Source organism: Pyxicephalus adspersus, chromosome 5 (assembly GCF_032062135.1).
Source record: "Pyxicephalus adspersus chromosome 5, UCB_Pads_2.0, whole genome shotgun sequence".
Classification (NCBI taxonomy): domain Eukaryota; kingdom Metazoa; phylum Chordata; class Amphibia; order Anura; family Pyxicephalidae; genus Pyxicephalus; species Pyxicephalus adspersus.
Window position 1 is genome coordinate 101,605,231 of NC_092862.1, and position 72,089 is coordinate 101,677,319.

The following is a 72,089-nucleotide window of genomic DNA, read 5'->3' on the forward strand; positions in this document are numbered from 1 at the left end:
TGCGCAATCAAAAGCAAATGGTCGCTTTAGGGAACTGTGCTTCAATCTGCCACAGCCATATGCAGTTGAGTGCAAAAATGGTTTCCACCCACATCTATTCACTTGAATAGGAGCAGATTGGACCTCAGTTGGACCTCAGTTGAGCCTCATGGTCACAAATGGCCCAACATTTTCTTTAATGCAAGGTATCTCAACTATTGCATCTGGTATCTTTTGAAACAGTGGTTGCCATCCTTTTGGATGTTACGGACCACTAAATTTGGAGTCCGGACCGTGCATGTGTGGGGAGCTGCGTGCCACTCAAATGTTATGATACCAGAATCCACCCACTCCATCCAAAGAGATAACCCGCCCACCGCCCTGAGCCTACGATGCATACAGGAGACATGGTCTGTAGCTCTGGCTGGTGCCATGGGCCAGAGCTGTGGACCACCAAAATTTTCTCTGTTGACCACCGGTTGGTGACCACTGCTTTGAAGTATACCTGAAGCCTTTTTTATTTTTGCATAGAGTATGGCATATTTGGAAAGTCCCTTTTTTATTGCTGTGTCCTGTATCGGGGACCAGTTCATACTGATGGAATGGTGTAACAGGTATGTTAGCGCAATGCTCAATAATGTGCTAATGTGTGTCTATGCTCTGGGGTATTATTCATTTTATTGGCCCCCTAACTCACAAAGGCAGGGCATCAGTGCAGCGTCGTACATTGCATTTCTAAAAAAGGTTGTTAGCGGCATTGCAAATTGCCAAAATGGCATTTTTCTGGGTACATTACCTCACATTTTTGTTAATATAATGTTCCTGCTAATTTCATAAAGCCGACGTATCACCAAGATTTTTACTTTACATAAAAGGTTTGACATTTCTTTTATGTAAGGTAAAAATTACGCTCTTTTTTTTTGGGGGGGGGGTTTACACCCATTTGTTCGTGCTTTTTCTTCAATGGTAAAAAATGGGGAAAAAATGCAGATCTCTCCCATGCGCAGTGAGATTGGGACTCTTTTTTTCCCCCATTTACATCGGCTACGTCCCCCGATCTAACACCTGCTTGTTTTTTAGTTTACTTCCCCTTTACCATCATCATTATGCAAGCAATTGTTGTATGTAATATTGTTATTCACTATTCCTTAAAAATATAACAGTTTGTCCCACTGAACATTACTGTATATGCACGTTATCTGCACTGCAAAATCTTGTTCCTATGTATAAATCTGTAAAACACAATAACATTTTGTAAAAGAGAAATGGCAATTATGTTCCACAATGCTTTAGCACACAAAATCTAATTCAAAGTTTATGTCTATTATAAGCTGTAGTAAGGAATGCATTCCATAAAACATTTCTGAATAATGAACTCGGTCCATAGTGGCCATTGTAGTCTATAAGAACTTTCTACAACCATATGGCTGTAATGTTGGGGTTTTGAAATGGTGGCACAATTTACATAACACAAGATATACATAATTCTAAAGGTTATTTTGTAACTCAGGACGCAAATACAAAATGACCTAATGTTCCCTAGAAACTGCTAAATATAGTTATATTCTAGCATCAATTTTTAGCAATTTATTAAGACAGTTGAAAAGTTTTGATTGTATGAAAAGTGGGCATTCTATAAAATGTTATCACACATAAACCATTTTGATGTGTATTTTCTGACCCAATTTTTTAATGTCCATTGTATAACTTAAACATTACAGTGGTATGTATTCAGTTACCGAATAGAAGTATCACACTTTAAAAGCATCTAAAAGGTTAGTAAAAATAATGTAATTTTAAAACTATATTAACCTGGCACTGCACTATTGATATATTTACAAAGGTAGAAAAAGCGTTTGTATTATTATAAGGTTGTAGGAAGGTAGCAGACTTAGCAGTTCAGTGTTTTTCAATAACATATCCACAAATTAGAGTGAGTTTATGTATTCAGATAAAGAAATAAAGAAACTGGGACAAACTGGCATACACTGAACAGGTGTAACAGTGTCCTCCAAATAATTAATGATACTTATAATTTTCATGAATTTACAGAATTAAGAGATTTTGCAGGAAGGCAGTGCATAACCTCTTGCAATAAAAAAACTCTTAATTGCTCTTTTTTGCCCTCTAAAATATATAATTTTGTTTATTTGTTTAGTAAGTAAAAACAATTACCCCTTTGATATTGTAAGAAATTTAGAGTTGTCCCATTACTTTTGTGCATATATGTTATCTCAAGAAGTTTAAATGGTTCTTCCAGTACTTATCTAGTAATTACAGGACAATTAGCTTTTATGCTGTAAAGAAAATGGGGATGGTTAATTTAGCAAAGGGAAACTGGACAATGATGACTAGTGTTGGTGTTCGAATTCGGGTTGTCCTTATATTCGACCTGAATATGGCTGTTCGAATTCGGATAGACCCGACCGGAAATGTGTTAAAAAAAGAGGCTTTAATGTTAAAGTAATTTATTTGATGTGTATGATTTGTGTAACTAACTTTTTTTTTTTACAGGTTATCCCACAATGACAGGATGATTCCCATGGCTGCACAGCTGTGGGAATCCTCCTATCAGTGTGGGATCCCCGGGCACTAGAGGTTAAATGAGGACAAGTCTCCCCATTCATCACCTCTAGTGCTCTGTGATTGGCTGAGGAAAGGTAAACCCTGATGACAGTGTCATCAGGATTTTCTTGAAATCTTGTCCCCATTTAGCCTCCAGTTCCCAGGGATCCCATGGGACTCCTGTGTTCTTGGATAGAGAATCTCTATCCAAGAGCACATACTATAGTTCCGCTAGGGCTGCAAGAGCAATCAGGGGAGCAAAGCTGTCAGCTCCGCTCCTCTGATTGCTCTTGCAGCCCTAGCGGAACTGTATGTGACTCCACGGCCCGTGACACTGACAGCAAGATTCCCATGGCTGCATTCATTCTGAGCACAGCCGTGGGAAGCCTCCTGTCAGTGTGGGATCCCCGGGCACTAGAGGTTAAATGAGGACAAGTCTCCCATTCATCACCTCTAGTGCTCTGTGATTGGCTGAGGAAAGGTAAACCCTGATGACAGCTCTAGCGCCATCAGGATTTTCCTTTCCCCAGCCAATCACAGAGCACTAGAGGTGATTGAATGGGGAGACTTATCCCCATTGAACCTCTAGTTCCTGGGGATCCTGTGGGAATTCTGTGTTCTTGGATAGAGAATCTCTATCCAAGAACACATACCATAGTTACGCTTGGGCTGCAAGAGCAATCAGAGGAGCGGACCTGTCAGCTCTGCTCCCCTGATTGCTCTTGCAGTTCTACACAGCCCAATCGAAGATTGAGATATTCGACCAACACTAATGATGACCCTGTTAAGTCCACAAAAATGTTACATCAGTGCATTTTTGGCACAACAGATAGAATTATGGGTCTGAAAAGGAATACAAGTACGGGCCTGTGTCTCTGGGCTTCAGGCTTGAGTCAATGGAATATGTTTCACATCAGCTTGAGATGCGTATAATATTGTGAACCTTTCTTAAATTAAAAAAAAATCAAAAAATGTGAGTTTTGTTTGCACATGAATATTTAGCTGATGTCAACAGAACTTTAACTCATTCACTACACTAACTAGATGTCTTCTTCAAAGTTTCCAAAAACTCACTTTTTAATACATTGCATCACAATTATTGAAATTACAAACACAATTTAATTTTTATCTTAAATTGTGGTCGGTCAGTTGCAATGGATATCAAAAAATGTTTCAGAATGTGTTATATGTAAAATTCTAATTGCTAAAATGTAATAAATATCTTTTGCCATCTGAATCTGTCAAGAACAGACAAAACAATTTGAAAAGTCCAATGTGGGAGGATGTTATGAAATGCAAAATAATTAAATCCTCCCACCAATCTTTTGTATGATAAATGACAGCATGTGACATAAGGTGGATGAGGGAGTGAATATATCATTATTTAATATAACACAATTTCTTTAGTAATCCTTTACAATGTATTTTAGATAATTCAAATGCTAATTATAGAATATCTTTACTACTGAAAAAGCATGATAAAGGTCACATTTTGTATTATTTTGTCAGTAGTCAAAGTAAATTGAGTTATTGCAACATTTCCCATAGTAATTTGAAAATGCAAGTTAGAGAAAAAGTTTTTTTTTTTATAACTGACATAAATTTAGAGGCTGGGCATAAATGGAATAAATCAATGTATATGAAATGGCCCAATAGTTGCAAATGACTTAAAAATAATTAAACGTAAAAACTTTTGCTTCAATGTTGACCCACCTGTTGGCTCTAAGGTCTAAAGGCTCCAAAATGACTACTGAATCGGAACTACATTATTATGTAAGCATTATTGTTTGTATCATTAACCAATGATTAGGGGGGGGGTGCATACTAGGATACTTTGATTTTTTGGTAAAAGTATTTTTTAAAGGATAGCAGTACCTAAAAAGTGGAATTGCTACCTAAATCCTCCCTAAAAGAGATAAGGGGCAAACCCTAGGTTGATTGCAAGATCTTAAGTGGCAATCACCTTAAAGCAGACCTATCATTAACATGTTTACATTACATAAAACGGTGTAAACCCCTTTTATGTAAGGTAAAAATTACCTTCTTTTTTTGGAGTATAAGTTTAAATCCTTTTTTTTTTCCCTTATGTCTTAATCACCACAGCAATAAAGACACTTTGAGAGCACAGGGCGTCTTGTGATATGCATTCCAGGAGGCTTCTGATTTTGTTCAATGGCGGAAAAAAGCACTCTTTTTTCCCATTTACAGCAGGCTAAGTTACTCTAGGAGGAAGAAGAAAAAAAGAACATGGCAGCGCAAGGCACTTTCTGGACGCCCGGACAAAGGATGGCTCAGGACCCAATCCAAGAAAACTCTGGAGAAATCTGTGGAACTAAAGGTAAGCTTTTTTTTTTTGTTTAGCTCCGCTTTAAGTACTTATTGATTTACATATATACTGTCTTGCTGTATAAAATGGCTTCCCAGGGTCACTAAAATACTGTGACAGGGTGTCCAAATTGCTTGGCTCAGAAGGTCTTCAGGGAACTGTGTGTGTCTGCCACACAGTTGGCTTTTATGAAAAGCTAGGTTTAAGGGTTTTAGAACCAGCCAAGGAAGAGTTGAAAGGGTTCCTTGGCCACCCAGTCCATGTCTGGGTCTTAACCTTAACTTAGAGAGCACAGGTGCTCTATTTAGAGTTGCAACAGGGTTATCATATTAAGATATCAATTTCATATGAAAGGTCTGTCTACCCAAACGCCTCTCATGATTCTGTGAACGGACTCTGTCCAAGAGTAGCGCTACTGAATGGTGTTTTAGTTTTTTGGGAAGGTAGCTTTATAATGGTTTCATATATTTCTCAGAAACTTTAATGAACTGAATGTACCCTGACTAGCATTCCATTGGGTGGAGATTCTTCTATCTTTGTTCCACTAAGTTTTTACTTTAGGGGAAATGTAAGTGGAATCTGCTGTTTGTGTTTCTAATAGACTTTTGTGTTTTACTTGACTTGATGTCAGTTAGACAGAAAGTGATGAAAATCCAACAGTTTGAGTTGTAATCAACACAACAGGTGATCAAACATCTTCCAGTGTGGACATCTATTTCAGGGACAACTCTCTGGGATGAAACTGAGATTTTCTCCAGTTTTCTGCTGTATCTTTAGGACCAGATATGAATGAAAATTACACCAGAGAGCTGCAGACAGAAAAACAGCAAAAAATTACCCGATAACCCAAACAATAAAAAATGTAAATTTCATAGAAGCATAAACAATCACATTTTTCAAAATCTATTTTCTTAAAAAATACAGAATTTTATTTGGGCATACATGTTTGTATTTGGTCTTGGAAGGGTTATTAGAATGGTAACCTGCTTCCTTAGCTTACCACTTTCTTTACCAAATTTGTTAATGGATCTAGTAGCTATCTGTACTGTTTTCTGACAAGTGTAATATATATAGATTTCAGTGACACAAAACAACCAAATAGCAATATTAAATTAAAAACTTGGAAAATATATTAAACCTGCTAATTACTCTGACCTTACATACCGAGCCCTATCCAAATAGTTTAGTGAATTAGTATGTAAATTTACTGAACAACTTTAAATTAACAGAAAATTAGGCTTTTATGTTCTTTGATCATCTCAGGCCTGGTCATCTCAGGCAATTCAGGTATCTCTGTTCAATACTAAGTTATGAAGTTAATTATTTTTTTCAATACTATATTGATGTTGCATGTTTAAGTTTAAGATTTTTCAAGTTAAAAGATCAAACTGTGTAATACAAAAAACACAAACTCAATACCATATTAGTCATGATTTGAGGACGAACAGAGAACCACAGTCAGTTCCCCACTAACAAAATTACACCACATCAGATTTAAATGGCCCATAGGCCTTTTATTACACTAATAAATTAACCAAATAAAAAACATAAATAGCAAAATAACAAAACACCAATAACAAACCAAATATGACATTAAAATGTTATTCAATTCTAGTTAGGTTATTGATTATTATAACATTTCCCACACATTAACATCTGGTTACTGGTTCTCGTAGTTCCCCCTTTCTATTACTCCTTTTTGGGATCTGCGCCACCAAGATATGTAATGCTCCCAGCCGCATCATGCCAAGCTCGGGAACAATATCACTACCAAGCACAGTCCCACCACATTACCATGAACCTCCAAAAAACACTTTTTTGGAGATTCCACACCAAAGCTGGAATTTTCCACACCAAAGCTGGAATTTTACCCATTTAACACTACCCAAACCACCATCCTTCGAGGACCTCACAAAATAGTTTTCAGAAATATTCAGGAACAATGGTACACTTCCGTACTATTCTACCAAACAACTCACTGATTATGTGTAAGGCCTTCAGTCTAATTTCAATGCTTACAAGATGCCATTTATTCAACTTAGTGCAGTGTCCTTCACCTATAACCTCTGCATAGCCCCAGGACAAAGTTGTCCTAGTTGTCCTTTGGAAGAACAAGCATTTACAGAGGAATAGGAGCCCACAAGCTAGATAGTATTAGGGGTAGTTGGTAACATCAAGCTGAAATCCAGAGCAAGAGATTGTTGAAGCCAAAGGTCATACAGAGGATGGGCATTGCAGCCAATATGTTCCCTCAAATTAGCCCTGATTTATCAAGCAAAATTTGAAGTGCAGTCGCGTTTGCATATTCGCGATCCCACATCGGACCCCTCTAACCTATTTATCAACGGATTTTCAGCCACCGAGAATACGCTGGCGTATTCTCCCAACATTTATCAACTGAAAGAATCTGGCACTTCGAGGTGCGTATCTCTGGCAGCTTTACACTTGCGAGCTCACATTAAAAGTCATTCTTTCACTAATAAATCATTCTTTCAAATTGCACACATCTTTTAGTTAGCCCTAAATAAAAATGTATGATGTGTTCAAATATTTCAAATATATATATTAGCTTAGAAATTAGCATATTTTTAAATGACCTAATATTTTCAGGGATCAGGGATCCCCTTTGCTCAGCCAATCACAGAGCAATAGACTTGAATGGGGAGACTTGTTCCCATTCGCCTGTAGTGCTGAATAGATGAACAGGGGAAACCCTGATGACGAGCCAATCACCTCATTTAACCCCTAGTGCATGGGGATCCCACACTGGTCAGGAGTCCCACAGCTGTGCTTATGACATGAATGCAGCTGTGGGAATCATCTTTTCATTGTGGGATAACCAGTAAAAAAAAAAAAGTTTAACAGTTACACTGAACACACACATTTTAAAAACTACTTTACCATTAAAGCCTCCTCTTCTACTTTGTTTTAATTTATTTTTTATTAGATAGCTGTTCACTGCTGTACAAATCAAAATGATCATATCAATAATTGATTATGGAATGTCCAACTGGAAAAAAAACAGTCAATCAAAGTTCACGGACTGCGCACATCCCAATTAAAGGCAAATTTGTAGCAGCTGTGCGCATAAAGATGAGCATATATAAGGGTGTTGTCTAACTTGCTTTTTCCTTTGTCTTTTTCTTGAAGGAGGAGGAGGAGCAGCTCCTGTTTGGTGTGTTATCCTAAGTTATGTTGCTACATTTCATACTTTGCTTACTATTTAGCACAATAGCTTCTTTTGTTATGTAAACTGAATGTTTCAATGTCCATTATGCAATTAGGACATCAAAGGGTGGAAAACTGCATTTTTCTAATCCAGTTTTCCACCCTTGATAGGTTACAAATTGGTTTCGTAAGTATTTTTTGAATGCAGTATTTCTTGGGCCATTTTTGAACTATTTTGGCTTTATATTAAAGTGTGTGTTTGGGGTGTGTTTGTATTTTTTTTTTTTATTTTGTCATAAATATTTGTAAATATAGTGGTGTCTGTGTGGTCTCTATATTTTAATGTGACCTTTTAGAAAAAGTTTTTATTTTGAATAAAGTTGTTTTACAAATTTTGTAGTTTTTTATAAATTTATTTTTTTATGTGATATCCTTTACAATCTCCCAGGATCTTTTAACCTTGGGTGATCCAACAGACCTACAATTTATTAAGTTTTCAATGTTCATACATATTAATGCACATATCCAGAATTGGCCAAGCATTGCTTATGCAGCCTGAAAAGCAGGAAAAATACAATACAGCACCATCTAGTTGCCAACAAAACATGATTTAACCTATTTATTATTACTTAAGTGTTTACCACATCCTAATAACTGAATCTATTCTGTAACTGGATGATAACATCCCTTTGCTGGGAACCGCTGGCAAGCCTCTGGAATGTTGTATCACAGATTACTATACATTTGTGGATAATATTCCGTCTAGTTACAGGAGGAATTCACGTTTATGTGGTACCAAGCTGATGTGATGAAGAGAATATATAGTGGGCCAAGGTCTAAAATGGCATTCAAACTGCATAAACACCCTGGAAAGCTGTCAAAGCAATAACATATGTAAACATTTTACACTGAGGAGTAGAGTAAATAAAAAAATGTGTATTTGTCCCAAACAATATGGAGGGCATTGCATATTGAACGTTTATCAGTGTTATCCCTGGAACAGAGAATTATAGGACAAACTACATATTTAAAACTAAACCTAGAATTTTACAAGCAAAGTAATTGCATGACCTTTAATTCAATAAACATTTATCTCTGTAATGTTATAGCAAGATGGGGTATAAGAAAGAGAAAAAACAAAAACAAAGAATTGGGGTTTTCATTTCTTATGACTCATGACTCATGCAGCTTCTTAATGAAGCTAAATCTTCAACAGTCATGATATTTTTAACCATCAAACATGATGGATGCCCACCTTCAAATGCAAACTAGATGTTACAACTCTGGGACTACTAGTGATGCAATTGGCAGATTGTGAGAAGTTTAGTGATGTAATTGGCACACTGCATGAGTTATCCCTATTGGGAAGGAAACCCATTCAAAACAGAAGACCATAACCTAAAATACTTTGCAGTTTGTAACTTGGCTGGATAACAGCTCAGCAATCTGTTTCATGGCTTCCTATAGGCAATTTCTGTACAAAACAGCCCAGGAGGTTATAAGAGAAATGCTTGCCAATTTAAAGAATTTGTAGTAAAATAATTAATCAACTTCATATAGGAATTATCTCTACAGGAGTGTATTGTTGCATTCATGCATAACACTGATATACCATGTGGTTAAATTTTATAATGCATATGCTTTGTTTAAAAATATTTTCATTTTAAGCTGCCAATCTCTGAATGACTTAAAATACATATTTAAATTTGTGAATTGTAATTAAGCATATTGTAATGACATTGTGCAAAGTGGACATTTCAATAAACAAAGCTTAATAATACATGTTCAGGTTCATTTCTGAGTGATGATCATAATTAATAATGAAAATATTGAGAATTAATACAATTTAGTAATTATTTTGGAATGAAGTGTCAGAAAGGGTCAGCAGATAATTACCATTTATGAGTGTATGTCGGCGATAACATTTCCCTGTATGGTACGTGTAATTCTTTCTACATTTTTGACTGTTGGACAAATTAAATAGAATTATTATTAATATTAATAAACAGGATTCATACAGCAATAACATATTACGTAGTGCTGTACATTAAATAGGGGTTGCAAATGACAGATGAATACAGACAGTGATACAGGAGGAGAGGACCCTGCCCTGAAGAGCTTACAATCTAGGTGGTGGGGGAATTAACACATAATAGGAGGGGAGAAATGTAGTGGTGGGAATCAGTGAGGGTTTCAAAATACAGAAGAAGATAGGTGGGCAAGTTTGAAAAAATAGGTTTTGAGTGCTCTTTTAAATAAGCAGAAAGTAGGAGCAAGCCAAATAGGACGAGGAAGACCATTCCAGAGAGACTTACCAATACAAAATGAAAAAATATTGCAAAGTACACTGAAGAAGGGTTATGTAGTATGTAGTGCAAAGTACACTGAAGAGATTTTCCCTCACTTCTTTTCATATCAAGCAACAACAGAGAATCACAAGTACAAGAAATTAGGCATTCGCCCCTATTGGAGCAGAACAGAAGCTCTAACTGTTCTCTATATACATGTTGCTTTGGTTTGAGTTTTAAATATTGATAATTTAGTATTTATGAATATCATTGAGAGAGAATACAATTTTTGTAGACAACTAAAAACACCTTTAGAGTAATTCAGCTGGGCTACCAAGTGGTGATGGTGCCAGAACTATGCAGGCATCAGCAATGAAGTCCAAGCAGCCACAGCTAAAGAAACCCCTAGCACAGTCACATGAGCATATTTGGGAATCCCAATTTAGGGTACCTGTAAGACGTTTTGTAGTTTGCTCCATTGCCAGGCATCTGTGGACAGTCTCAGACATCCTTTAGCCCAGAGACTGATTATTTTTTTTATTTATAAACTCCAAATAGGACAAGCTGTTCTTTACAGTAAGCTCTGTAAAAATGAATCAGTTAAACTCTGATTGTACGATGGAGCAAAAGCTGTCATTTTTTCTCAATGAATAATATGGCTTTACAAGACAGAGCTGACTCAAGAAGCATTTTATTAAAACAGAGTAATTGTAAATTTGTTACTACAGGCACCGCTAGAACGCGATCTGTGACGCACATTACATCAAAAAATAAGTGCACAATTTTAAAAATATAAATAATGTAGTTTGTTCTTTTAAGTTTGCCTTGTCAAACTGAGTCAGTCCCAGAGGAAGCTTGTCTCCTGTGTTTTACTGCAATCAAAGAGAATATTTACTTATGGAGCCTATAACTAATTAGGAGATAATATATGCCAAATTAAACAGATTTATGATGTCATAGCTCTTAATAAGAGTTGAGATGAAAAGAATAATTTATACCAAACAAACTAGCAAAAAAAAAGTCCAGCTTCCAAGCACTGAGCAAATACACTGAAAACTTTATTTACAATTCATATGCTAATAATCTCTAGCACATATGCAACACTAAAACTCTCCCTTACTTTCTATGACCTTTACCTACCTCAGTTACGTATGTTCTACTTTTGTGAATGCAATCAATAGATATTTCTAACATCAGATAATCCATTTACATAAGGCTAACGGCTATGTAGGTGATTTCAATCTCTTACTGTTGAGAGATTTAAACACTTGTATATATATATACACAACAATCCAGTTAATGGTGGGTAAGTAATTAAGGTTAGCTCACTTAAATTTCTAGATTTTATGTTGTGATTATATAATCTGCAATGAGTATTAACATAAACTCTTCATTCCTTATCACAGGTATACATGCTTACATGCCCTAAAACAGCCTATATTTAATCCTTCCTATACACATTTTGTTTGTCCTCATATATGTTAAATGCCTTATTGTGTCACATACAGATCTTTATTTTAAATTGCCTACATTTAAGTCATTAGGGATATGTGGTCACAGCAGTGAAAGTACTAAATAGCCATTTTAAAATCTGACTCAAAGTCAGAAAGCTGTTAAATCTTGGCTGGGTTTCTAATCTCCAGTAATCTGGAGACATCTGGTAACCGTTACCCAAAGCTCTGTACTAATACATGAACTGGATCATGAAAATTGATGCTGCCAGTGTATTCTCCAAAGCGTTATCTTCTCTGCAGGGGCACTCTAACCTTTTAAACTATCTTTAGACAGATATCACATTCAGTTCAGGTCAATAACATTTGAAAGGGCTTATTTTTAAATTGCACGGATAAATCTTTTTATGACAAAGTGACAATTATCCCAGAAATCTAAGTCTGGTGCAGCTCATTTAGTACATTGTAATCAATATAATTGACAACAACATCAAATATGATCTCCATCCTCTTCTGTTGTGTATTGATCTGGTGTTATCAAACAGCATTCTACAAACAAATTTTGCAATATCACAGCTAAAAAACAAAGCATGAAACTGAATTAATGTTTCTTTCCCCAGGCTAGTTCTGTCACATTTTTAGCTGTCTTTCCATAACTGAAATAATTTAGGAAAGTGGTAAAAATAGTAAAATCCAAAATTTCCAGAATTAAAACTGAAAAGGTTGACTATTTTTAATTAATCAGTTAATCTGATGTATATAGGAAACTTCAGATGCACTAGACAGTTGCTAGTCTACTAAGAGCAATCCTAACTAGTAAATTTTAGCACCAGCTACAAGATAAAACTGAAGGGTTCAGCACCCCAAACTGAGACAAAAAGGGAATATGCTTACACTGGTCTGTACAGAACTGTAAATAAAATTGGATATTCCAATGTGGAGTAAATATAGGACTATTGAAGACATCATTTCTTATACCTGTAAAATGTAGGTTTTCCCATCAGCTTCTTTTACAGCGACAATGTTTGCAAAGACAAATAGAGGGGATGACTCTTCTTAGTGTGGGGTAATCAGAAGTTTTAATCCTCTTCTTGTATCCAAATTTAGAATTAAAAAAGAAATTAAGGCTATACATACACTATAAGAAAAACCTTTTCAAAAGGTCAAATTGCCAGGTTTGCTTTAGTTTTTTGTAATCAATATAGTACTGTATTCAAATAATTATGAACTGCGTTTGGAGGATAACATGCTGTAAAACCAAAAGGGATAATTTTTTCCCCAAATAATGTATTGCATATATATATTTATTTATATTCTTTCAGCAAATTACATAACATGAATTCATACTGTGCTCATTAACCTAAATGAATTCTCTCATTTGCTTTTAATTTAGTAAGTCTTAGTAAAAGAGAAAAGAAAATCTAACACCTGCATTACTGATTTTTTTACCTTTTCAATTGCAATTAGCAAACGTTGGTTCAAAATGTTTTAACTTAACTAAAAATTACAGCTTTTTTAAAAAAGTTAAAAGCAATTTAAAAAATGTAGCATCTCTACAGGTCGATTAGATATAAATGCTTTTACGTATACTACCATAGTCAAGTACCTTTCACATTTTTAATGGTAAAAGGGAACAAAAATTACCTTAAACCCAAAGGACAAGAATATCACTTTGTGACAGCACTGATACCCCTTTAACATTTTTAGGACTTATACAACTAATGTCTAAATGCACACTGAGCAGGGCTGTTTTTAAAATATAGCTGAACTTTCAGTAAGTAAAATAGATTTGTACATTTATCAGCAACATATGAAAATAACCTCTGGTGGAACACGTTGGATAGGACACAGTGCTGTATTTTATGTTTTTGTTATTTTTCTAGACATGTCAACGTTCAAATGAAACAGTTGATCATGAAAGGATTAAATCTTTAAGGGGGCTGCATTATGTTTTACTGAAGTCTATATCTATATAGGTTAAGAAAAAACATTATGGTACTACCCTGTTTCCCCGATGATAAGGCACTCTGTTATATTTTTTGAAATGCCAAAATATGCCCTGGGTCTTATTTTCAGGGGATGTCTTATTTTTCCATGAAGAAGACTACAGTACACATTTATTGTTGAAAGTCACTCATGATCACTCATGGAGCTGTCTTTTAAATGGGTGAGTGTCTTATTTTAAATATTTTTTTAAAAATCGGGGGTGGCTTACTTAATGGGGATGTCCTAAAATCGGTAAAGAAAGGGCCCATAAAATAATAAAACCTTGCCTAAAGTATTTGGCTGCAGTTATGTAAGGAATAAACTGAAGAACAGCTGGGGTACATTGTTTTTACCCCCTAAACCACTAGGGGCCACGGGGAAGCAAGAGAGCTGCATGCAACTACTAAACCAGGGGTCCTCAAACTACGGCCCGCGGGACGAATACGGCCCCCTGAAGTTGTCCATCCGGGCCGCCCGCTGCTGAGGCTGCTTCTCCTGCCTGAGTTCTGGCTGCCTGCCATCTGCACTCCAGGGAACCCGGTCACGTGACACCACTGTTGCCGGGGTATCTCTGGAGCTGTCGGGCTGAAGCCATCAGGCAGAGAAGGTATGAGCAGAGACTCACTGCTGCCTTCATTTCTCACTGCACTGGTTCTCACTGCAGCACATGTGTACATGATCAATGTACATTTGTAAATAGTATAAACATACTATGCACATTGATCATGTACACATGTGCTGCAGTGTGATCCAGCCGATGAATGAAGGCAGCAGTGAGTGACAGGTAGCAGACACTGACAAAGTTTTTTTAGCAGCCCTTTTTTAATTAATAAAAAGTGTGGGGTAGTGTTGGGTGTAGGGTAGGGTGTATAAAAAGAAGCAAGTTAATGAATTGCTTGAGATTATTCATTTGCATGGAAAATGCAAGATAAATTTGCATTTTCAATACACACAGTGAAAATTCAAATTTATCTGTGCATTTTCCATGCAAAGGAATAATCTCAAGCAATTTTAAAGCCAAAGTAAACGCCACTTTTTTTTTTAATGATCGGCAAGTGTGCTGTGCATATAGTATTGTTCTTTCATGTTTTTTATACAATAAATACGTTTTGTGCAGTGTGCATAAGAATCTTCTCCTGTTTTTTTTCAAACTATAGTACGGCCCCCCGACAGTCTGAGGGACTGTGAACCGGCCCCCTGTTTAAAAAGTTTGAGGACCCCCGTACTAAACCATCAGTATGACACACTTGTTCTAGTTTAACTTGATGACTTTGCAAATGTAATTTTAATATAACATAGACCAAGACACTGCTTGTCCTAACCTGTCCTTAGATTTATGCTGCAGCCAGTAAGTATCGAATTGATCATTTGACACCTGGCTTCAAGGTAGGTGTGACCTAGAGGCTGTACAGGTTCTGGATTGTGTCTATAGCCACATATACCTCCACACTTCCCTGTCCTGCAATACTCTTGAATTCTGCAGCTCTCTCAAGCTTAGAACCAGTGTTATCGCAATAGGCCTAATTTTAATAAAGATCTCGAAGGCTGGATAGGATACACATTTATCAGTAAAGCTGGGTGATCCAGCAAACCTCAAATGGATTTCTTTAGAGTCATTTGCTATTTGTTAGCAAATGCTTTCAAACCTGGACCATATACATTCCAGGTTTGCTGGATCACCCAGCTTTACTGATAAATTTGTATCCTATCCAGCCTTGGAGATCTTTAATAAATCAGGCCCAGCAAAAGAAGTATATATATATATATATATATATATATATATTTATATATATATATTATGTGCTTTCTTGATAATATTGTAGTGCATGCAAATCCCCACTGGGATGCAGCCTAGTGAATTATTATTATTCTACTTTTCGATTGTGATTAATGGAACATATAGGTAAAAGTAAAGCTGGATTTTTGTTAAAGTCAGCAATAATAGGATTCCTCTATGGAATGTGGTGATAAAAATAAACAATTTAGAATGTTAAAGACTAATCATATAAAAGAGAAACTAGCATAGGATATAGTTGTCATGTTAAGTGCACACATGTTAAATGCTTAGTAATTTGTGTGTGAAATACTTATAAATATTCATTACTACTCACAGAGATCACAGCACATGCCTTGATAACAAAGTGATCTGCTGTTCTTCCAAGCAGGAAGTCTGCATCTTTTATAAGCATTATTTGAAGAGAACCTACACTAAAATGTTTACTTTACTTAAAAGGGTAGACAACCCTTTTATATAAAGTAAAAATATTCTTTTTTCTTTTTGGCTGCAACACAGCACTCTTTTTTTCCCCCTTTAAAGCAGGTTATGTCACCTGATCTTGCATCTGTACCGTGCGGGATTGGGTGACATACCAAGAAGAAGTAGGAAGAAGGATGACGATGAGGGACGAAGGAGAATTTCAGGACAGTGTAGGACCTGATTGAGGACTTTTCCAGCACGATCGAGGGATCTGAGGAAATAAATCTAAGTGAGTGATTTTTTTTCTTACTTTTCATTTTAGTTCTGCTTTAAAGAGGAACTAAACTCAAAAACGCCAAAACAAAAAATATACACTTACCCTTAATCCCGCAGCCCAGTCCATCGGTCTGGAGGTCTCTTCCATCGCAGTCTTGTAAATTCTGGTGTGTGTACAGTTCTTGGTTGTATTCAAAAATGTTTGACACACATCAACCCTGGTGATGACGTTGTGTTAATCTAGAACAGCCTTTCTCAACCTTTGCTCCTGAGGAACACTTGTAATAATTTTGTAAAGTTTCAGTGAACCTGGAAAAAAGTGGTCAGTAAAAGAATCCCAGCATACTTGGATGGTTAGAAACCACAGTTTAAGATAACTAAAAACATCATTAGTGTCATGCAGCTGGCTGTACCAAGTGGTATTGGGCCCAGAACTATGCAGACAATATCAAATATTAGGACAATCACAGTTTGAGTAACCCCTAGAAATCTTTAAAGCAAACTTGGAGTCCCTATACTGGAGTCCCTTGTTTGCATATTACCTATAAAAGGTACAGTTTTTATTATATTGAATTTTTGTTAAAATTACCGTTGCTGTACGTAATGACAGGTCAGGAGTATATTAATTAGGACTTTTATTCACTGAAAGGTCCACTTTAACCTCCCTTACGGTAATCCTGAGTGTGGCTCAGGATTAATTTTCATTTTAGAATGCAGTAACCCAGAGCCACACTCGGGGTGGAATTGAGGGCGGTAAAGTAAAGGCAGTAAATGTAACGTTTAGTAAAGGATATGAGAATGTTTACACCACAAAATGTATAAGGAATCACATAAATTATCCAATCAAATGAAAACAAGAAACATATATTTGAATTATAGGTAGATATTTCCACAATTTGTTTGTTAGTAAATCTGCTTCAATGCAGTAGACCAGGGGTCAGCAACCTTTACTATCAAAAGAGCCATTTTGCCTCCTCTTCCACTAAAGAAAAATAGTCTGGAGCCGCAAAACATAACGGAATCCCCCTCCTCCGCAGTGTCTTGGGAGGAAGGGGATCCCCCATCAGAGATCTCCCCGCGGCAGCCGAAGGGAGCCACAACAAGGAGGCTGAAGAGCCGCATGCGGCTCCGGAGCCGCAGGTTGCAGACCCCTGCAGTAGACTCATGAAGCTGCCTACTATGCTTTGGTATAAATCAACAAGTAGAATAAATTATTCACTACCCTGCAGTACTGGATACCCCAGGTTCTAATATTAGAACTAGTACCAGTGGTTTTTCTTTTTAAAGTAGAAATATCTTTACAAGTAAGCAACATAATTTTACAGGCATGTATTGAATATTCCAATACTGTCAGACTGATTTAGATTATGTTAATATATCTTATTCCTAGATGACTAAAAGTTCTTTATACTGCTGTATATGATATAATTTTTAACCATATACACAACTAATTGTTTTACAAACATTTAGTAAATTCCTGTAATTAAACATTATCTTCCTTATTAATCTATAGACAACTATTTTAAAAACTGGCAAAAATCCTAAGTAACTTGTAACTTTAAGTACCTATATATATCACGCAGGTTTAGTGACTTAGTGCAGGCTCCACTATACAAATTCCACTGTAGGATCATATTTTCCAAGACCTAACCTAAAGAGGAGAAATGTATTCTATTTCTCTTTTTAAAAAAGATGGTCTACATATGCATGGTAAATGTTATTCATTGAGAGTGCATACAGAAAGTAAAGCAACATAGTACATTTAAATGATTATATATTTTTTTTATTTTTCCCAGTACCAGTAAAGTTTTACCAATTGGTACCCACTGTCTTTTTGTATCCTTTTATTATGCTTTCGATTTATCAATATCTTGAAGGCTTCACACTGGTAGTTTTCCAGACTCTCATAAATCATTTCATTTCAAAGTATGAACTGTTATGTTAGGTGTCAAAATGGTGTCATAAAATGGATGATTTGTTATCAACTATCTAATCCCACTTGGCAGCTGGAAGAAACTGTAGGATATTTTGTGCATATGGAAATTGTCTTGTTAAACTGGTTCTTCAAACCTGTATGTCTGATTTCCAAGAGACACCAAGTCAAAACGGCACACTCCTAAATTAAGGAGATGTCCTATGAAAAGTTCTTTTATGTCAGCCTTCAGTAAATTTTAATTTTGGTTTGATTTTAATTTAGTTTGGCAGAGAAAAATTAAATCTCCCTTGACCAGTAAATTTAGACTAAGTAGCAAATAGTTTTTTTAAAATGAGTTAAGTAATTAAGTAAGAGGAGACGGTTGTTTGTCACAAACATTACCCTTCAGAAACCTGTCTAAAGGGGAGACCAAATGGCTGTGGATCAATACTTCACTCTGTAATGCGGAAACAGTGCTCACCAAAGAGCTTTAGACAGAAAAAAAATGATGAGTATTTAAAAATTGTTAGGACTGCATTCCAATTCACACTATTTCATCACAGGGTAATATTGGCTTATATAACACAAACATTTCAAAATCAATCACATCTTCACATATCAAGTTGATAACTTATTTTAGAAAGAAAGAAATGTACACCTATGCAACAGGTTTAAAATATTCTGTAGCTTAGAAATAATAAAGATTTAGAGCCTTGAGATGATGCTAAAAAGGAAATCATTTTGGCCTAATAAAGCAGTTATATTGTCAAAACATACATGTCCCTTTGTATTTGAACATCTCTTCTTTAGTAACTGACTACATTTCAGTTATTTTTTATTATCAATAATAATGGTTTATATAGTGTCATCATCGTCAATGCTGTTGTTCAATAGGCAAAAGCAAACAAAGATATAAAGAACAATATTGGAGACACAGACAAAGCTCATATGAATATACATAACAGTTGTACATAATGAGGGAAATACAAAACTAAGTCACCAAATATATCATACACAAAGGTGGGGTAGAGATGCATGCAAACAATATAGAAGAGATCCCTGACCTTTCAAGTTTACAATCTAAGGCTAGGTACACACATGCAATAATTATCATTTGAAAACGAACGATCCATGATTATTCCCGATTATTTTGAACGATCGTATTCTGCACAATTCTGTACATGCTGTAATGATACGATCATTCAAATATATTCCACCAATAATGTACACACCAGGAACATTCGTTTGAACGATCGTTCAAACAATGCAGGAAGTGACATGAACAGGAGAAAGTGTATCACAGAACAATCCACGATCACTGAACGACCATACATACAATAGATTATGAGCGATCGTCGCCCAATCTGATCCGCCAGAACGTTCGTTCTTTTGCAGCGAGATTCCTTGTTCGTCGGCGTCATTGAGCACTTTTTTTTTTAACAATTATCGAACGACATTTATTGCACGTGTGTACACAGCCTAAATGTCTATTGAATTGTAGTAGTGTGCCTAATTTGCAACTTTTTAAAATTTGACCTTTATTAAATTCCTCACAGTCTACCAGATCATAGTTTAAATACTAACCTTTCTTGATGGGTCCTATGATCTCTGCTGTATTTCATAGTGCAAATTGAAACTAAGACTGCAAATGCTCACTGTAACGACTGGTGTGAGCACCGGGCAGGAATTTCACACAGTAAAGATTGCTGTTTCAAGGAGGAACATAAATCTCTGAGCTGATGAGATCCAATTAGTGGGGTGGGTGGAATTGGTTGGAAAACAATTGTGCCAAAGGTTTAGTTGTCTTTTAGGCACTATTTAGCATGCTAAAACCTGTTGTGAAAGAAATGTAGAAAAATCTATTGTTGACATTTAAAAATAATGTTCCCTGAATGGTAAACTGGCCCACTATGAACATTAGTTCATACTTCTGGAACAAAATTGTGGATCATAAAATAGGAAAATGTCACAAGACCCAATCTGCACAGTTGTTTCAATTTATTGAATGTTTTTATCTATAGGCCTTTCAACGGTGAACCTACAGCTTAAGGCTAACATACAGCATGTTACTTATCATTTGGCATGACACTGCTACAAGTAGATCTGGTCTCAGAGACAGCCCAAGTCTTAAACCAAGGCAAACGTAAGCAATATTGGCTACATCAGTAATATGCATCTCAGTCAGGAGAATGAACAAATAACTTCCGATAGAACCAAGTAGCTTAAAACCTTTCATTTAAGATTGGAACAATTATTAATGACTTAGTTATCACACAAGATATCTGTAGAAAAACTGCCTATTTGTAAAATCAAACATGGGAGAATTGAGAATTTTAAAAGTAGGCTTAGCATACAAGAGTGTGTGTAAAGGGGCAAATCCAGTTTGAATTTGATATGAATTGGATGTTTATGAATGTTATCCAAGTTTCTTCACAGGAAAACCAGCCTTTGTTACTTACAGACTAGCAGGATAGCCAATTCTTGCCTGTCTTTGAAAAATGAATATTGCAGTGATGGCCATACCTATGTGACTGTTGTAAAACCTATTGCAAGTCAAATAGCTTTCCAGTAATGTTGTAGTGTATAGTTTACTGAAAAATGTAACATAAATAAAATGTATGTTATTTAAGCTTTTGAGGTGGTTGTAAGGCCCTGGTCCAGCTACAGTACTTGCCAGACACCAGTCCCCAATCTAACACCTCAGTCTTCTCCGCCCCTCAGTCTCGGGAGGTTCTGTGGAAGGGCTGGCAGAGGACCAGGAGTTCACAGGTAATGCAGTAACAAGATTTCAAGAGAGACAAGTCAAGAATACAGAGCAAGAGGTAAATCACAGGTAATCTGTCCACCAAACAAGGTAAGAAAAGGCAAGACACAAGCAGGGTCGGAGTCACAGACAAAAGGTCTGTCCAGGTAGCATAAGCTCACAAGGTCAGGAACTAAAAAGGTCAGCAACAGTAAATTAGATGAATTCACAAACCAGCAACAAGTCAGCCTAGCTGAAAGCTACAACAGGCGCTGGTGACTGGGAGGAGAGAGGCTAAGTTCCAGCAGCACTGGCAGCACAGGATTGAACCAAGACTAATCTGCTCCTAAAATGCCCTTTAAATTTTGAAAGCCTCAGAGTGTGTGCAGGGGATGCCAATAAAATACATCAGACTGCCTGGCTAAACAGAAGAACAGGCTGTTGCTTTTTCTTAATTCTCCTTGCTGGTGCACCCTACCCATAAGTCCTTACCCCCTCTCTCCGGCAGTCTATGGAATGCCAGATCTGTTGGCAACAAATTAACCTCCATACACAACCTTCTCCTTTCTAAGTCTCTGAACTTTCTGGATCTCACTGAAACTTGGCTTTCCTCCTCTGACTCTGCCTCTGCTGCTGCTCTCTCCTATGGAGGCCTGCACTTTACACATACCCCCAGACCTGCCAACAAAGTAGGGGGTGGTGTGGGTCCCCTTCTCTCACCTAACTGTACATACAGAGTCCTTCCTACCCCACCCTCTCTCATTTTCACTTAATTTGAAGTCCACTCTGTCCGACTCTTTAGCCTCTTACCCCTCATTGTTGCTGTTGTCTACCGCCCCCCTGGCCCAGTATCACAATTTGTGGATAACTTTGCATCCTGGCTCCCACACATTCTTTCCCATGACCTGCCCACCCTAATCCTTGCTGATTTTAATGTTGCAATGGATGAGCCCAACCTTCCCTCCTCAGCCAAACTGCTCTCCATTACCTCCTCATTTGGACTCACACAGCACATCAAGACCTGGTATTTTCTAAACTCTGCAACCTCACCCTCCTTGACAACTCACCATTTCCCCTCTCTGATTATAACCTTATCACTTTCAACCTATCAAACCCTTGCCCTCCCTTGCCACATCCCAAACTTGGCCAATGGCAGAGAGATATCCCTAACCTTGACCACAACCTTTTCTCAAACTGCCTTGCTTCCCTAATCTCGTCCCTCTCCAAAATCACCTCCCCAGATGAAGCTGCCACCATGTTAAACCACTCTCTTTCCCTGGCTTTGGATAATGTTGCTCCTGCCAACTTCCGCTACCCCCGTCCTGCCAACCCCCGACCCTGGCCCAACAACCACACCAAACAGCTACAAAAGTCTGTTCGTGCAGCTGAGCGCAAGTGGAGGAAATCTGGCCTCAGCGCTGACTTCATGGACTACAAAGCCAAGCTTCAAAGCTTTAACACAGAGCTCACTGTCACCAAACAAAATTATTTCTCCGCAGCCATTTCCTCTCAAGCCTCCAACCCACGCAACCTCTTCTCAACAATTGACTCCCTCCTAAACCGCAAACCTGCTCCCCCCACAACATTCTTCTCTGCCAAGACATTGCCACCTACTTTAGAGGTAAAATAGACAAAATTAGACATGATGTCTCTGCTCACCGAGCCACTCCAACCATACCCACCCCTTCCACCTGTAAATCATCACTGGCCTCCCTTAGCCCTGTTACTGTGAACGAAGTCTTAACTCTTCTCTCATCATCTCCGTCTACTACATGTCCGCTTGACCCAATTCCCTCTGATCTACTCCGTGCCCATTCCTCTACCCTGGTCCCTGCCCTAACCAAACTATTCAATCTCTCCCTTTCTACTGGTAAATACCCCTCAGCTTTTAAACATGCCATAAGTCTCCCAATCCTAAAGAAACCCTCACTGGACCCCTCCCTACCCTCCAACTAGCGTCCTATCTCCCTTCTCCCATATGTCTCCAAACTTCTTGAACGCCTTGTCTACAAAAGACTCACCCATTACCTGAGCATCAACTCTCTCCTTGACCCCCTCCAGTCTGGTTTTAGAACTGCCCACTCCACTGAAACAGCCCTTACTAAAGTGGCCAATGACCTCATCAGAGCTAAGTCTCAAGGCAACTTTTCCCTGCTCCTTCTCCTTGATCTTTCCTCTGCTTTTGACACTGTTGATCACCCCCTTCCAATACAAATCATGCGCTCCATTGGTATCTGTGACACTGCTCTCTCTTGGTATGCTTCCAATCTGTCTGATTGCTCCTTTCAAGTTTCTTTCAATGGTAACTCCTCCTCACCCACTCTCCTCCCTGTTGGTGTTCCCCAAGGGTCAGTCCTTGGACTGGTTCTCTTTTCTCTGTACACCTCCTCTCTCGGTAGTCTCAAAACCTCCTTTGGCTTACAGTACCATCTGTATGCTGATGACACTCAAATCTATCTGTCCAGCCCTGACCTGTCTCCCTCAGTCCTGGATAAGGTCTCATGCTGCCTGTCAGCCATCTCATCATGGATGTCTGACTGATTCCTGAAACTCAACCTGGATAAAACAGAACTCATCATCATCCCCCCCTCAAATTCCAAATCTCCCCCTGACATGTATCTAACGGTTAACAACACTGGTTTTCGGCCCTCCCCTCAGGCACATTGTCTTGGTGTCACCTTTGACTCGGCCCTCTCATTTACCCCCCATATTCAGAATATTTCCAGGTCCTGTCACTTTCACCTATGCAACATCTCCAAAATCCGCCCCTACCTGTCCCCTGTGACTACCAAACTCCTTGTACATGCTCTCATCATCTCCCGTCTGGACTACTGTAACACCCTCCTCGTTGGCATTCCACTAACCCGACTCTCTCCTCTACAATCTATTATGAATGATGCAGCCAGACTCATCCATCCTTCCCTCCGCTCCTCTTCCGCTGCATCTCTTTGTAGTTCTCTCCATTGGCTTTCATTTCACCTTAGAATCAAATTTAAGCTCATGTGCTTTGCCTTCAAATCCCTACACAGTTATTGTCCCACTTACATTTCTGACTTGGTAAAAAAATACTCCCCCTGCCGCTCTCTCCGCTCCTCCAATGACCTACTAATGACTTCCTCACTCATAACCTCATCACACGCACGGATACAAGACTTCTCTAGAGCTGCCCCAACTCTCTGGAATGGTCTTCCTCATCCTATTCGGCTTGCTCCTACTTTCTGCTCATTTAAAAGAGCACTCAAAACCCATTTGTTCAAACTTGCCTACCCGTCTTCTTCTGTCTTTTGAAACCATCACTACTTCCCACCACTGCATATCTCCCATCCTATTGTGTGTGAAATTCCCTCACCTACTAGATTGTAAGCTCTTCGGGGCAGGGTCCTCTCCTCCTGTATCACTGTCTGTATTAGTCTGTCATTTGCAATCCCTATTTAATGTACAGCGCTGAGTAATATGTTGGTGCTATAAAAAATCCTGTTTATTAATAATAATAATAATAATAATATTAATAATTGTCATTGTTGGACAAAATAGGCGGTGTGGGATACTGCTGTGGCACACACAACGGATTTGCCGGCCCGATAAGTGTTACCTAGCAGTTGCTTTAAATGTTAAATTTTACATTATATGTTAATTATTTTTTAACATAAACATAAGGCCATTCACTCATATAAAAAATGTTTTTCCAGCACATCAGTTAAGTTTGGACCAGTAATATATGAAATGAAACAAATTTAAAATATTCAAAATCAATATTTTTTATTGATTTACTTAGTTAACAATAAAAATAGTTTAAAACACTTTATGTCCTAATTCCTAACATAAGTAAAAAAATGAAGAAAATACACACAAAACGCCATACATACCCCTTAAGCTATGTATCCAACAAACAGATCTTTATCTCCCTTTAGCTGTATATGAAGCACTGAAAGAGACATTTTTAAATGCATCTGTAAAGCAGTCATGTGACATCCTGGCATGAAGGTGCATTGGCAATCATTTCAGTATGTTTTTATGTCCCTTGGGATATTTGCTAACATTCCTACATTCTGTTTCGATCATGTAGCAGATGGGATACTGAGCAATAAATACAAAATCAGCTGTCAAAACAGATAAAAAGAAATAACAACCAATTACAAAGGAAGGATAAATCTTTATTGGGTTTTCCAATAGAAAGTAGGTGATTATATCAAAGGATTGGATTGTGTTTGAAGAGGGGTGTACCTGGTAGGAACACTGTGTACCTTGGATAGGAAATTGTTTTAGACTTCTGTTTGCATCTGTTTTTTTATAATCACTAATGATATCTTACTTGTAATAAATTAAATGGAACATCCTAAATTTTTAAAGTTGATTTGGAAGTCATCTTGCAGGTATAGGACCATATAAAAGTGTATATTCTAAAGTTAATTTACCTAGTCAATACAGATATCCAATGAATGGGAAAATCTATGATGGTATTTTGGCGACTTATTTATGGTCAGATGCAAACAATTCAATTGGTTCAAGTATAAACCAATTCTATGAGACAGTGTTTCTTTTGTTGGTATCTGTCTATCCTCACAGGTACACAGGTTAACTGCCAGGGGTACCCTAAAGTCTGCAGATAATATGGTGGATCTTGCCCCCTTCTGCTCTTGTCAGAGGCTATTGGCACAATGTGCACCACAGTATAGGCAGCTCTCTCCTAAACTGCTTTAGCAGTTAGCTCTTTGTATAAAGGAAAGAAAGTTAGCAGGGATGCTGCAGGGAGCCAGAACACCTTCTGCTGCTTTTGCAATTAACCCTCTTCATCTTGGCTGTCCCTTATACGCTAGTTCCTCCTCCCTAGTAGTGATCTCTCTATCCTGGCTGACTTCTCCGTCCTGGTTGTAACCCCCTTAATGTTGTTACCAGTGCATTCTAACTAACCACCTTTATTCAGGCTGTCACCCCTTTATCTTGGAAGTCATTTCTCCTCCCTGGATGACTCCTCCATTCAGGTTCTTTATTGAACCTCATTGTGCTTTGACTACTTATCAGGCAATTGGGTTGTGCTGTGGTAAGATACACAGGTTACTGAGAATGAATTAAGTCAATGAGTACACGGTTTGTTTAATTAAGGAAAGCAGGATTGCATAGTCAATAAACCATAATCAATCAATATTATTTTAATTAAATAATTGGAAAAACAAATCTATTTAATTAAGTTGGAAAAACAAATCTGTCCCCAACCTAATGTTACACAGATTGCCCAATTTTAAATTTTTCATTGAAATAAACATAAGTAAAATCAAATTTAATTCACGTCTGTGGCCACTAACTTTTTTATTTGCATTACTGGCAAATCCTCTAAACATGATATTCTTACCAAAATTTCAGGGGTTAGGAGTAGCTGTGAAGGAGCCTGTAAAAGAAAGAAAAATAATAACAAAATCGTGGTATTTCTGTACATCAAAGCTAGGGGAGGTTCAGACTATGGTTAAAACTTGTTTTTGCAGGCATTTGTAAACTCTTGTGCAGGCATTTATAGCCATTTGCAGGTGTTGTGATGCCTTGCAAAGCAGTCTTAGGTCTCTCCCTTATTATTATTTTCAGACTCTTTAAAAGGCCTGGAACTTTCCTAAATATGAAATGGGGGCAGTATGTGTTTAACCCTCCTATCCATAAAGTCAAAGAAGGGTTGTCAAAGAAGAAAGGGGGCAAAAGTGTGTAGCTTTCTTTCCATTGGCAAAACCAGACACCCCCCACCAACCAGGGCCATCTTTGGGACTGAGGGCTTCATCCTGACAACAGTGTCTGAAAGTGCAGTTATTCTTTAGGCTTTGTATCAGTAAAGTCAAGGAAATCAACTGAAAAATAGATTAAAACCAAAATTAGAGAGGTACACAGAAATTGTCTAGATAACAAAGTAAACATCAAACACCTTGATGGCTGCTATTTGACAAAAATTTTAATAGTTTATAATAGACAGGTAAGATTTAGGAAAAATATTATTGTAAACCAACTGTGTTTGGTGTCAGCCCTTGTTATGCATGTGTCACCATGAGTATATATTGATAAGTAAAGCTACTTGTTTTTCAATTTTAGCTAACTCATCAATGATTTTTTTATGGCATCAGCAAAGCTGCTGAGAAAGAAAAACACTAATATGGAGCTGTTAAAGGAAGTGGAAGACTTGTGGATTAGAGATAGTTATGCCTCTTACAGGTTCGTCAAACAGATAACCACAGGGACTGTAAATCTGACTACCACTTAACAAAAGACAATGTATTTATTAAAGGATTTGTGCTGTTCTGTAGCAATAGGAGTTTAGTTGAACATATCAGTGTTTGCAAGTAAATCATTAATGCGACCCTGTTTCCAGACCATTTTAACACAACTTTTCCTCCTAGATTATATGTGGATTTTATTGCAAATTTTAGTTATGTTGTTTACATGTAAAAGCCTCTTGTGTAGATATCCAAAGTCTCAGAAACTGCTGCTGGGTGCCATTATACTGAATGGAATGTCAACATCCAAAGCAGACTCAAGTTTTTATACAGCTGACACTCTATAGAAGCCATGTTGAACTAGGTATCTGTGTAACCCCAGGGTTCCTTTAGAGCTTGCTAGGAGGTTCTTGAAACATTGATTGATTCCCTATTTAACGACTGCTTAATTCTAGAGCCAATACCATTTAGTAGAGCCAGCTGCATGACTCTAAGGACCTTTTACGTACTTGATAAAGGTGTTACTCTACCCAGAGCTCTAAGGGGAACATTCTGATTTCCAATGTAGGATGAATAATTGGTTTTAGCATTATTTCTTACCTAGGACTAAAATTATATCACGCATTCCTCAGAAGTAAAAAGGTTGTGAAATCTGTATAGTATTCCACTTTGCTTTTTTATTGAATTGGTTTTCAAACTTTAATTTTCTTTGCTGTTGTGAATTTTAATGCAACTATTCAATTAAGTGGTAAAAATGCTTTAATAAAATTAGTTTGGGATGGGGTTAATGATTACTACACGCATTCTATGACCATAATTCTTCAGCATACCAGGATGCAGGTTTTGAATGGAAAAAAAAATACCCCTGACATTTTGCTTTAAATGGTCAGTTCACCCAAAACTAATATTTCAGTTCTGGGTAGACAATAGAGAGGTAAAGTCTGACTTTTGCCACATAACAGGAATATTATTAATTCATGATATTAATATTAACAAGAATATGACAGCCCCTGGTCTTACACTGGTTAGAGAACTGTAAAATAATGATATTGACAAGAGGACTCTTTAACGCAGGCTTCTACTGTGTGATGTGGAAAGTTAAGCAAAGATGTAAAGAGCATATGCACTTCCAAATATTTTATTGAGTTTCGCTTTTCCTGATGAGTTTTTGAAAACTATCATACCTGATTTGAAATTGCAATCAGCAATCATTCCATGTGTTGTAAATATAGATCAGATAGAAGCCAGCTGTCTCATAAATACCCATATCAGTACTGCATTATCAGTTATTGCAGCGCTGATCTTTAGACCTTAAAATGGTATTTGACCGTTGTAACAAGTTAACATCATACAAAAAGGGGCAGCTGACAGTTATCAAATGTTTTTGATGCAACAGTTCTCCCATGTAAAAAAGATTAACAGCATTGCATGTTTGATTTGTGTCATGCCCAAAATTCAATGCACATTTCCCCATCTACTATAGGCTGAGGCAACCGTTCTCGCGCCTGCGCAGTACCAGACCCGGTGACATATGCAGAAGGGAAAAGAAGATGGCGGCATCCGACTCTTCCTCTGCATCAGGATAAAGAAGGATTCTAGGACAACGTGGGACCTGATCCAGGAAACCTCAGAGAGATTGATGGATCTGCGAAAGTAAGAATGAGCTGTTTTGTTTTGTTTTTTTTTTAGTTTACTTCTGCTTTAAGCTCTCTAAGATTGGCTTGCTAGGTCACCCAGGTTCTCCCATGATACATACATCCAATTAATAAAAGGTAAGGTTTGCTTAGTCTTGATGCATGTGTCTACAGGTAGTCCCCGTGTTAAGGACATCCGACATATGGACGACTCCTAGATACAAATGGGGCTTCCCTGCTTGCTCCGTGCCGGGCAGAGGCTTGATAGGGGGGAGGGGTGGTTCACATGACTTGCAGAAGAAGTCTTATGCTGTTCTGTAAGCTCTCTAATTCTTTAATGACCAAGAAAAACTCTGCAGTTGTTTCTTTTTGCATATCAAAGCACAGCTTGCTCCAGAAGTTAATAAATGTATAGGCTCCCTAAAGTTTTTTATTTTGTTTGTGCTTAACTCGCAGTGGAGATTTTATAAAGACACATACTGACACCACTCTGCCTAATATTAGGACAAAAACCTGTCCTACTTGCATTCATTAAAATAATGTACCTGTTCAGACCTACATACAAATTCAATTTAAGAACAAACCTACAGTCCCTATCTCGTATGTACCCCAGGAACTACCTATACTTTAAACACTTCAGATTCTTCTCTCTTCATTACTAAAACAGTGGTATTAAAAACTGTTTTTTTTTTTTGTTTTGTTTTTTTGGTGGGGACAAGTCTGGATTAGTCTAACCAGCTGAATACACCTAATACACTGATAATTTTAAAAAATTCAGATATTAGGCTCTAGGCTCCATAAAGATTTTTTATTTTTATTTTTTGCTTTGTTTGTGATTAACTCACAGTGAGAATTTTTTACAGTAACTGACACCACGCTGCCAAATAATAATTTGAGACAAACATCTGTCCTAATTGCATTTAGTAAAATAATGTACATGTTCTGACTTACATACAAATTCAATCTAAGAACAAACCTACAGTCCGTATCTTGTATGTAACCCGGGGACTACCTGTACTACCTTGGGGGACATGAGCTAATGACACATTAAAAATAATTTAAGAAGCCTCTCCTTATACAGAGCTATTAACTATCAACTTTCCTTAACAGCTCCAACCTCAGACTGACAATGGTGGAAGACAATTCTGAGAGATACAGTTTTGTTTATCTCATTTTAGAATTGATATGTGTACTGCATTAGAGGTTGTTCTTATTTCTACCAGAGAACCTACAAAGTTTTCAACAATTGTGAGAATTGTGAACTTTGGAAATCCCATGAAATTGCAGCATTAGTGGTGAATTTGAACATCGTTCCTATCACCATGCACCTGACTTCCAACTTCATCTGACTGCCACTGCAGTATCTAAGAATATTAATAATAATTTTTTATTTTCAGTACAGAGAAGGTATAAGGACTAATATGCTTCTTGCTGCAAAGAGAGGTAAATGGTTTGGAAAGCAGAACCATCAAGTCATCATCATAGGAATACAAAATTCAATAGGGATAGAGGCAGAAAACTAGCATAAGGGTTTAGGGGTATGTTCTCCCTGTTTTCCCCCAACAATCTAAAACATACAAGCAGACAATAGGCTTCCAATCTAAATGTGACACCTTCAATCATAGTCTATTGAGCTTTGTTTCATCTTAAGTTTGTATCTTTTGTTTAGAAAACCAAGACCAAGACATACATCTTCTTTACAACCTGTTTACAGTAAATAATCCCACTACATCCACTTCCCTTGTGATGGTATGTTCAGAAACATTGCCCTTTACCATGAACTTTTCATGTCCTTTCACTGTTCTGTAGGGATTAAAAAAGCTAACACTAACTATACTCTACAAGTGTGTATTTGCAGAAAAAGGGTAAATAAGAAATATACCAAACACTGAATTCTTTTTGTATCTTAAAGTAACTAACACACTATACCAATGTCAGTATAGAACAGGTTTACAGGTGCTACAGCTTTATGATTATGACGATAAATGGGCCTGCCGACATCTAGTGGATAAAACTAATTGTAATTCTAAACTTTAAAGACATAGAACTGTGGTGTGTCATCTTATATCAGCTAAATAGGCCACTCTTATCCAAAAGCAAATTACCTAGCCACATGCTACAATAGATACTGCATTACCTGGAAATGGGATAAATATTTTAGTATGTGTGGCAATAAACCATCAACAATAGTTACCCTATCAATTTTGCAGGGACGTTATTAGGAATGTTGGTGAGCAGTTGTTTCCTATACAAAACCCATGACAATCAGTCATATGGTCTTTTATGTCCTACCTGTGCTGGAAACATGACAGCTAGAAAATGCTATGGATGGATACTACAAACAACAACAACATTTTCCTCTGAATTCCATACATATTCATCAGAGTATTATCTAACAAATAAATGTATGCATGGAGACTATGGGCTTATTTAAAAATACTGTTTGCCTAAAAATAACATTATTTATACACAAATAACGTAATTTTTTTTGGTGAACAGCCTGTTCGCTGCATGGTGAAAGATGGTGAAAATCATTTTTTTTTTTAGATCAGCTTTATCAGCACCTAATTGTTCTACAAATGAATGTATGCCACCTTCAGCTCAAATAGACATTTCAAACACTGTGGACATTTCTCAGAATCCTCCAGGTCCATGGGTTTAAATGGCAAGGAATGCCATTTAAACCACCTGGGAATGTTTGAGGGAATGTCAGATTCCCTATTTTATAAATAAAGCCCCATCACTGCTACTTTTGTAATACTCCAAACTTTTTAAAAATCTAAGTTCATTTTATTAACATGGCAGTTTCAGCTAATAAAATGATGATCACTTTTTTTTAAAAAAATCTTGACATTTAGAAAGGGGTAATCAATAAAAAAATAAAATAAAAGGAAACAACACAAAAAATCTCACAACTTGGAAATCTCATGCTCAGTTTTCACCAGGAGAATTGTTGCATGGTGTTTGTCCCTCGTGCTTGCATGGGTTTACTTGAATAATTCAAAAACATAATGCTGGAATAAATGGTTTAAGTGATCCATGTCTGTGTAATTGTGTAATTTAAGTGAAACGTCATGGTAAAAAATTGGTATAGATGCTATACATATGATACAATTAGTAACATATAGCTAATTGTATTACAGGTCCCCAAGTTAAGGACATCCGACATGGGTCCTCTCCTCCTGTATCACTGTCTGTATTAGTCTGTCATTTCCAATCCCTATTTAATGTACAGCGCTGCGTAATATGTTGGCGCTATATAAATCCTGTTTAATAATATTAAATAATAATAATACAGACGACTCCTAGATATGAGCGGGACTTCCCTGTTTGTGTGCAGGACAGAGGGGGGGGGGGGATTCACATGACTTGCAGAAGAAATATTTTGCTGTTCTCAAGCTCTTGTAATTCTTTAATGACCAAGACAAACTCGTCAGTTGTTTTTTTTTGTTTTGCATATCAAAGCACAGCTTGCTCCAGAAGTTAATGAATGTATAGGCTTCATAAAGTTTTTTTTTTTTTTTTTTTGCTTTGTTTTCTTGCTTTGTTTGTGACTAACTCACAGTCAGGGTTTTATACAGTAACTGATACCACACTGCCTAATAATATGTTAGGACAAATATCTGTCCTAACTGCATTAATTAAAATAATGTACCTGAACCGACTTATATACAAATTCAACTTAAGAACAAACCTTCAGTTCCTACCTCGTATGGAACCTGGGGACTACCTGTATAAGGTACAGTATGTGATTTCTGTTGAGACCATTTCTAAAACAAGGAAATAGTTTGATTTAATATGACATCTGTAATTTACTATAATAATTGTTTTTTTTTTTAGGTATTTTTGTTGTTTCTCTGTACTCTTAATAGAAGCAGGCAAGAATTTTCTAACTTACACTAGAAAGAAAAGGAAATCTGGAAAATTATTGATTGCTGTGTTCTGTGTATAGTGAAAAGAAATGTGTACTGAAAAGAATATAGAGGCATGCATTGCTCACTTACTTGTAAATATGCTAGTTGCCTTGGTGTCTGTCCCTTCTAAGTGCTTATTCAGTGTACTAATAGCATTAAACCTTAATGAGAGTTAATATTTAAATCTGTATGTCTTTGGTCTATTATATATTATTTGAATAAATAATGTAGTACAGTGTTCATGCTGTATTGTCAATTTCACGTAAGATTAGATCATACAGAGCATAGACCCATAAAGGGAACAAATGCTTAGGATCATGCTACCAAAACCAGAACCAATTTTATGCAAGGCTTTGTGGGAACAGGTATTCCTGTGTGGCTTCTGGCGGCTGTGAACTTGCCAGCCACTTGGTCACCCACACTGCTGTGCTGGTTCATAAAAGTTTTGCACATAAATCTGAACATAGCATTAGTGGCTACTGAGGTGTCCGGATGCCACAGTTCCAGTGAGGGTGTCTTTAGGGTCTCTCTCTATAGGCTCACTTTTTTGGCTGCAAAGTAGATGTGTCCTAGAGCCAATTTAAGCCCTTTAGGTAAATATTGTTGGGCTTTGTCAATTAGTGGCCAAACAGGCGATGACTTGTCTATATTTAGGTACATATATTCAGGTATTAAAAAGCATGTGTTTTCTTCCAACATATTGGGTAAGACCAATTTTGTTTAGTCAGGTACATATTACATATTTATAATATGTATTTTCTGCTAGAAGGTGCTTTCTGTGCTTATTCTACATAAGCATGCTGTTTAAATCCCTCTATACCTCAAAGTGAAATTTCAATACAGAAATGGGTGAAACAAACCTAAAGTCTAGACATCTGTCTCTCTCACAGGAGCCAGCTCTAAACCTGCCCTCTTCTGTAATTACAGACTATTAACCACTTCCAGTCTAAAGGAAACATAGCCTGGCATACAGCCAAATATAAATGGCAAATTGGCCATAAACAGCCTGCAGGAGCTATTAGCTTTGGCAGATGTCTTGCCAGCTCTGAATAGGGAAAAAAAAAACTTGCAGTCTATATAGATAGGATACCTGTATGCTCAATTAGGTGTTATGAGAGGTTTTTATTGTCTAATATGTCAGACTGCACTTCTCCTACAATGTCCCCAGTATAGTAAGCATGCTTTGTGAGCTTTTACATCCAGGTATAGCATGGACGTTGTTGTGATTATAGAGACATGGCAGAACCTGGCCTACAGGTGCAAACAAACTAACCCAGTTCTAACAGATCTTAACCAAATGTCAGATATTGGGCCATTTTTGCAATCGCAACAAAATTCAAAAAGCAACATTATTACTGAGGGCAAATTATGTCAGCATATCTATATCACATATGCTTCGGAAGGGTGGTGCTGTGGATATAGCTTTGATGTTAGTAAAGCACTTGATACAATTCCAGGTAATATTCTCCTAATAAAATTGTACTAGCTAGAGCATAAAGCAGAATTACAGTTGGCATAACATACAGTAAAACCTCCCTCACAACTCTTTATTTCCATATAGGTATCTGCCTTTTTTCCCAAAGAAATTTTATTACTATAAATATGAAATCCCCAATATATTTGTATAATAGTCATATTCTTTTTAGAGGGAGAGCTGTACAAATAAGAAATGTTTGTTAGTTGTTGTCAGTTTCCATGTCATAAATGAGTGTTCCTAATTTGTTTACTCAGCAATTAACCTCCCTAGCGGTTCATTTCTTTCCGGTTTTATATGTCTAAAAGCGGTACATTTTTTTTCATGAAAACTTATTTTACAGTATAATATAATAGCATGGATATAATAAAGTTTGAAACACAAAATCATGTAAAAATAATAAATTGAATAACTTAAAAAATCTAAATATTTAAAAAAAATAATTTTTAAAAAAATAAAATACATATTATACTCATACTAATATATATATATATACTGTAAAATAAATGTTCTTGAAAACAATGTACTGCTTTTACACATATAAATCCAATGTATTGCATACAATACAGTTATTTTGTGACTCATCAGATGCAGAAGCCGGCCGGAGGAAGAGGGAAGAAAACAGAGATCGTGGTGATGGATGGCATGGGACACCGGCGAATCAGGTAAGGCTGTATTTACTATTACCTCCCATAGGTTTACATACCCCGAGTGTGACTCAAGGTTACCGCTTTTAGCAAACTTTTTTCTACCCCGAGTCACACTCGGGGTTTCCGCTAGGGAGGTTTAAAGATTATCTTCTGCCCTCTGTACATCAAAGTAACCTTCTCCTCACAGAATGGAGCTGCTTGCTGCAGTGTGTAGCCTCATATTCAAAGTGAAACTAAGTCAGTTTAACCATGTCAGGATTTGGTTCATGGAAAAAATATAGGTGTAGAAAATCAATAGGAGAAAAAAAAGCATACTTGTAAATGCAGTTTATTGGATACACAGAAACTAGTTGTGTAGCACAAGGCTCTGTACATGGTCCTGTTCTAATTGCTCTTTATGTAGATGACATAACTAAAGTGTAGGAGGGCAAGGTATATATCATTTTGCTGATGACACAAAGGGCTGCAAGTTGGTTTATTAAATCCCAGTGGTATTCCGAAATTGAATTTGCAATTGAAGAATGTGGGTCAAAGGTGTAGAAGCTGCAATATAACTTTTCCAAATACAAAATAATGCTATTTGGGGAAAATAATAATACCGGGAGTAGAGGGAAATACCAGATAACTTTAAATGCATAAAGGTGTGAATAATTAGGAGGGCAGATTAGGAGGGCAGTGTCCTCAGTATAAAGCTAAGGTCAAGAATAAAATGACATGGCCTCAAACTAGCAGGAAAAGGAAAACTAGAAATTTTATATGACTATAATAGTAGCCAATGCTGGAACAGAACCAGCAGAGTTGGAGAGTCATTAAACAGTAAATACCATCAAAAATGCTTGAGGCAAACAATACAATAGTTGATAAAACATTATCTCCTAATAAAAATCCCCAATAAAGTACATTCATACACGTGCACAAACATCTGATATGTAAAGTGCATCCAGAGAAAAACATCAATTGAAAACATGCATTCGATCTCAATAAATTGTAGAATGAAATCCTATCCTTCGGAATCTTGTTATTTTACACCTTTGCGTATTGTTCTTTTACAAGGACAAACATACACACTTTTGTAACCTTTCTGCAGTCAAGATTTAACAGTAAAACAAATTCTGTTGGGTTACTATGTTGTCATTAGCAAACTTTTCTTGTAACAGCACCTTACTTCTTAATTTATACATTCTGTCATTCCAATGATAGACTGCCATATTCATTTGCAAATCTGTCACTATAGTCATCACAAATACCAGATTAATATAGGTAGTTTTTTTTAACAATTTGTTACAGATATTGAACAAATAAACAATATATTAGGACAAATAGCATAATATTTGCCAGAAAACAGGTTGTGTTTGTGACTACATAAAGGTTTAGCTTACCCTATCTATTCAGCTGGCTGTTCTATGGAATATAACATGGCTGTGTGCATAGCTAATAAGAAGGTTCTGCAGATCAAAAATCCCTGGAAAGCACGAACACATCATATCTGACAAGCAAAATTGTGGCAGGAATTACTTCTTTCATATATTTGTCTGCTGCAGAAAATATTGAAGGCCAATTGATTATTTACACACCTGATAATAAGAAGTACCCCCCGGGGAACATGCAGAGAAAAAGAAAAGTTTTCTGGATTACAAGGCAACCTTATAATAAGGTTAGAAGATATGTAATATGACATTTGAAACATACATGCGTAAAACATTGTCAGATACAGAAGGTAAATATTCTTGTCCTCTGTGTATTTTGGCATCATTGTACAGATCTGACATACGTGTGCTTGGTTTTATGCTTGCTTTGAAGGGTAACAGTAAACATATTGTCCACCAATATAGGGACCCATCTCATATGTAACAATAAAAATTATTTACAGAGAACAGTTGGACCAATTAACTCCTAGCAAGGCTGTTTTAGTAACCCTCTGGCTTTATTACTGTGGGTTTCTTTTATCTGTTTTCTCCTTTTTGCCTTAACAGTGGTAGCAGAGATAATGATGTAGAAGTTGTTCAGAAAATACTATAGACTTCAATAATGGAATAAAATAATAAAACAACTATTAAACAAAAAAAAAGCTAAAAACGTGCTTTTACTATCTAAAAGTAATGTGTTAATATGGAAGCTCCACTGTTTTTACCTATTTATAAACTAATATACAGAAACTTTGTTTCATTATTATTTTGAACAATAACACACTAATAAAATTGACATTTAGCTGCTGTCTTGTACACATGTATCTATTTTTTAAATGCATCTTTTATACCCTAATTTTCTGATTACTTTGAATCCACTCCAGATCCTGCTAATATTAAAAAAATATTGAACAGAAGGACCAATTAATATTATACATAAAGTGACATTTTCACAGTAGACAATATGGATTTGAAAAAGTCTGAGGTTTTCTGGTTTAAACTTGAAACCATTTGCAATTCATAATGACAAAAGACTACATTTGCAAGGTCATGTCATTTTAAGTGGTCCCCATTTTTCTGACTGGTAAGATTACATTCTTTAAGCAGGAACTAGAACAAACTGTTCTAGTTGTGTTTAGTTCATTAGCAATTTCCGAAGATTCAGGACTGATGGCGTTTCTTGTTCTGGAAGATTTATTGCCATGTTCTGTGAACGGAATCATGACAGCCAAATTGATTTTCTTTGCCACTGTCCTAAATGCCTTTTTAACTAAGCTTCACAAGGCTGGAAAAGACTATGTTTTAATTAATTTACATTGTCAGTCAAAATGAATAATTCCACAAGTTGATGCTACTTTTAAATAGCCAACGTAGTAAAAAGTTATCTTTGTATCAAAATGGCCAAGGTTTGATCCAACAGATCAAAAAGGTTCTCATATGTAATATGTGTATATATATATATATATATATATATATATATATATAGTACATATGAAGCTTTATTTTAGCCATCCTAGTATCCCAAGGAAAAGTGGGAAGTGAACAGTTGAAGGTGTTTTTTTTTTTATCTTAAAAATCGACTTCTGGACTAAATGCCCTTTGCCCCAAAAAACAAGACACATAATTAATAAAATATAGCCCTGGGTGATAAATTTATATATAGTGATAACTCTTCAGCCTTCAGTACTACACCCACATGCTTTGAGTAATTGTGAACAACATATTCAGGCATCCGGGAATCATTTTAACATTTATCTGTTTTGCGTTGTAGGTTTTTCATTTTTTTTTTTTTTTAATGAATTTATTAAGCTTACTCCTGGGAGAAAATATATACATAACACAAATTGCTAATGACTGGGAATCAAATGATAAGTAGAAGGCCAAAAAAAAAAAAAAAACTATTTGGCCATGCTACATCACTTTGTCCAGCAAAACCACAGCTCTCATAAATGTATTTCAGCTGTGTAGCTGTTTTCAGATTTTGGCAGAGACAATTGTATGTTGCAGGCGTTTAGTTTTTGAGAACTTTAATCCCTGGACTAATTTCCATTGTTTGGGTACTTTCAAAAAGAAAACACAATTGAAGGTACATTGGAAAGATCTGTTGGTCCTGGTTTATCAAGCAAGTGCGCGTAAGCTCGGGAGCCGGAGTCGGAGCTGAATGCTAGTACTCGCCTTTACTTGCCAGCCAGATTCTTGGCTTGATAAATGAGCAATAGGGATGGACAATACGCCAATTAGGGTGATTAGTTTGCAACTGCACGATTCAGGAAGATCTGTTAAGCTTTGTCAATGGTGAGGTGATAGCAATTAATTAGCGCACACCTGCTCTCTGTTCTGCGCGCATCTACGGTCCATTACAGGTCACTTTGAATCTTTAATGCTTCATCTACTTTGGGGTAATTGCTACATTTTTTTGTTACATTATACACAAAATTGATTAATTTATTGTTACATTTGTATATATTTATTGTCAGCTTTGTAAATATTAATTAGCACTTTATAATATGTCATCACACAAAAGTATGAATGTAAAAAAAATGTCACCAAGCATTTGTGATTCGATTTAAATTTCATTCTAGTTTGGCTTTATAGAAATCAAATATTTGAAAAAAGGATTGTTGCCAAAGAGGTTATAATACATGTATCAAAGATCATTTAGAGATTTCACTTGTGTGTGTATGTCAAAATACATTTAAATACATATGCATTTTCTTTATTACTACACACCTGGACGTGTACGTGTGGTGGCATGCATTGATGTGACTTTGTAATCCTCAATATTGCAATGTTTTTGTGCCTGGTTTGTAATGACAGTTTCTGTTGTTTAGCAATTCTTCTGCAATGTTTTGTCATTTTTTTTTCCCCACAAATATTGAGTACAAGTGTCTGCATGGTTTCCACTCCAAACTGCTACTTCCCCCTTGTTGCCTTTGTCCCATTGTGGTATTTGAATGCATTATGTACATATTCCTTTTATGAATAGATTGTCATGGTTTTTGTTTTATTTTTTTAACTTTTATTAGTCTGACATTTGCACTCATGTTGATTTGCTGCCACACAACTCCTGTGTTCATTTGTAGTGTGATAGGTTTCTTGTCATTGTGCTGTGCTGCCTGATCTTAGCACTATTGTATACAAACACACTTCCACTTGCTGTCCAGTCAACTGTCCAGCTGAGTTGCATACTCATTGTAACACACCTGATGGTGATGGAAGGAGGTCCAGGTTCCAAGCACAACATCAAAGCTCAGTGATTGCCAAGCTCACAAGCAGGGTCAAGCACTCTTAAAAATGAACATAAGTTCTGTTGTTGATCAACTTATTTTTGCTCATTAACCACCTAAGCGTTACACTGAGGTCTAGATTTCTGTACCAAAAGTGATCCACTGTTTTTCATGAAATTTTTTTTTTTAAATTGTAGACCTGTAACTTACAGAAATATGTCCAAACAGGGGTTCTAGTAGATAATATGAATATAAAAAATGTTTGAAACACACAATCATGTAAAAAAAAAAATCTCGGGCTTAACCATCCTTGCAATTTTTTTTTGCCCGAGCGAAAGTCGGGCTTAACTGCAAGGAGGTTAAATACTGGCGTGTATGCATTATTTAGGCGTTTACATAAAACAAATACTACCAGTATCTAAAACTTCCAGGGACAAATCCACTTTGTGCCAAATATATATTCTTGCTTTTCCATCCCTTTAGGATGTTTCTGCAGGTTTGAATGGCATTTTAGACCTTGGCCCACTATATATTGACCTACTCTTTATGTACTGTGGAAGTACATAAATGTGGATTCTTTTTTTAACCAGAAGCAATATCATCCATGAATGTTGCTTGGAGCCAAGCCCCATGACATCAGAAATCATAGGAAGAAATAGGCAATCTTTTCAATTTGAAGCATGTTAAGCAATATGCCCCAAAAAATCCTCTTTGCCTATTTCTTCCTATAATTTCTCTTTTATATGTATATGAACACACATAAATGCATACATACAAATATATATGCATGTATGTACATACATGAGTGCACATGAAGCAAAACAATATACACCTAAAAAGAAAAACTTACCAGAATGAGGATCCTTCTCTGGAAAATTGGCCGGCACATTTTTCAACTGATTGAACACTGGTCACACGCACAATTATGCGCATCACACTTCTAAGGTTTGGCGCACAACTATGCGCATCAGAGTTTTAATAAGCCACTTGTGCTGTTTTTAGCCAGTCAAACAATTCATAAATCTGAAATTGCTTAAAAAAACAATCGTAATTGAATTTTTAAGTTGTCGGTCTTGGAAGATTGTAAAAGAGATCACATAAAAACAAAGCCCCCAAAAACAAACTACAAATTTTTTTTTTAAATTTTATTCAAAATAAACCTATTTGCTAAAAGGTCACAATAAAATATAGACCCCCACAGAGACACCACTAAATATACATGACAAAATAAAAACCCCCGCTTTCATATAAAGCCAAATTAGTTCAAAAATGGCCTAACAAATATTGCATGCCAAAAATACTTACCAAACCAATATGCAATTTTGACCTATCAAGAGTAGAAAACTGGATTTTTTATGCAGGACAAACATTTAAAGGTGGTAATAAAGACATAACAAAAAACAAAACAACAGCCCCTCCTTGAAAAAAAAAAAATTAAGTCAAAGGAAAAAAGCAAGTTCGACAACACCCCTATATATGCTCATTATTATGTGCACAGGTGCTAAAAATAAACATGCAATTGGGCATGTCCAGTCCATGAAGTTTGTTTTCTTTTCAGTTTGACATTCCATAATCATTTATTGATCCGATCCTTTAGATTTGTACACCAGTAAACAGCTATTCAAGAAAAACCAAAAAAAAAAAATAGAGGAGGATTTAATATTAAAGGATTTTATTCAATGTGTGTGTTTAGTGTAACTTTTATTTTGTACAGGTTATCCCACACTGATTGAATGCAGCTGTAGGAATCATCCTACAACTGCATTCATTCATAAGCATAGCCGTGGGACTACTGACAGTGTGGGATCCCCAGGCACTAGGGATTACATGAGGACAAGTCACCCCATTCAGCTCTAGTGCTCCGTGGTTGGCTTAGCAAAGGGGATACCTGATGAAGCTTGAGCTTTCATTAGGGTTTCCCCTGTTCATCCATTCATCAGACTTTTGTGGCGCCTGTGTAAGAGCTGAAATCAGTTAATTCTTTCTGAACCTGAAAATTAGGTTATGTAAAAATATGCTTATTTCTCACCTAATATAAATGTTTGAAACATGTGAACAACCCAAACATTTTTATTTAGGTCTAAGTGAAAGATGTGTGCCATTAGAAAGAATGATTTTCTAGGGTAAAAGTGACATTTAATGCAAGCTCGCCAGTGTTGAGCAACCAGAGATGTGTAGTTCGGAGCGAACGATCATTTCAGTTGATAACTGCCGGGAGAATACGCCAGCGTATTCCGGCCGGACGCAATTTGGTTTATAAATAGCTTTTATGCGTCTGATTTCGGTTCGTGATCACGCGCACGCGAGCGAGCTTCCAATTTGACTTGATGAATCAGGCCTATTGACTTCCAGCACTGAGGTCACTGATTCAAATGCAACACAACGAAACCTGATTTATTAAAGCTCTCCAAGGCTGGAGAGGATACACTTTCATTAGTGAACCTGGGTAATCTAGAAAACCTGGAATGGGTCTGGCCCAGGATTGAAAACATTTGCTAACAAATAGCAAATGTCTTTTAGGAAATCCAAATCAGCTTTTCTGAATCACCCAGGTCCACTGAGGAGAGTGTAAATTCTCCAGCCTCGGAGAGCTTGAATAAATTAGGCCCAATATCTGTACAGACTTCATAAAGGTTTGCTTATTGCTGGTTCTGTACACAAAAAAAAAAAAATACAGTGACAGGATAAAAATCTACTTACCAAACTGGTGTGTAGGTGAATGAACAATTTTGTTAGGGACAGTAAAAATATATGGAAAATAAATATTATCTATTTTACTAATATATATGGTAAATTCCAGAATAAATGTTGCATTCACAATGTCATCAGTAAGAAAAGATGTGCAGATATTTTGTTCTACAGTGACACCTAGTGAAATAAAAAGATAATGTTATATACTTAAAGCATACTGCATATAAAACAAAAATAGCCTTTCTGAACTATTTTAGCATTGAGGAAATAACTTTCAGGTCTTGCGGAACTCCTGCTATAATTACTTTATGCACAGTACATTAGCATAGTCATCAGTAGGAAGAATGCCTCTTACAATGCTGACCAGTGGCAAAAATGGCTTCCTTATTTATAGCCAAAGAGATCATTAGTGTCAGTTAAAATGACCATAGGGTACAAATAGCTCAAGGAACCCTTAAATGTTCTACATGAATACTTGTTCACAGGTGCCAGAAGTTGGACTATTCCCTGCAACACTGATGCAGCAGTTCTCAGAAACAGGGGTTAAAACTAAATATTAGTTCAGTGAAACAAAGAAAAGCAATATCTTGAAATTTTTCAGTTTATACAGTGAATGTTTGAGTTTGTAAAGAATGCAGACACTGCTATTTTTGAAACAATAACCTCAATGGCCGTATGATTATCTGAGCAATTTTACATGTCAAATCGGTACATTTGACATGTAAAAATACATCTACTTTCAATTTAAAAATTCCCCCCGATCCGCCTGATCCATGATAAACTGTCTTTAGCAAGGTTCCCCAAAATCCTAACATAATAGTCTATTCTTGTACAAAACACACAATTAATGTTATTATGGGGATTGAGAAAGGAAGATATTTGCAGATTACACTCTCTCAATATATTTCCAACACATAATATTAGGAGCAACACTTAGAGAAGATCAAAGTATGCCAGGTAAACTGTACAGAAAACCTTCAGCTGGAAATACAATCTTAAAAGTGCTCATCCTGAGCATTCCCTACTCTCAATACTTAGGAACTAGAAGAAACGGCTCTGAATAATTTAAATATTAAATTCAAGCAAAATAACTACAATTAAAACATTTTTTTAAAAAACTTAAAAAGGCCTATCAAAGAGTTACGGAATCTAATGAATTTATCATTTGGGCCAACAAAACAAACACAAGATGATCAAACTTAATTGATATTGACATTGTAGACAACTTTCCACTGGCAGAAATATTTGTCAAAAGTCCTGGCCTCTACTATGCTGTGATCCAAAAAATAAAGTTCATTCAGGATTATCCACACATCACTTACAATAAATCACCATCACTTAGGAGTATTAGTTATAATTAGTTCAAAGTCACTTTGCTGAAAAACATAATGAACAACTGAGAAGTAGATTAACTTTTCTTGGGGAAAATGCAAAGAATACAATTGGATCTACAACCAGGAAGAGGTCTACCCTAAACCACCAAAGAATGTTTTTCAATAATGTATACCTATGTGTTTGACTGGCATTATATACACTTGGCCTTTTGTACATGTGGCAATTTTTGTGTAGGAAAGACCAAACGTTTATTCAGAAGATGCATCTAAGAACACCTTTACCAGATTAGAAATGGCAAAATAACTACCCACGCAGGTCACCTGGGCTCATTTGAAGCCAGCTTCACATGCGGGATGCCACACATTGAGAAATATGGGTTCACCTACTACTTCATAGGAGGAATTACCCCTAATAGACTCATCCTTGTAAACGATGCTTAAGCTAAACCGCTTAGAAGGTGATGTGAGAGGCTTCAAAGATCACATCACATCTTGGGGTATAGATTAGACATTTTTGCTCTCATCATTATCGAGAAAGCCGTTTCTTTTGCTGTGAAACACATTTAAAAAAACAAATTTCTGGGGTGAATTGTTTCTGAATGACAACATGTCGAAGTATTGTATATGATTGACCAGAAATATTTTGGGTAATTTGGATATCAGAGCATGTTTTGGGTAATTTGGATATAATTCTGAACAATGTGAGATATAATAAATCAAAAGCAACCAAATTTTACACAAATGATTTTGTATATTAGATATTCAAAAAATATTAAGTTTTGAATGTTTTTTTAAATCAAATTTGGGTTTAGCCCAAAAAAAAATCACCTTTTTTGTAAAAAAAAAAAATATAATAATCTTGAAACAAGACTTTGTACATATATATTTGACAAAGTTGGATATATGTATAAATGTTTTCATATACTAAGAATTTCTTTGTTGAAAATGTTTATACTGTATAAACTATATTTCTGTGATGGGCAAGCTCTTCTTATGACACCATATCTTGAGTCATGTGAACTTGTGATATACTAATATAGATCATGAGTTACTTATTTGCATAAAAAAACCTTCCTAAATAATTTCAGTTTGCCAAGAAGCTTTGCTTTTTGCATCATTTTCTGACTTCCAATGCATCCAGCATCAGAAACTGTAATCCCTCAGCGTCCTAGGGAACAAGGTGGCTCATCGGCAGAGGATAGAGGCGGAGAACGAATGGATGGTCACTGCTCATCATGGACCATGTTTAGAGAAGCTGATATGTTGATCTTTGATTTATTTCTGCCTTTAAAATTGATATCAACCTATAGATTTGTCCATTAATTGTAGTATTGAAGTGTAGATGGTTGAATCCCAATAACTATGAACAAAACGTCTTTCTAATCTGAATATAACATGTAAATTAATATTAGATGATAGACTGATTGAGCCTTTCCTATCTGTATCAATAACTTTGAGGTGTAATAATTGAAGTACCACACAATATTTATTGTCCCTGGCTTACAGCGCCATCTGTTCCACTAATCAAGGGGTACCTAACAAGCAGTGAACATTTAACTAAGAGCAGGAGGCACAAGATGTGTTTTTACTGGTATTGTAGATCCAATATCCTATTGTGCAAATGAATGTAAGTCCCTGGAATTAATAATATTGCCGTGTAACTAGGATGTACTAGTCTCATCACTTTTCTTTGAAGCTTATCTTGTGAAACGTGTTGAAAGATTAAGACTGTACCGTACGTACACCAGAGGTTCCCAACCCCTGGCTGGTGCAGCCACCAGCCTGGTGAGGAGAAGGACCCCCACGCAGGGCACACCGCCAAAGCCACAAACCATATTTCCCAAAGATATCACAGGCTCAGGGCGTGGGCAGTTTGTGTCTCTGAACACAACCCGTCCACTCTCCCATCACAGGCCCAGACCTGCAATTAGAGAGTGGGTGGGTTCTGCCATCATGACACCATTCTGGGGGAATTTTCTACTCCCTTGGGACACACACACGTTGTCCGGAGTACGTGCATTGAGTGGTCCGCAAACTGCAAAAGGTCAAGGACTACTGCCATACACCACATACCAATATTTAAACTATGGTTTTAGGCATATGCTTGTGAAGACCTATTGATGAAAAGAACCTCAAAAGCCCTAATGCTTGACTGTATGTTTTCTACTTTTGGTGATATTGTGGCACCATGCCTTCACTAGTTCTAGATCTTATTAAACTATAGGTCAGCTTCTTCTTGATAAACATGTTGAGAAAGGCTTCTGCACATTTAAAGAGAAACTAAACTCAAAACGGGGAGAAGAAAAAAAAAAATCAATTACCTTCAATCCCACAGGGCAGTCCAATCCCTCCGGGGGGTGTCTGGATTTGGTCCCGCGTCGTTCTGGCATCCAACCCAAAACCAGTGCTCCGGGTCAATAAATGAAGGAATAATGGAAAAGTGATTTACATTGCTACCTGCAAAACCTTTCAGCCCAAACCAGCATCAACGATGCTGGCTTTGTAAAAATTTTAAATACATATATTACAAATTTGCAGCCATCGAAAAAGCCTGGTAGTTACTGCCAATTACCACTTCCAAGCACCTAGATGTTGCTAGTGAATTCCAATTATTTATGTGAATAAAGCCTAATTTGTTACCATACATTAATTTCACACAACACATTCAACACTAGGAAGTTGGGTCACAATATAGTGGCACTGGACAGCTGGGGCATAATACAATTACAATGAGAAATAAGAAGGCAGGCATTACAAAGCTGCGAGTATGAGCGGAGATACTGGATAGCTAAAGCACAAAACCCAACCCATATGTCAAAACATTAAAATCTGCCTAGTATTCTGACAAGATATTAAAAAGCTATCCAACTGCCAGCAATCATTGTAACAATATTGTTTCACTTGTCAGTGGTTTTAATGTTTTGACCAACTGTCAAGATCGATCGATAACAGTTTGCAGGTTCTCCGTGTCTGCATGGGTTTGCTCCGGGTACTCCAGTTTCCTCCCACATCCCAAAAACATGCAGACCTTAGACTACATTAATGACATACGACTATGGTAGGGACATTAGATTGTGATCTCTTTTGAGGGACAGTTAGTGACATCGATTTTGTACAGCACTGTGTATTATGATGGTGCTATATAAATAATGTGTAATATTTACATCAATGTATACACACACAAAGCAGATTGGTTAGCTTAGCAATTGTGTATTGCAAAAGTGGAGTTTACCCCCTTTAAAATGATCTGTTTATGGACTATAATAAACTGCCAATTTCAGATTTTTCTGTACTTGACCAACCATTTCCCAATGTCTTTTTTCTTTAAAATAGTGTTTATTTTTGCCGATCTGCAGATTTAGACTTAAAATGTCAGCTTCATGTGGAATGAATCCAGTGTAAAATTCAATGTTAGTAGCAGATGCAGCCACTTTCTCACAGATGGCCAGACTGCTTAGCAAAACAAAACAGTAGTTGGAAAATAAAGATTCTGTGCATCAGGAGTAATTTTAGTAAAGAAATTTTTATCTGGCCACATGTAGTGTTTGCTTGGCAAGTTTCTAAAAATGCAATGTTTAAAAAGCTTCCAACAGAGCAGTTGGATTTTTACCAAAGTAAATGTACAGATGACAGACCACTATAGGCAGCAACATACATTATTTAATACAACAAAAACATTAAATCAAGTGGAAAAAAAAATGGATAGATCACTAAAACATTTCCATTGGAAATGTGTTAAAACTCACTATTCCAATTTACCATCTTACAGCTATTTTCTTATGTGTTACTAGCCTATTCTTTACACACTTTTGGTAATCATGCAAAAAGGGACCTAATTTGGAACACTCCAAAAGGTTGAAAGTCTTTCTGCTGCAAAGATTCATGTTTCACAAAGTAGCCAGCTGAGGCAACATGTGAAGGTTGATCATTCACATTTCAGAAACCATGGACTTTCAGCTGTTCTTCCTTCACAATGCCAATCTAAAAAGGAAAAATAAATATATTGTTATTCTGCTAAATAGGAAAGCCAACTCAAAACACTACTAAGGGCAAAGACCCTTAAAACCTTAAGTTTTGAATAATCCTTTGTAATTATTTTGGTTGATTCCTACACGATTAATTATCTCATAGTTCAGATACTAGTTGCAGTACTAGTTGTACTCAACTGGTTTCAACTCTTTAGAAACCCTCATATTAAAACTATGGAACAGGCAGAGCAGTTTTACATAAACTGAGACTTGGCAATGCTTTGCTACCCACTACAAAGCACCAATAAACTAATGTGTGAACCCCACAGGGTGGTCCACGGCTCTGACCAGTGCACCCTCGAGCAGCTGAACCACATGGGGGATATGAGTAGTTCCCAGGCTTGGAAAAGTGGGTGGACTGTGTCCCCAGATACAACCCGCCCACTCTCCCATTGCAGGCCTAGATCTGCGATGGGAGAGGGGGTGGGGTTTTGTCATAATGGCATCACTCTGGGGGCAGTTTCACCCCCTTTGAGTGACACCAGGCTCCCCACGCATGCGCAGTCGGGAGCCGGCGATTTTAGTGGTCCGCGGGATCAGAAAGGTTTGCAACCTCTGCTTTAAAGTATCGATTGCAGACAATTTACACAGTTCTGTTTCTATGCCATGCAACCAGCTGACTCCATAGAACTTTGGGCCATATTCCAGGCCACCCATATACTCAAACCAAGGAAGGAGTAATGGGATAAAGTTGTCAAATCATAACTACACTTGTTTTACAAATTTAGAGGAACCAACCAATGTTAACTCAAACTTCAGCTGGACTAAACTAAGCAATGCAAAGAGCTCAGTCCATTACCTCTATGCCGAATGGCAGATTTCCAAAAGGTTTTGGGACAGATAAATAAGAAATGTTCAGATAACTATTCTCATAGGGGGAGAAAAAAAAACAAAAAAAACAAACACACTATGTTCACCCATCTCTACATGTTATAGGAAGACAAGCTCTTGTAATAGCCAACTACAAATACTTAAATATATCCAGCAAGTAAAGCTTTGTTGCTAGATTTTACATTTGTTTCAAATCATGGACGACAAGCAAAAATCAACACCACATGCTTGTCCAAGCCTAACACACTGCCAAAATAATCAAATACTTACTTCCATAAGAAATTGGCAGATGTTTTTCCTCTGGTCACCTTGAAGTTGAATGACTTCCCCGTATTCTGGATGTTCAATCACAGTACCATTACAAGCAAATTTCTAAAACAAACAAGGGATGCAATTCATTTAGAGTCAGATAATGATTTTAGCAAAGAAAAAGACTGCATGCTTATAGATTCCACTAAAACACAAACAATACAAAACATATGTCAAAAGTCACATCAGTTTTGTCTTTTAAGATATTGCTGGTAAAAAGTTACACTTTGTGGACTTCAGTGGTGAAAGTTTGTATTGGTGCATTGGTCAGTTACCTTCTTAAAGGCTTTTACAAGCTTCTTTTTGTCGTAATCATCTGCAATGCCCTGTACAGTTGTCAGAGTCTTCCTCCCGTTTCGTTGTTGAATTCTTATATGGATATAATCTTCAGTCCCTGCCGGGAGTAAGTCGTCACCCTTAGTTGCATCAGCAAAGGGGTCTGCAGAAAGGATAGTGGAAAAAAAAAAAAAAAAAAAGTTAAGCAGAACATTTATAACTATAATAAAGCCAATACCTATGATGGCTATGAGTAGGTCACAATCTGACAAGGTATAAACAAATCTTAAAGCATGTTATCAATACCAAGCTGGCTTCTGGGAGAGAATGGTATGAGCAATTATCACAATATTGTTTGATTGTGCTTAGATAGGCACCACCTATGAGATACACATTTTTTATGGCAACAGATCAAGGAATATAATTTTAATGACATGTATCATTCTGCACTGAACATATTTCAGCAGAAATGTAAACCAAAACACCAGCAGCATTTTACCATTGGTTGAGGAACAAAGCCCACTGCTTCCACTTAATCAGTAAAAATAGCCTTCCCCAAATTTGTATCCGTTAAAAACATAAGATGTTTTGGGATAAACTGACTGACAAGTACAAACCAACATAACAATTTACTAAAAGGTATTTTACAGATGTATCATAACAGCACTTGATACAAGCTTTTTGTACAGCACTGCAGATGTACTTTGACTTTTTCAGGGTCTAAACATAGCCTAAATATCCAGTGTACAAGTGACTTTACATTACATGTCTAATCATTGTTACTGCCAAAACATCCCTAAAACCTGCTCACTAAACACCAGTCTTCATCAGTCTTTCCACTAACAACTCAAAAAGCATTTTTGCTTTGAAGTTTGAGAATAATTTAATGCAACAAGCAGAACACAACTCCCTCCACTGCAGATTTCTAACATTTATTGGTACCAGGGCTGTGCAACCCATAGAGAGATAATTCTCCAATAGGAACAGAGGCACAATGATAAAAAGCCATCTTAAGCAAGTTTTATAATCATCAGAAAACCCTTTTATTATAAAAGGAAAATAGAGCTCAGCATCCGTTATCCGATATGTCTGGGTGCACACTGTGCAGGTGTAGATTGTGTATCAATAACCCCAACACCATGCTCATCATTCACAAACACCACAAAAGTATGTTATGTACACACGTGCAATCACCATCATTGGAAAGGATCTTTCATGATCTTTTCCAAGGACTGCACGATGCATGAATGAGTACTGTACATAGAGCAACGTTCTGCTCTATGGAGGGGGGGGGGGGGGGGGAACGATGGAGAGGCACCCCGCTGCGCACTTTCCCTCTTCACTTCCATTACGAATGTTTGTCGTCCACGGGTCCGGCAGAACGGTCATTCGGATGATGGACAGCGAGCGCTGTACACACGTAACATTATCGTATGATATCAGCCCTGAGCCGATTATCAGACGATAACAATTGCACTTGTGTACCCAGCCTAACATGCGACAAGTAAAGATTTCCAGCAATCACCATTGTGATCCCACCTGACGTCACAAACCATTGGTGTGGAGCGTCTATCCAAAAGTAGTCGGGCCAGATTTATTTTGTTGCAGTACTACAAAGCAGCTCCCCTGTTTAGGATTACCTCATAACTGCACCAACAAGTCTCCTAGAAAACAAACATGTGCGGTGCAGCCAGCAAGCCCCAGCCATTCACGCACCTTAGTTAGCAATACAAGACATGCCTTGTACCCTTTAGTAGCACTGCTCAGTAAACTCCGCTGCCCCGCTCTTATATTATTGACATGGACAGGTGTGCATAGTGCGGATACCTTCATCTGTTCATTATAAACAGGCCTCCCGAGTGTCAAGCCCCCACCCTAAAACGACAGACAGATTGTGGTTATACAATTGCTAAACTACAATTCCTGTGAACCACACTGTCACACTAGTGAGCTCCTAGATATAACCTGGCTACAAGGGAAGAATAAATGCTAGGTTACATCTGATTGACCCTCCAATTAGCTGATATCAAAGTTGTTGTGCAAACACATTTGGACCACAAAACAAGTATCCCACCCATTACTTCTATACATTATTTACATTCACTCAACATGATAGTCTTGTGATTTATTTAAGCATCAAAATGTTCACCCATCCCAATTTGCAAACAAACATTTCTCATTGAAGAAATTACTAAAAAATAAGAAAGCTCAAAGGTGTTTAAGATGACTAGGGCTAGTAATTCAGAACATTGCATTTTCATGCTTTCTTTAAACAAACACCACAAACTGTCCCTGCCAAATTACACTGTAGGGGTGGCATTCTTCCCATTGACCACAAGGTCAATTTACGATACGCGGTAGATAATGTAATAGAAGTAGGGGTCCCCTGAACCCCCCAACGCCAATAAGGTTGATCTACACCAGCATCCAACTAGGGGGAGACTCCAGAAATTTGGCACTGTCTCCATACCAAAGCACAATGTGTGAGGTCAGCAGGGGGTCAAATTTTGGGAAAAAATTAGGCAAGTCTCATTAAGCTGGGCAACTCCAAACTGTGCTTGTCTACCACCCGTTCGGGATCTACAGGCCTCACTAATAAGAGGGCAATAACCCTCCCAATATCCCCCCCCCCCTCCCACTGGGGATGTATAAGTTCCAATGCTCACCAACCCCAGGGTATTTTATTACCACAACCAAGATCATGTGATTTCCATGGGGACAGCAAACCTTTTGTAACCCCAATGCAGCCAGTATGAGCGCAGCGTGTACTTATGAAGCCAGGGACAATAACATCCAGCACATTATATAATGCAGGGACCAGGCCCTGAGTATTGGCCATAGCTCACTTCCACCGCCCCCAGGGAATTTCCTAACACCCCCCCATTGGTTACATTTCATTTGATGGCCAACAAACTAGCAGGCAGGATTGTATTAGGCTACGTATACATGTGCAATTATTATGGTTTAAGAACAAACGATTATTTTGAACAATCGTATGGGGCACCATTCTGTAGCCACACATTCAAATATACTCCACCAATATTGTACACACACTATTTACAATCGTTTGTACGATGCAGGAAGTGACGTGTACCAGAGAAACATCCACGATCACTAGACGACCGTACACACAATTGATAGCGAACAATCGTCAACCATTCAAATCCGCCGAGGCGGTCGTTCGTTTCCAGCGACATTCCTCATTGGCCAGTCTTTGTTCCACTTTTTGTTGTAAAAAAATCGGTCATTAATCATTTGTTTCCAATAATAAATATTGCACGTGTGTACATAGCTTTAGGGAGACATGCAGCCTTCTATAGACAATGCTGGAAGGGTGAAGATTAGAGAAGTGAATGCAAAGCACAGATATGGGATTCTCAGACCTTGGGCCTCTCACCCCACTGCCCCCCCCCAAAATAACACGCCGCCATTTTGTACCAATAAAGACAAAATCTGGGGAATAAAGGAAAGCTGTGGCTGCCCCCCGGGGTGCCAAGGGTCTGTGACCGGAGAGATGAAGCAGCGGGCTATGCGCTGAGGTACCCAGACTACTATACCCCCGCCCGGGCTATATGGAAGCCAGCGTCTCACCGAAGGAGTTGAGGTTCTGGATAGAGGACATGCGATATTATTACGAGCACGGAGTGCAGAGGAAATGGCTGGCTGCCGCCGCGGATTGAGTGGATCAAGAAGAGCGAAGTCCGGCCGGTGCTTGTGCTGCTGGCTGGGCGGACCTGCAGGCGCTGCCTTACTATCCCCAGACGTAAACACACACGGGAGATATATGCGGTGTCACCCGAGCAGGTAATGCGGATGTGCGGGCCTCTTATAACAACTTCTAACGGAGCTTTAGTCTGCTCACTATCGGTGTAGAATAAAATGGCTGAGTTGCGGCTTTTTAGCTTCTCTCTCACAGAAGCCGGTCACGTGACTTCTCCTCCTTCTCAAGGCTCTCTGGGAATTGTAGTCCATATTAGTCTTACATCCACAGGTAAATCAGGCGTGGACGGCGATCTACGTAGACTACATTTCCCATGATGCAATACTACCTTCAGGGCGTCTCTGTGAACTGGTGGGCGGGAGAGGGGAGGGGTGTAGACACGACGTCAGTAACGCTGGGATGGATTGTTGGTGTTTACTAGAGTTTTATAATAAAGGTTGGGATTGTTTGGAGGGGTGTAGATGTGTAGCGTGGGCGCCATGTTTTTTTTGTCTAGTGGTTGGGGAGGAGGCCTACAACAGTGTAAATATTTGAAGTTATATTGAATTGTTTGGCCTCTAGGAAGAAAAATATAAGGAGGGACATTAGATTGTGAGCTCCTTTGAGGGACAATGACATGTCATGAACTTTGTACAGTGCTGAGTAATAGGTCGGCGCTATATAAATACTGTGCAAAAATATTAAACATTTTATCATGGTGGAAAAAAGGTCTGGGTTTGGAATGTATGTTAGGACTGTTCATTTCTGTTCAAGGACCAATATGAATTTATGTTTTTTAAAGTACCTTTCCTGGTCTTTTTATAAATACGCAATGCTGAGTGTAAGATAAGTGTAACGTGTGCAATTTATTGGGTCCATGTCTCCCATGTCCTTCCATTATATTTCTGCAACCATTCAAACTTAGAGCAGAGTTATCACAAAAAAAAGTTACACTTACCTTATATGTGGAATGCCGCTGATCCCTCCGCGATTCTAGTCGAGTTGTTCTTGTGCCCTCCCGGCTTCCTTCTTTATCCCAACACAGGCTTGACATTGGGCGCCGCCATGTTCTTCCTCTTCCAGATTCTTTATCCCCCAATCTCACATTGTGCAGACAAGTGATCAGACGACGCACTTCCAGAAAATGTAAAAAAAAATCACAATCCTACTGGGCATGTGTAAGATCGACACTATTTTTTATTTTACAGTAGAAGTAACATGATGTATGTATCCCAAGAGGCAGCAGGTTTCTTGTTCAGACTTTAAATCTTACCCAAAAGTAAAAAACTTGCCTCATATAGGGTCATATAATCTTTTATAAAATTAAAAAAGTACAGATACTATTTTTTAAGTCCCCGGGTTACATACGAGATAGGAAATGTAGGTTTGTTCTTAAGTTAAATTTGTATGTAAGTCTGAATAGGTACATTATTTTATTAAATGTAATTAGGACAGATGTTTGTCTCAACATATTATTAGGCAGTGTGGTGTCAGTTACTGTATAACATCCTCACTTTGAGCTAATCACAAACAAAGCAAAAGAAAAAACTTTATGGAGCCTACTAGACATTTATGCTTTGATATGCAAAAAGAAACAACTGCAGATTTTGTCTTGGTCATTAAAGTGTTACAAGAGGCTGCAGAAAGAGCTCACCCCCTCAAAAATACCCACAGCCTCAGCTGTGTTTACAAAATTTTCTTCTGCAGGTCATGCAAACCACCCCCTCCCCCCATCAAGCCTCCATACTGCACACAAGCGAGCAGGGAAGCCCTGTTGGTATCTAGGAGTCTATCTGTATGTCGGATGACCTTAACCCAGGGACTACCTGTAATATAAATAGGGAATATAACTTTAAGGCATCCCTCCTAATAATGTTTTTTTTTTCAAGAAAGATTGACACCCTGAAAAAAATACTCAAAATATTCAAAAACTGCATTGTCTAAATTTTACTTAATACAGTGCATGTTTTATAGGATCATGGTTGCAGTGAGCCTATATTTGATACAATGGGCCTGATTTAATAAAGTTTACCATGACTGGACAAGATAGACTTTCATCAGTCAACCTAGGGCATTCAGCATACTTAGTTACATAGTAAGTGAGGTTGAAAAAAAAAGTCCATGAAGTTCAACCCCCAGGGAAATAAATATATCCCAGATATATAAAACCCTATGGACATAATTGACCCAGAAGAAGGCAAAAAAAAAAAAAAACCTTAATACTTCTTGTTTTGGAGCAGTTCCCTCCCTTTCTGAAGTGGAAACCTGCAGCCTCCTAGGATACATGTGTGACATATTCCAGGAGGCTGTGGGCTGCTTCTTGTGCCTGATTTGGGCATCCGCCATCAAGGGACTTTCCTTTAATGCACTCTTGCACAGTAAGATTGGCAATTTATTTTTACATTTGGAGGAAGACATGTTACCTGCCCAGTGTTCAGGTGACGTAAGGAAGAACCCAGAAGAAAGAAAATGGCAACGCTTGACAGAACAGAGAGGACCAGAAAGAAGGGGGAAGCAAAGACACCACGGGACTCACTGGCCTTTGTGGATGGATCATGAATTTTTTTCATGTGAAAGTTCTGGTTTAAATGTATTTAAATGTATGTATTTCCTCACATTCCAACACTGAAGTAGATTTATCTGATAGTAGATTGCTCTGTACACTCCTATAAACTCTTATAGGACTTTGTACTGCTGTACTATAAGGGCTCATTAAAGGTGAGAACTACACCAATCTGTATTAAACTATAAATGTCTAAGGTTAGTGGTTGGGTGAGGAAAAATACCTGGTTTAGTGGGAGGAAAGAAAATGCCCAGTTTTTTTCTCATTGTTTGCTCATTGGAATAACAAAAAAAACTGTCACTCAATGAGAGGTACAATTGCCTGAAATCTGTAGTAGCTCAGAGTTAGTGGAAGGGAAAAAATCCTGGTGATATTGGGGTTCCTGGGATATGGGGTTTCGCCCCATAATCCCAAAACAAACTTAGTATCTGCTGAGGGGCATTTAGTGACATGACTATGTAAATTGTTTTATAGCGTTATAGTATGTTTATATTACCCTTTAAAATGTATGATAACAATAAAGGATATTTTTATATGCAGCATAATTTAAATACTGGGAAAAGTAGCACAGTGTCAGCAGTTCTTCTTACTCTCTGATATTAATATTTACATATTATGTAACAAACATAATAGGTTTTTATTACATTATTAAAACATTTTTTGCTTCAAGCTGGCATCATTGTATTTTTTTTACTTTTACTGTGTAACTTCTAGCTGAAAGTGTTTATGCATAAATATAAATACAGAGTCTGTTCTTCTGTTCAGTTGCACAATGCACAATTTATGAGATGAATACTTGTTCTAGTTCAGTTGCACCTTGGCACCCCCAAACCCTTTGCTGGTTTTCAATGAACAAGAGTTTGAACATTGGACAGTGGGCAGCAGAAGAAGCTACTCAACAACTCACTGCTGCCCTCATTGATTTCCAATAGGCAGCATACATGCCCCCAAATGTAGCATCTTGACCACGGTCACATTTCCAAGCATGAGGAAGCATTAACTGCACCACAACCTCACTGCCCCTGTGAACTACTCCCTTAGAAAGTAATGGAGACTTTGCGACTAATTTCATTAAGCTCTCTAGGACTGGAGAAGAAACACTTACATCTGTGAAGCTGGCAATTAGTATTTCTAATAAGGGCTCTTTTTTCTGGTTAAACCTAGAGCTATGGGTGGTTTTGCTTTACCCACATTCAGAACTACTATTTTGGTACACTGCTAGATCTGCCCCAGTATTGGTGGACTATTGCTAATAAATTAATAACCATAAATAACTTTTAATCATAGTTAAACCGTGAAAGTACTGCACCTACAGACAGTAGAGAAAGTTCAGACTTGCTCAGAGTCTGCAGTATGGAGAAAAGTAACAAACCAAAGCCTGTTTGTTGCTTGGTCTGTCCAAATAGGTTCCAAAATATGCTTTTGATAAACTTGCTAAAATTGATTCATTTGTGAATATTAACTGAATTTTTGTTTAACTGCATGCAAGGGCTGACTTTCCCTTGCAAAATGTTGTATATAAGATATACTATCCGACCTCTTACAAGTACTTTTGGTGAGCATAGGAAGCTCATATAAAAAGGCAATTTAGGGGAAAAAATCCATTTTACACGTAGATATAACAAAATCCACATGGGGTCATAAACTGTTCACCAATTAGTTAATTCCAACAAGTTTCCCAGATGCAGAGAAATAATCAATCGACATACATGATATATAACCTTAACACTTTGGCACCTTTTAGGTTGAACAAAGAGTAGGACATTTAAAATATATGATCTTTCATTGGAATGTAAATGGAGTTACAGGTGGATATGGGTTTTTCTCTATAAGCATACAATATTTTGTAAAATAAATAATACAATTTTGAAAAATACATTTGAATTACATCATGCAAATCTTAAATTGAATGTACACACTGTTTATGGAACTAGATATAAATGTACAGATGTATTTTCATTTTTAAGGGAATAAAATAAAAACAGTAACTAAAATTGTTTTTAAACATGTCTAAATGTTGATGTTGATGTAAATGTCCAACCCATTCACAGATTTAGAAACTGTGAAACTGGAAAAAGATGGAAGTAGCTTGCAGTAGTCACACCTGTATACTACCACCAGTCCCAATTAAACAGACCTGAAGAAATAAAGTTCAGTATTTTTCTCAGCACCTGAGCACTACAGCGATGACCTGAATAATAGATGAAGTGATCAATAACAGCTCGGAGTGAGCCTGTGTTCCCCGTGTCCACGCCTCTCTCCTCCACCCATTCCCAACACAAATCCAATCAACTGAGCAGTGGGAACTGCAGACCTAACACCCAATGTTTTCTTTCTTATAACTAAATAATATATTATTAATGCCTGAGCTGAGCTGTACCAGGAAGGATCACACAATAGTGCCCAGAGCTTGTCTCTCTTTATTGGCATAGGTGGGCCATGTAGATGTCCAGTAGGACCCAACTGCTAGCACCAACATGGTTTCCAGAATCCCCTGGTCCTAGCTGGCATCTTCTTTGTGTACCAAGGCATTATAGGATCCACATATTTTATATAGTAAACCACATATTTTTACTGGATATTACCATTCTTCATATCTAGAAGAACAGAACCAAATGTGCAATACTCTGGCTGATTTTATTATCAACCCAATTCCAAACAGAAACACTAATCCTTGTGCTAAACAATTCTATTACTTTTAAATGAAGTTTCATGTAAAAGAACAGCCAAACCATTTTATGGACTTATGTCATACCTTCAAACTATCCATGATTTTGAGGTATTGTCACCTTTTAAGTTCACCTGTCTCTCTTCCTTTTTTTGCTTAATTATTTTTATAGTTCACAAAATGAGATAGTGGCAGTAATGTGTTATATGTCTACATGCTTTGAGCTCAAAGTGTTCATCTCTATCATTAAAATATTGGAAGGTATGTTCATATTGATATGTTTGCATTTGGTAACAATTACACCTAGGAAGGTAACCAATGAATTGAAAGAAAGAAAACTAAAAAGAAAGGAACTAAAAAGTTCCTGTGCTCCTTACAGTAGTTTTATTAGTGTGCCACTAGATGTCCTTCTTTCATTAATCATCAATGTAATATCATGTTTCCAAACTCACAAATATTTTGCAAAGTTCAGAAAGTAGTAGAAATTAGAAAGTAAAAATTAGAAATTTTCACCTGTGGCAACACTTTTGTTTTTTTACGCTTTTAGATTTTCACTTGAACAGTTCTATGGAAAACAGATAGTTGTAGAATACCTTTGATAACAAGTTCTAGTAAAGAAACTGATTGCTGTATGTTCTGTGGCAATAGTTTTACAAGTTTTAAACCTCAGTCTTACAAGGTACGGTTTAAAAACTTGCTCTTTTCCTACTTGCTGGCCTTGGCTGCAGTACCACTGTGGGATGTCACAGGGACAAATACACAAATAGAAAGTTAGCAGCTGAGAAACAAAGAAAAGTACAAGGTGCTGCAATATGACATTTGAGCCTCAGAATGTTAAGGTATACCTTACCATCTTCACAGAATAACGGCTCTGCACATATCATGGGCATCCCAACGTGTCAGGGTGTCAGAGTCCAATGAACAAATATAAAAAGAAGATGTAAGATGCTTTGTTTAAAGGTTCATCATTTTATTGTCTAGCAGCAACAACCACAGCCAAGGCAAGGCAGGGTTAACTTTGTGTAATTCAGGTAGTCCCCAGGTTACATACAAGATATGGACTGTAGGTTTGTTCTTAAGTTGAATTTGTATGTAAGTCGGAACAGGTACATTATTTCAATAAATGCAATTAGGACAGATGTTTGTCTCACCATATTATTAGGCAGCATCGTGTCAGTTACTGTATAAAATCCTCACTGTTATTCACAAAGCAAAAAAAAAAAAAAAAACACGTTAGGGAACCTAGACATTCATTTACTTCTGGAGCAAGCTGTGCTTTGACATGCAAAAAGAAACAACTGCAGAGTTTGTCTTTGTCATTAAAGAGTTACAAGAGGTTGCAGAAGAGCTCAGTCCTTAAGATCACCCACAACATCAGCTGTGTTTATCAAAAGATTTCTTCTCTTCTCTTCATGCAAACCGCCCCCTCCCCACCATCAAGCCTCCGTCCTGCACACGAGTGAGCAGAGAAGCCCCGTTCGTATCTAGGAGTCGTCCGTATATCAGATGTCCTTAACTCTGGGACTACCTGTATACCTAGTCACAGAAAGACACCAATGTAGCAGCAACATATGGAAGCGGGAAAAAAACATAGAAACTGAAGAAATGCAACTAGAGGCATCCAAGGAAATACAGATGGGAATGTAAAACCCACACTTATTGGATGAGAAATTAAGGCAGGATACCCTGGAAATACAGAAAACTTTTCTATACCCAACTCTAGAAGGACTTGCTTGAGATAAACAGCAGGTACATACAACTTACCACTATACATCCATCAACACTCTGGATAATGCAGGAACATTTTCTAAGATTGATACCAAAAGATACTATTAAGAAGAAGAACCTAAGATACTACATGCCACCAACACAATACAGCTACAAGTCTCGAGCTTGCAAACAAGAGAATACCAAGCAACGTGACACCGTGTACAGGCCAACTCCTTAACCTATGCACCACACAGCCAGGTGTCAAAGCCATAGTACAAAAGTTACCCTACAACTTGTGGATTACACAGGATTTAAAAGACAGGACAAGGTTCTAATAGTCCCTTATCCTTTTTGTGGATGTTATGTAGCAGAGTTTGTTTAGGGACCAGGGTAATGATGCAGTGCAGCCATCATATAAATGTGAAATATAAATGTGTCAGTGACAGGTACATGGGGATCATAGTCATAGTTCACTGGTCAAATTGGCTGAGCCGTACTATATCTATCAATGACAAGAGGGAAAGATTGGATAAACCTATATCAGGTCTACCAAAACAAGGGGTCATTGGTTAACAATATTACTATTTTATACTTCAAACATCAAACATCAAAAAGCAAAGGTTTCATTTTAACTCATTGGTGTATAGGACCTTCAAGATCCTTTTTTTCTGAACCCCACCTACAGTCTATGTTTTGGTCTTACCATTACAAGAACATGTCCCTCAATCTAAATGAATGGGATCAATTACTTCTTTCGTGATGGCTGTTCCACAGAAAACACATTTTTAATACAGTCCGAATACCAGGCATCCATACATGTATTATCATAATTATAACAATGTAGATAAATTTATGTAAACTGGTTAACAAATCCTTTCCTAGAATTTTAAGATGGACTTAAACTTATATATCATTATGAACTCATGTGACTACTAACGGACCAAAAATCTGAATATTTGTATACTAATGACTATATTCCAACAGTTGTTTTCTCAACTTATGCTTTTTGACATTCTTTTAAGTATATAACATTAATATTGTTAACCAAAAGACCCCTCTTTTAGATGTACCTGATTTAGGTTTATTCGATCTATATGAGGTAACTGTCCTTGTTTCTTTATTATCTTATCATTAAAAAAACACAAATTTCAACTTGGGATTTTCAAATCTGATACAATTTCTTAACTTATTTTACCTAAATATTTTCCAGTCCACTCACATGTAGGGCAGGTCCTGCTCCAAAATCTGTCTATTTTACCTAACATCAATTATAAATCTGTTAGGCTTTCTGCAATTATAAATAACCAAAGTAACAAATCTTTAGAATAGTCAAAATCTGTTGGTGTCATCAATATAACTTGTGCAGGTATTGTGGAGTAAGAGGGAGAAAATATTTGTCTGACACTCAAATGTTCCTGTCCTTACCATCTTTGAATTAAACCAGCTATCTGGTAATACATTTTAAATCTGCAAACCAATTGCAGCAACTTGTCATACACACTGGAAATGTATGATGAATAAATTTTAAAACGTGATCATCAAACTCAGAGGTCAGAATATTGGCCTCCACAAGGCCTTAAAGGCTCAAATACTAGATATAAGTTGGATTGTTACAGGAGATGCTGGCCTAGGATGCGTGTACTAAAGCTACTCTCCTAACAGGTTTATTACAAGTACACTAAAAAAAAAAAAGTACCTCTCTCTTTTTCATATGTACCTAAATCAAGAACTTCCTACACACAACACATTTACTCTGTCCCTTTACAAAACTTTACAGTGGGACAGTGAACAAGGTCTTTCAAAAACATGGACGGACAATCAACAAGCAAAGTCTACTGAGGTGAATCTCTTTGAATTAATTGAGCAGGAGCTAGTTATAGTGATATAAATGTTGCACTCCTTTCATTTAGACCAAGGGTGTCAAACTCTGCCCCGCAACATCCTTTTTTTTGGCCTCCAAAGGAATCTTAAATTTTAATTGCAGTTGGCCCGCCACTGCATTGAAATAGTGCCGCTACTACAATTCCCGGCATCTCTCGTGTCTATAGCCCAGAGGCCTCTCTGCCTATGCGTGGCCCCGCTTTGGACTGTTTCATAGACGCAAGTAATGCCAGGAATTGTAGTAGCCGCTCTACCTATGCGTGGCCTAGGACTGGACTGTTTTATAGACGCAGGGAGCTGTAGTAGCGGTGCTATTTCAGTGAAGAGGGAGTTCCAGCCACTCATAGCATTAAGCCCCGCATTGGACTGTTTTCTTGACACAGGGAATCGTAGTAGCGGTGTTATTTCAGTTTGAAGTTTGGCCCGCGACTTTGTCGAAGTTTTTAATTTTGGCCCACTGTGTATTTGAGTTTGACACCCCTGATTTAGACCATGGAGGAGATGTAGATTCAAGAAATGAAAGACAAATCTTTACTTCCTAACATTTGTTTATGTCAAGACTTTTGTTCTACTTTAAACAATATTTTCTAAGTACTTAACAGAGGAATGGACAGGAGGTATTCTCATATTTTTGATTATACTAACCCAAACAACATATCTAACTATATCCAAAATCTAGACATTATATCAAATAAATATACCATATATAAGAAATTTACATCAAGTGCACTAATTTTGAAAGAGTAAACAGGACTTATGTGCTTGCCAAAGATTTATATAACTTATTATGTTAAGAAATCAGTATAAAATGCATACTTGTTAAGCTTTTACATTAGTCATTGCTCCATATTTCTTTTAGTGTTGCATTTGTCAATACATGATCAATATAATTTATTCAAGTCACACAGCATCTGTGGGCTGAGCAAAGTAACATTACTTTTCTTGACATACCATAATATATTAGACATCCACTTTCTTTTTTATGATTTTAACAGAATATATATATAGTTTTCATCTACTCCAAAGTACACCAAAATGTTAAGGGAAGACCACCAAATTTCCAAGAAAACATTATGTTAATTTAAAGCAATTGGAAGAAATGTAAACAGTGGTGGGGAGGGCCAGTGTATGTGACTTGGAGGACAACATGGAAAAGAAACCAATCAGCTGTACAACTTTGTGAAGTCCTTAAATCCTGCTGACGATGTTACAAAATCAGTAAGGATCATTGATGGGATTCCAACCAGTGACACCTTATGTTGCCAATGCATCTATATTTGATCACCACCATAGGTTTAAAGAAATGTTAGTCAAATGAAAGGTTAGTGTTTTTCAATAGATTTAGGAATTATAGAAGTAGAAATGGACTTCATATCAGTCATTGTAACAAAAGAGTGTTTATTGGTTAAATAGTACCTTGAGGCACCCCATTGGTATTGCATTATATTGCAATTTACAAATACCTAGCTAACCAAAAAATAAACCATAAGTTGTTTTGCATACAGTACATTCATGTACATTTTAAACTAGCTAGTGGTACCGCATTTATACAGCATCTATGACAAGCATGACAAGTTAAACTATGGATTGATCATAATAAAAAAATAGTTGCGTCTTAACTCTTAGCAGAGAAAGAAAGCCTTGAAAGACGCCCTCATAAGAAAAAATGGATAGGCTTCAAAGCAGAGGCAAAAGGCCTTTGGAGGGGGTCTTCCAAATAAATTAGACAGGTCTTATAACAGAGGCTCTAAGTGCCCTGAGCTTTAATATCACCAAGAACATCTGTGAGGATAAAATCTAAAATTTTGAACTTTCACAAAAGCAGTTCCAATGGGAACACTTGTCCATGGAAAACTTATTACATATACCTGTATTAGTGTTCATTCATTTGGAATTACACAGTTTATAAAGTTCTAAAATACATTTTTATTGTGTAACACATTTAACAAGCATTTAGTGTAAGCCTTGATTTGAGACCTTCTATAAAAGATGTAAATAAACAATTTTTTTTGCTTCTGTTTGCAATTACACAGTTGTACAGTTCTAAAATGGGGAACACTTATAAATAACTCCTTCCCATGTTGCCCTTCAAACTAAAAAATGACCCCTTGCCACCACTATACATACTGTATCTAGTAGTACCTGACAATGCAGCTATGAGTCCCATAATACCTAGGTAAATGTGATATTTTAGTTTTTTCATTGTGATAAATTTACAAAGTTGTTCAAAATTGTGTTTAAATTTTGTCAATATGGGGTACATGTAGTGTAAATTAGTGAGAAAAAAAGAACTTAAACAGTTGTAGCATCAGGCTGCAACATAAAATTGAAAAAAGTAAAGGAGGTCTGAATACTTTCTGAAGCCACTGTATTTTGGTGTCCTATCAATTAGTTGAGCATATGCTTAGAAAATTACTTATATACAATACTATTTCTACAGATAGTTCCGTCTGACATGTTACAATGCTTACAAAGTCTAATAATATCGTCATTCAACAACTAACTTGTATTGTATTCCATTTTTACTTTTTGTTTAAAGTTGATTAGTTTATCTGGAAGCCAGACTGTTTAAAATTAGATACTTGACTACACTCTTTAGTATTACAGCTATTACAGTTATTGGGGAAAGTATGCAGTAGAACAAGCAAGGTTTGAGGTTTCTACAATGTTTAATACCAATATCTACAGATTCCCTTGTGGGTAACAGGTGCTCAGGAGAGTGGAATATTTTACTATACTATATACTAAAATACTATACTACCTATATACCAGGTCCTTTAAATGTATAGACAGGCCATTTAGGTTAGAATCCACTTTCTGTAAGCTTGTTATTGCTGAAAAGTCTTCTGAGACATCGCTGTACTCTGATAAAACCAAGAGGTTATCCTCTTAACCAAAAGATCAGAATGCTTTTCATCTCTCCCAGTACATAGTAGCTGATAATAATTAATAAATGCCCTTTTATGCTTACTAATTTTATTGTTCTTCCTTTATGGGATTTCTGTATTTTTTTAGATGACCAGTTCAACAAACTTATGCATTTTGAATGCATTTGTATTTGCTTCATCATTCACACATTTAAAATAAAAATGTGAGCTTTTTTTACTTGTCATCATGCAAGTTCCAGTGAAAGGATATATATGTAATAAGGCCAAATGTTTGAATATCCCTTTAAAATATTGGGTTCAAATGTACAAAGCCCTGACTTAAACCTTACAGATGAACCAGATTGTGGATTGCAAGCCAGATCTTCTTGTCCAATATCAGCACCTGACCTTCTGTGGGGACTTTTAAAATAGGAGAAACCAGTTGCCTGCCAAGTCTTTTAGTGAATTATTTACCAAGGTGGATTTGAACCAGGTGAACCAGCTCTTTCTTGAATGGATTAAGCCCAATCTGGAATGGACTATGACATAAACCCACTAATATTCTCAAAAATATTCTCCCAGACATTGACAACACATGGTACCAATGGATCTCATACTTTGCTAAACAATACGTTTATTTTATTTTTTTTCTCCAATAACAGTCTTAGGTGGTTTTCATCCCCAATGCCAGATTTCTCTACTTCCCTGGTTTATGCTCACTTGTGTATACTCCACAATACCTTTTAAAATGTTGGTAATTTATATCCTTTTGGATGTAATGTCATTACTTTTGTAACTGATATTGATATTACCTGTTGTTTATATAATGTGATATGATGCTTCCCATTAAACTGTTATCTCCTTATCCTTAAAATTTACAAAACAATTGAAATTTAAAATGGGACCAACTTAGATAAGTTAAATAGAGCTTATGTTTGCTTTATGGATCTCTAAATGTGATAGGATTCAGAGCTTTTTCCTATACCTTACCTGTGACTTGATATATTTTTTTTTAATTTTAAGCTTATTTATGACTTTAGACACATGACAAAGACTTAGAACATACAATTATTTCCATTTTTTTTGTAGCTGCACTTTATAGTATTTTTAGTTCCACTTACATTTTCTTAAAATTATAAAACAGTGGTTTAAGTTGTGCTCAAATGCTATTGGTAATGCTAAGAAAATAGGGAGAGTCTATCTTGATACAATTTTACGGGCTGTTTTACACATGGACAAAGAGCTGCATATAGACAGGGGCATCACTAAAAATAATAGGGCGTTATATCAAATTTTTAAATGAGCCCGCAAAAAAACACATCTGTAGAGCATGGCAATTAGCATTGTATTTGACAAATGAATAAAGAGAATGCAACGATGATATCTAGTGATATGCAAGTATATTGGGTCCTGTAGGAGAGTATGGAATGAAGACTTTACACTGCAGGACATACAATTGGGTAATATGGCATAAAAAATGTATAGGACAGGGCACTTTATGCAATAGTGTGGTATCAAGATAGTGTGAGATCAGCACAGCTCAGCATACAGAATTGGATCATTTCTCATATGTGGTGGACTGTCCTGTTGCCCAAATTTATTGGAAAGAGGTTTTTGTTCTTATCTTCTCAATATTAGATACTAATAAGGAGATATTCACAAAATTTCAGCATTTTACAACATTCATTATAGATTGTGGGTAAGGCAAAATTAAGGTGCTTTTAGTGACATTGATATGTTACTGTTGTTTTATGGGCAACAATTGACAACTGATTTTACCTTAGGTTCCATTGTGCATACAGTTTATAAATGTAATATTAGCTAGTATATAACCTATATGATTGCCTATAGTTGAAAAATCAGATGAGCTGCAGATTAACCTCAATAAATGATAACATATAATAAAATGGTACATTTAAATAGTTTGTTTTCAGTTAGGGTGTTTGTATGCATGGGTTCCAAATACTTTGTACTGGCTGCAGACATTTCCAGCTTTATAAATGCTAAGTGGGAAGACCTTCCAGTTATAGTCACATGATCATCCATACAAGTTTTGTAAAACATATTGGAAAGTACGTAAGTTTACTGGCTCTATGGTAAACCAGAAAGGAAACGTTGGGAGGTGTGGCCTGGGCATGGCAGTGTGAGCATGCATTTCCAAAGCGCTCTGTGGCTTAAGCTGCGTACACACGGCAAATTTTTCTCGCCCGATAATCGGTATCGGCCAATTATCGGGCGAAAATCTGCCGTGTGTACAGTCGGTCGTCGTCCATCGTCCGACGACCGTCCTGGCGGATCCATGGACGATGGACGACGACCGATCGTAATGAAAGGGAAGGGGAGAGCGCGCAGCAGGGTGCCGCTCCGTCGCTCTCCCCCTCCCCTCTCCATAGAGCATGAACGGTGCTGTATGTACAGCATCGTTCATGCATCGTGCAGTCTTTTCTCGTTGGAAAGGATCGTGAAAGATCCTTTCCAACGAGAAAAATTGCAGGTGTGTACGCAGCTTTACACTCTCTGTAAAATGGCTTACAAATTGTTGCTTGTTATTTCTGCTGGCTACCAAGGGGCCACTGTGCTTGCAGAAGCCTATACATCATGGACTACTTCCCTTGGGTCTATCTCACATGCCTGTCACATCAATTGGCATGCCATTGAACTTTAATAAAGCCTAAAATACTGCCTGCTCTTGAATGCCATGGTCTTCTACTCTACCTGGTCCCCGGTTATCATAGCCTGGCCTGAGAAACTACAGTTGGGCCATTACAATTTCAGAGGCATCCTTCCAAAGACCTGAAAGGATCTCTGCACTTTACAGACTTTGCTGTTCTTTCCCTTGGGCTCCCTATTGTCTCTGATGCACAGTGTTGTTATCCTTTTCCTTCTTTTATGTCTACCTCATCTGTCCAAATGAGGGTCATTTCCCATGACAGTTTTTAGGACAGAAATAACGAAGGACTGCACTCCATGTCCCAGCTGTTTTTTTTGGCAAGACCATTCTTTGAGTGTGCCAGGTTCCTGGATTTTGTGTTGCTGAATCCTTGTTACTGCTCTTGGCTGTAGAACTTGATGTAGACTTTCTCATATTTAAATTAAATCTTACTTGATACTGTATACACCTACTTGCTTTTTTATGTCACTCAGTAAAAAAAGCATAAAGTGATAACAATAAATGAGGCAACTTTTCCATTTTACTTTGTATTTTACTTGGTGAGCCTTGTTTTAGGTAAGACTAAAAATGTTTTAGTGGGCACAAGCTATTAAAAATGAAATAGATATTAAGGTGGAAAAGGATAGTTTTGTACAGAAAAAATGTATTATAGGTAGAAATGTTTATACAACTATATGTAAACATAAATGGGTAGCCTGGTGTAATCGATTAATGTAACTAATGATGTTGGTGACGCAAGATCCGCCCCCAAGACTCCTACTGGTGCCTTATAAGTGGGCCCTCTGATCAGAAAGTCATAGACCAGCTTGCTTAGTGATGCTACACAGCTGTCGATTCATTCTGACAAAGTGTACGGGAACGTGCTGGGGAGACAGAGGCAACACTCTGTCATTGATGAGTGTTTTATTTTTTTTTTTTAACTGAGCTGAAGGGACTTTTTTTTCCCCTCATTCTCTCTCTCCACACTCCCTGCCTTCTAGAAGTATAGCTGACATCCCATTAAATCTGTCATCAGTCAGAGAAAGCGGCTATATAAGAGAAAAATTCCACCTTAGAAAAAAGGTGGCATTACAAACTCATCTTTCAGCATCCTTTTTGTGAAGAGACACAGGTAAGTGCAAACACAAAGTAAGATATTCTTTATTACTGTGTACGAATGGACATTAATGAGCTGTAGATGAGGATGTGTTTGTGATGACATTTGCACCTGTCAGTTCAGGTAAAGATGGTTTTAATTATTATTTATTGCAAACTATAAATATATATATATATATATATATATTAATAATATATAAAATATAAATATAATATATATATATATATATATATATATATAACTATATATATATATATATTATAATATTAAATAAGTAGAAAGAGAAATATGAGATGTTACCCATTGATAAAATGAGAATAGAAAACATATATATACTTAGCTAAATTTAGGAATTCAAAGCTTTGTTGTTATTATTATGAATATTAGTAATATTAATATTGGTATTACAATTGTTAGATATTTTAAATATTGTTGTTATTGTTATTATATTAGTAATAATTGAATTTATTAATTTATTTTTATAAAAAAAATAAAAATTGAATGTAATAATTTATTAATGCTTCCTAGTAGTATTTTAAATTTAGAAAGAGTTTAATAAATGCAGAATTGCTTTGTTTTTTGTTTTTGTAAGATAATTTATAGTGACCTCTCTCATGTAATATTTAAAGGCTTTTGGTGTAAACAAAATAAACTAAATCAATGAAATTAGGACATATACCAGAGCACTTAGCAGCTAACAATGTCTCTTCACACAGGACATTCCAAAAAGAATTGACAGCTCTTTTAGCTCAGTATCAATGCTTTTACTTATGTGATTATCAAGTGCACTGGTAATTTTACTCATAAGCACACAGGCAAGTCTATTGCTCTTCATTTATAAGTACTGATTATCCCTAATGCAGTGGCGATGCTGTGGTCTCAGCAAAAAAATAGAAAGAGGCTCTGCAGTCTAATATTGGTTTATTTATAAAGCAGTGAACCTGAAATTCACTAAAACATTATGTTAATTTATGATAAATGAAATATTGCCTTCAATATTGCTGACAACCAAGCATTTTTATCTGACAAAAAATCAAGATTTTTTTAAAAAATATTTACATCAAAATACATATTTGTGAAAATGTGTATTTAAATGTAATTGTTCCTAACAACTGTATTGTTGTTTTTAGAGATGCAGTATTAACAACAGAAGGGAAATCTGAGTTCAGTCATTCTTTAAATGCACCCTCTTGATTGTCACAAGTCAAGGACCACTGATGTAGTATGTACCCAACACATTTTAAACAACAAAGATAGTAAAATAATACAAAACTGAATTGTTACTTTATCTCCTTTTTTCTATTTTATCTACTTTTTTCTTGTATTTTTTATATTGTTTTATTAGCGATGTGCACTGTTACATTCTTTCTTAGTATGTCTTTGGACACAAATGTGCTTTTCGGATGTAGAGGAAATAGCGGCACTGTTAGGCAGCTATCAGCTTAGTGAGTGATTTGCATTAAATAAATAATAAGTTAAACTAAATAATCTAAACTATGGTTAACTACTTAGATAGAAAGTAAGGATTAGCAGAGTAATTTTGGCCAAATAGCTGCTTAGCTAACTTAGTTGCAAAATTCCCTTTTGCTTTTTGATGAACTTCAAGAAAACACTCCTAACTTCCCTGAGTTGCTTTGGCAAAATTGTTTGACAAAAAAGAAACACTTTGTTTCCAGCAGCAAAAGAGTAACGGATGACTGAACGCGCGATATACACATAGCTCCCCTCTGTTCTATAGAGGGGGGAAAATGAGTGAGCGGCACCCAGCTGTGCTCGTCTCCCATCACTTTTGTTTGGTCCATCATCGTAATTTGCTTATGGATCTGTCAGGATGGATCCATGAACAACATTGGGGGACCTCTGTACAGATGTTAGACTCTCGTCCAAGACAAGCCTGACTATTTGTATTGAGTGAGAATCATCCGATGTGTTACATAGCCTAAGACACCCACATCTGACCAAGTCAGGTTAACAAATAATACATAAGTTAGAAGAGCTTCTATACACACCTCTTTGATAGTCCAATTCACCTACTCTGCTCCAGTGCAGCGTTCTCCCCAGCCCCTTTTAGTCGGGCGCACCACCCGGCACATTTCAGTAACCACCCGGCTGTTTTTGGGTGGTTACTGATGAGTTGGGTCACAATACACGGGCATCAGATGCCTTTGTTTTCTACTACATGTTGTGTTTTCATCCTGTATTTACATGGTTGTCAGAGAATGGAAGCACACAGCAGGTAGCACTGCCATCTCTCATGTGTTGAATGATGAAAACATTGATGAAGGCTGCAGTGCTGATATGTAGAGAATGTAGGATATACAGAATGATGTAGAGGTGAGTATGAAAGCCCTTCAATAGAATTTAACTTTCATCTATAAATGTTTAAAAACCTGACAGAATCACAATAACTTTACAATTATATAACACCAATGTGTTTTTGCCTAAATTGTCAAATTTTCTCATCATATCCTAATTTGTGCCAAAAAAATGAGGAAATGAAAGGTCTAAATTTTGCTTATCTCCAGTGGTCAATCCTTTTAAATGTTTTAGAAAAACCTGAAAAAGATATTAAATAGATTCCTGTATAGTAAAATGCAAATATATAATTTTCATTACCAGGATACAAGGTATATGTAAACATCTCTCTGACTTTCCTAGAATTGCCTGATCATCTCACCATGCTGTATACAGAATCATGGCCAAGCACACAACAGCCTTCATGCAGACCAAAGTTGAGCACACTCTACATGCTGCTGTTGCTAGTTTCCATTAGTATCATATCTGTCCAGAGCAGATCTCTCAACCACCAAATTGACAACAGAAGTAAGTTATTCATTTAAAAATATTTTTTTCCTGAATGATTCTATTTACAGATATTCTTAGGTAATGTGACAGCCTATGGTGTGAAAAAAAGCACTCTCCAAATCATTTTTAAACCCAATAATAAAAATATAATCTATACAACTAACCAGTTCTTGTGGTAGCTGCTTTTATGTCTTTTTCATTTGTCTCCTTTATTTTCACCTGATTATTCTGCTAGTGACACAATTCATGTCCTAGGGTGATAATGTTCATTCATTGTGCTGTACGTATGAAGGTGCAGTGTTGTCTGGAGAACACTCGCTCCTCTCCTATTCTTCAAAGCATTGGATTGGGTTTTTTCTTTTGTAGTCAGAGGAAGCTGGAAGCAATGTAACTTATAAGAATGTAGCACAGACAGAGAACGTGGTAAATTATCAGATTTCTAACACAATCAATAGCCATTTTTTACAATTATCAACATATATATATATTATATATATATATAACTTGTAATGGACTTTTTACAGTCCTAAAGAGACCAAGTAAAAGATGTTTACAGCCTTTATTGGTAAAATGGTAAATTGCTTTTTCTGTCTATTGTCATTTGTTATTTAGAAGAAATATATCACAAAGGGAACATCTAAATGAGACACCTCTGAGTGATAGAATTAGATATTCCCAGATCATTGTGTTGTATACTGTTTCCATTAATGTGAGTTTAAAACTGTTCAGTTTCACAAGAAATTAAGTTTAATATAAATACATAAATACACCTGCATTATCTTTTGGGGAACAAGTTAAAGAGACCCTGTCACTTTAAAATATAGAAAGTAATTCCACGTTTAAATATAAAAGAATCTCCATAAGGTTATTAAAAGAATACTACGCCCCTTGCTCAAACCTTTTTTTATTCAGAGAAAAAATTGAATGGTTTAGAGAGTTTTTTATTCCAGACCCCTCTAAGCTACTTCCTATAATGTCACTGAATTCCCTGCATGCCTTGTAATAAGCCAAGAATGGCAGATACAGTTCTCTACATGATGAAGGGTAGTTGGGCCCTAGTTGGGCCAAATGTGTAAATTCTGCTTCTTGATATACTTATTCATAGCAGAGCTTTGTAGCCAGCGTATGCCAGATATAATGCTCAAGTTTTATATAAATGTATAGTTATCCTTCACAGTGCACTCTGGTCAAAGTTACATATTGGAGATTCTAGAATAAGGTGTGTGGGATTTCAGAGAGGTAGTTAGCTGGGCCCTTTCTCCTTCATGG

At 36.8% G+C, this 72,089-nt stretch overlaps 1 protein-coding gene across 7 annotated transcripts; it reads right to left on the reverse strand.

Annotated features, from left to right (window-relative positions):
* Window positions 1-3,901: 3,901 nt before the first annotated feature.
* On the reverse strand, window positions 3,902-52,783 carry EIF1B (eukaryotic translation initiation factor 1B). Of its 7 annotated transcripts, XM_072412293.1 has the most exons (6): window positions 52,451-52,781; window positions 48,859-49,022; window positions 48,545-48,646; window positions 26,245-26,280; window positions 24,761-24,819; window positions 3,902-5,679 (listed from the first exon to the last, which is right to left on the reverse strand). In XM_072412293.1, exons 1-5 carry the CDS (start codon window positions 52,479-52,481, stop codon window positions 24,802-24,804), a joined length of 351 nt encoding a protein of 116 aa, XP_072268394.1. In that variant the 5' UTR covers window positions 52,482-52,781; the 3' UTR covers window positions 3,902-5,679; window positions 24,761-24,801. The 7 variants fall into 7 exon arrangements, 6 of the variants coding, with proteins under 6 accessions (XP_072268394.1, XP_072268397.1, XP_072268392.1 ...); XR_011920919.1 differs by having other exon boundaries at window positions 24,761-26,280; window positions 52,451-52,783; XM_072412291.1 differs by lacking the exon at window positions 3,902-5,679 and having other exon boundaries at window positions 24,634-24,994; window positions 52,451-52,782.
* Window positions 52,784-72,089: the final 19,306 nt, after the last annotated feature.

What these genes read in the sequence shown, in the direction of transcription:
- EIF1B (XM_072412290.1), bottom strand. Translation starts at nt 52,481, where the DNA reads ATGTCCTCTATCCAGAACCTCAACTCCTTCG. An exon ending in TTGTAAAAGCCTTTAAGAAG is followed by an intron (nt 48,647 to 48,858) that starts GTAACTGACCAA and finishes TGTTTGTTTTAG; the next exon opens with AAATTTGCTTGTAATGGTAC. An exon ending in TCTGCCAATTTCTTATGGAA is followed by an intron (nt 26,281 to 48,544) that starts GTAAGTATTTGA and finishes TTTCTTTTACAG; the next exon opens with GCTCCTTCACAGCTACTCCT.